This window comes from Cupressus sempervirens, chromosome 8 (assembly GCF_028749045.1).
Source record: "Cupressus sempervirens isolate cs-2001-9-10 chromosome 8, ASM2874904v1, whole genome shotgun sequence".
Classification (NCBI taxonomy): Eukaryota; Viridiplantae; Streptophyta; class Pinopsida; order Cupressales; family Cupressaceae; genus Cupressus; species Cupressus sempervirens.
In genome coordinates this window covers 71,601,533-71,673,621 of record NC_143125.1, presented here as the reverse complement: position 1 = coordinate 71,673,621, position 72,089 = coordinate 71,601,533, and the positions used below count along the sequence as shown (strand labels likewise).

Here is a 72,089-nt window from a genome sequence, read left to right as displayed (position 1 = left end):
AATTACATATTTATAGTTCACATTTTAATCATCAATGGTGGGTGGTCCATATATTATCAAAAGAATAGTCAGTTTTAGGGATTCATCTACCTTTATTCAAACAAGGTCACCTCAACATTTATTAAATGGCACTACTAAATGAATAGGGGTTTTAAGACAAGTTTCAAGACAATTATTGTATAAATCATTTTAATTCAAGACAAGTAAAAAGTTGGATATTATCTTAGAATTTGTCTTAGGAGTAGTGTCTCAATACATCGTCTTAAAAAATTTCTTGTGAAGACAATTTGAAACATAATTTTTTTCTCTCCATAAGACAAATTTTCTTGTCTCTTTGGAGACAATATTTCTTCAATCCTTGGTATTGTCTCTAGAGAGATGATATATCTTTAAAACCCAACTATTGTCTCTCAAGAGAGAATATAAAAAAACATAATAAAAAAAATTATTTATTTATTTTCAATATTTTAAAGTGCGATTTTCAGCATTCAATGTTTTCAATCGGCAATAAAATAATATTCCCAATAATTATTTCCAGTATTTTATTTCTTAAAAATTACTAACTAATGAGCATGAAAAACTAACATTCCCAAAACTATTATATTAATTTTGACTATCCTAAATGTTGTATCTTATAAAATCATGTTGGAATTCCTTCACAAGCCATAAAATATACAATGGAAATGACATAAGCAGGAGATGGTATGGAAAAACTAACTTGGGAGAAAATGTTACATTTATTTTAATTGTCTTCAATGTTCAATATCATACAAAATGGCTAGAAGTTCATCCATACTATACATTTCCACTGCAACATATGAGGTCCTTGATAGGAATAAATATATTTATGAAAAAAGTAGAAAGAAATGTTTCATTTTGAACATTTTGAAGGTGTATTATTTCTAGCATGCCATATCTAGAATGAGAACATGTAAATGTTATTGTCTAGGAAGTTCTTCCAACTAAGAAAGAAACATCTTATATTATTTATGGAACTCATGTAGCCTGAAGGGATGGCTGAAACTCAATTTTGATGGTGCAGCCAGACGTAACCTGAGTACGACAAATATTGGTTGTATCATTAATGATGACATAGGTCATTGGATAGCCAAAAAGGCCATGTCAATTTAGCCTATGTCAAATAATCTGGCAGAATTAGAAGCTTTGGATCAAGGTCTGCAGTTGTATCATAAGTTAGGATTATCCAAAGTTATCATAGAAGGTGATTCCTAGTTTATTTTAAATGGAATCAAAAAACGAGCAACCCCCAATTGGGTCCTTAATTTAAGTTAGAAGAAGTGTTGGTACTTCTTGATCAATTTGTAGATAGTAGGATTTGCCATATTTTTTGAGAAGGTAATCAAAAGGCTGATTATTTAGAAATTTTGGGGATTGATGGTGTCAATTCCTTAGTTTTTAAAGATGGTCCGTCTATACCTAGTTTTTAGTTTTATTGATCTAATTTGATTTCCTTGTATAATTTTCCTATTTCTATACATACACACACACACACACACACTTCAGTTTGTATCTGGTCTATTAATATATCTATGATGGCTCCTTGTCTATGGTTATAACTCTTTTTATAGTCTTTTATGGTATTTTTGGTTCTCATTCACTAAATTTTCATCATTTTGGGGGGTGTCCATTTATTTGCACCTATTTGTACTCCTATTTTTGGCTTTCCCCCTTGTTTTCATCATTATTATGCATTTTAGTCCTACTCTTGTTTAGGTTAATGCAGGTGACATCATTTGTTGTTGTCATGATAGTGTGCTTCTAGGATCTTCTTATGCCTTTATCTTCTTCTAGGGTGTCCCCATCCATCATTTTCAGCAGATCATTTCCTACTCTGAAGATGGATTCCAAAATCAACATTTATCATACCTCTGAAAATTGCACCATGGCTTTTTGTGGCAATGTCAAATTAGAAAGATGGAATAGAATTATTAATCCAATGGATGACATGACCAAGATCGTTGTAAGAAGAGCATTGGTGAAGAGATTTTTATTTATAAGTTTTCTTGGAGGAAAAATAGTGACAGTATTGGCTCTTTCATTGGTTGTATGGCAAGAGAAAAGGTTGAACCATGGGCCATTGTTAGATTATGCTACAACATCTTTCATCTAGTTTGGAGGAAGGGGCTTGAGCAAGTAGTTTATAGCATAGATGATAAACTCTGCATCCCATTTTCAGAGAAATACATGGATCTTTTGCTAGGGTCACCCAAATTAGAGACAGTCTACCACCCCCCTTCATTAGTTATCTACAAAAATTTTGTCCTTTATTGAGAATGGCCCAAGATGGAGGCAAGTATTCAATTCCTTCTTTGGTGGAGAAGTATTTTTGTGGATGAGAGCAGAGATTGGTTAAAAAACTACCTCAACTTGTTTAATGCATATATTCAACCTAGAGTGGTACTCAACAATCTTGATGCCCTAAATTTTTGCATGTCAAACTTAGAAAAAGCTAGCAGGGCTAAATTTGACTTTGAATTCCCTCTGAAATTCTTTTTTGAGAAGCCTAATGATATTCCCAAGGTCATCATGGTGTACTGGAAGTAAGTGATAATTTTGATGCTCCTACGGGAAGTTTTGCTCAGGTTTTTGGCAGATAGTTAGATTCTAATATTTAGGGTTTGGTATATAATCCTCTATTCTATTCTAAGGATTATTGTAATTATCAACATGTTTATGATACTTTTATGTAGGTCTATAGTAGTTATGAACTCTGGATCAGCAATATGTGAATCCTTATATATTTAGATGCATAGAGATATGGTCTTATCCTAATTTTGTCTATATCATAGTTTGGTTATACAACTCATATCAAGTAGTTTGTTTTGTTTTATTGTCCATTTGAATGATCTAGTTTGGATGCCCTTGTAGCCTATTCTATTTTTAGATTCATACATTTATCATGCTTTGATTTTATGGGTTGGTATCTAGAAAGTGGATTAGTGTTTTGGAAGTAAGATGTTATCTCTAGTGTTCTCAAGGGAAGTTTTACTTTGTTTTGTAGATGGTTAAATGAAATCATGTATTAGGATTTTTCATATTGATTTTTGTTCTACGCTATGGTTATTGTAAATATCAATATGGTCATGATATGTTTTGTATGGTAGTAGCAATTACGATCTCTAGATCCTTGCTTTGAGAGTCTTTATAAATTCAGATGTATGGAGATATGGATTCATCTAATATCCTGTATATATCTTATTTTGATTATACAACTAATTACATGAATTTTGGTTTTTTCCATTGTTCCTTTGAGTGTTTTGGATTTGGATGCCTTTGGGGTTTATGATTTTTTGGTTATATTTAGAACAATATAATCATCTTCTAATTTTATGGGTTGGTATGCTCTAATTTTGACAATTTTTTTAGCATTAATGGATTTTTAGGGCTGCCCCTTTCCATCACAGTGGATGTGTTCATTTTTCATTTTATCTGGTTTTTAAGTCAAGTATTGAACTCGATGCTAGTAAGATGGATTGGTTGGTATAACCTTTTAAATTCTCAAATGGATGAGATAATTAAAAAGCGCTATTTACACCTTAGGCTGGTTCTCTGTCCCCATGTTTTGTATTAGGGTAGTTTTGATACTTCAATAACAAAGTACCAACATTTTGATTTCAGGTAATTATTTCAGATTGATGAATGTTGTTTAATAGTATTGGCTAGCTAAATATGTTTGAGATCATCCTTGCTACCACCTGCTTTAATTGGTAGTATTTCTTATTTCCATTAATGTCATGGTATAAGTGCTTCAAGCTCTGGATATAGGTATTGGAGAGGTCTATGAGTTTTTTATTATTAGCTTTGCTTTTGATGGTCTCTCATAGATCTGATTCTTTTTGAAAAGTTAGATTTGTATATTTCATAGATTTCCTTTGTTTTTGCTAACCTACAGGTTGGTTAGTAGTGTTATGGGGTCATATTTCTTGACGCCATTTTCATCGGTTGTGAGACTGGGGTGGTAGTAGAGTGCCCCCATGCCTCCTAGTATCCTTTCGCAATAGGTTAGATTGTTAGATTTAGACTGATGAATTTATTTTGATTGTTTCCTTTTTATCTGTTGGTTCACAATAGTTGAGCTTTAGCTAATGTTAATTCTTTATTGAGTTTGGTATCTTTTCTATTTTCCATTTGAGGTCCTTTAGGTGTTTGTCTTTTCTGTTTGATCTTTTTGTTTAGCATTGGTTTATATGTTTTATTTATCTAGATAAGTTTAGGATAGCTTATTAGACTTCTCTTGATTTAGTTTAAAGGTACATTAATTAATATGAGTTTAGTAATTAAATTTAGATATAGATAGTTTGTAGTTTAAATAATTTTGCTAGTCTTATGATTAACTAGTTTGTTTGGTAAGAAAGTTAGATAGGGATGTTCGCACGTGACAACTATGCAAGAACATAAAGAAAGTGATGAAATCTCTTCAGGAGACCTTGCTATGTATCAAGGAGCTTTATGCTCAAATTCTTGTTTAAATTTGATATAATATCTGAGATAATAATTTGACTAGGGTATACCCCTTTTATGATGTAATAATAAAGGACCATGGTCCCAAGCTAGACTAGAAGTTTTCTTTCCTCGTTCTTTCCTACCAGTGCCCATTTGAATAGTGGATCGCTATTGTACTCATTATTTATTTTATTAATAATCAATTATCATGGCCATTGGCCATTTACCAATAAAAAAATAAAATAAATAAAACTCATGTAGCCTAAAAGATAGAAAGTATCCAACGAACAACAAGCATCTTGCAATTCTCACTTGTCCTGTTTCCTAAAAAATAGAAAACAATTATAAGAATCTGAAATAACTAATCAAGTGACATTTTCCATATATACATAACTCATAAATACAAACAAAAAAATTATAGAGATCACACTAAATAATGAAGATCAGTTAAAAAGGAACTATACATGCATCATGCACACTCTCACTCATGGGTATATTTTGTTCTCATGAATATTCTATCATTTAAATCACACTTACATGAAATTGATAGAAATTATATATTTTACCAAAGAAAAAGTAGCATCTTTGCACAAAATGAAATGGGTATTTGTATTGTTGTAGATGTTTCCCTACCAATTTAACTTGTGAGCACAATTTGTTAATAACTATAGTATATTGAGGTTCCTAAAAAATTGCAACCTAAACTAAATATTTTGTGTTACAAATATTGAAAAATGTTCATCTAGATAATTTGATGAGAGTGACTAATAATAAATAAGCTGAAAGTATACATCATCATGATCTTCATTTAGGATGTGACAAAACTCAGTGAGTCCTCCATAGTATGTAGAAGGGCTTAACAAGTTGTTCTTTGGACTGCACTTTCCATGAATGTTATACATGTTACTATTTTTCCTTCTTCAATAATGGCATTGTTCTCTCATTTAAGAATATATTATAGCCAAAGATTTCTTATAAAATAAAAAATTTCAAAGAAATGATGTTAATTACTAAACATGACCTTAGACAACACCAACAATGTCTTTGATTCATTTAATCATCAAAAGCTCTAATAAAAATCAATGAAGAAATAAGAAGAAATAGATTTGATATTAGAAAACATGAAATATCCAGATTTCAAAGAATTTTTTTAGGGCCACATAGGGTAATTTGAGAGGGAAGACAAGTTGTATGGTGATGTTAGGAGTCAATTCTTGGGAGCTCCATGATGAAAATTTAGGAGAGGAATAGATAATAAAAATGAGAGTTATTATGTAGAGAGAAGAGTGATTTAAAAGGACAACTAGAGTATAACTTCCAATACTTCCAACTATGTGAGAGACCAAAAAATCTATCCTAAGAATTGTGGTGAAGTATATTGTAGAAGAAGTGGGTATTAAGAAGTTGGGTCTTTACCTGCCATGTTTTGATTTGGATTCTATTGGAAGCATTATCCATGTTGCTATCATAGATACTCATTAAAAATGCATGCATTCCTCCCATCTTTTCGAATCCCTTCAATACTGATGTCCATTATGCAAAGTAAGAATTACCATAACAATAAACTATGTTACTTACATTTATTACATCTAAAAAATAATACTAAAATAAAATGCTAGCTTAGATTTTGTATTACCTATTTTAGATTACCTTTTGATAATTCAATCATAAATCATTGAACATGTTCATAAACATTAAAATAATTAAAACTAAACAATCAAAAATATTATTCTAAATTATGGAAAAGATAATACCTGACACCATGACTAGGGCTAGAGTGGATATTATGCACATGAATACTTGTGCAAAGTATTTGAATTGATACACAACCATAACCTGTAAGCAACCACAAAAAGAAACTCTATAACTAGATACCAAATCATAACCTATTTGAATGTATACATAGTTTTAATCTATAAAGATTCTCATGTAGCTAAAATATTACTATTTTCATGTGTTAGATTTGCATACAAATAAACCATTTACTTTTAATTATTAAAAAAAATTCTCTCTTTATACTTCTACTGGTCATCAAACTTGTATGGCTTGCACTTGCATTTATGGGATTCTCACACAAGTGAAACTTATACAACTTTCCACCATTAAACTGATATTGTTGCATTAAAAAATGCATAATATTTTGAGAGATTGATGGCATGATGTTTGCAGTACATTTTTCAATAATTAAAATATAAAATTTACAAAGTAACAATAAAGTGGAAAATTATGGAATCACCATTTCCACTACTCATTCTAGCAAGATGATAAATCCAAGATACAAATTGCTTTGTGTGCCAGATTTAGTATTTTGTTACAATATTATAATAGAAGAGGACATACTAAAATATTGTATAGCTCAAAATTGAAATCTTGTTCAAAATGCACATGTATAAAATAACAAAACCGAGATGATTCATTGAACAAGTATGATGATATATGAAGTAGGTTTATAAGACAAATGAAAACTAAATAAGAATGCAAAGAAAATATGTTTAATGTTCATTTATTTCTATTAATTATCTTCCTATGTGTCCTCTTTCAACGTGGCACTAGTGTAATCATGGACATCCCACATTGAACACCCTCCTTGTTCTGGTTTCTCAACTACTAAAATCCAAGTATGGTTTCTTGTCGAGGTTCATGAATGACAATTGAATAATTGTGTACACCAAATAATTCATTATTTTCCTCCATCTCCTCTTCATTTTCACTACCTGATATGTTTGATTGTTGGGCATCCTATCCACAACATATCATAACTTATTAAAAAAACATAATACCTCTAATAAGATGTTGGAATATTCAAATAGGAATAATGCTTCTAAGAGGGGGGGGGCGGGGGGTGAATCAGAATTATTGTACTTTGTCCTTTAAAACCTTTTTTTTTTTAACTGAAAGTAGATTGCATGCATATAAACATATCAAACAATTATGAAAAACACATAATCATCACCACATAACACTTGAGATTTTGGTAACCCAAAAACCCTCCAGGAATAAGAAGGTAAAATTGGGGTGGGGATGATACCCACAAAATTTACTGTAGCAATAAGGTTTAACCACTTCTGATGGTCTGCCTTGTTAAAGGCTTTACACTGTATCAATAGTGACCTGGTTAAAGGATTTCAAACACTTTACAAGAAGTGTTACCCTGCTAAAGGATTTCATCACCTATTTATAGGATTCACAAAATAGCTGCTAAGCTAACCTATTACCATAGGATTTTCTTTCTAATACAATTGCTGGAGAGTATTAGGTACAATAAACCTGATAGATTACAATCCTTCGATTGCTGAATATAGGAACTTGATCTGCTTTTTCTAATCTTGATCCTCTGTGATCTGATAATCTTTACTCTAAGAATTAATTTTTCCTTGAACACCCTCATCCATCCATCATAGGGTTCAATGTAATTTTGTCTTCCTTATAAAGACATTCGAAGACTTAGGGTTCGGTATGGATCTACGATCCATATTGAATCTCTATTTCCCGCTCATTCCTTGCGTATTAACAATTAGCTACATGCCTTCTCCATTTTTCTTATTGGTTGCATGTTGATTGCATGGGAAAAACAAAAGATTCGATCTTATCTTTTAATCCTTCGAGATTCATCATATGTTGGCCATAAAAATGGTTTACATCTGAATTTGTAATGTTACAAACTCATATGTGCATTCTGTGTTTCTCAGCACTTACTGATCTCTGATGCTCGACACTTGTATTAAACTGGCTTACTTGGCACTTGTTGTATTTCTATAGTGTTCGGTATTGTCTATGACTCGGCACTCAAATGTCACTCAAAACTTAATCTTCACTCAGCACCTAAAGGTTGCTTGGCACCTGAAGATCACTCGACACCTATTGAATTTCCTGACTCGGCTCATGTTGTGGCTCGACATATGTAGTGTACTCAGCTCCAATGTAGAAAGTGATTAAGTGTGTTGGCACTCAAGTGTCAAAAACCATTTTGAGACTAACATAAGATTATTGTGTAAACCATAAAAGATTATAATAAACTTACCTCAGATTCATGACCACTGACTAATTTCTCTCCTCTATCTAGCATATGTTTTCTAAGGCCTTGGGAACTATGCAATAAGACATATTTTAGATCCTTGTCTGATGCTTCCTTTAGAAATTGGTGCACCTATACAAATATATTGAACCAAATTCATAAGATTTAATGACTTATGAGGTAAAGTTAACTCACATGTTTGTCTTGGTTTTTTTGAAGAAATATAAAAAACTATACATAAAAATGTTCACTTGCCAAGCCACCACGAACACTATTGTACCCACCAAATCCTAATCTATGGGACCCAATAGTTGACACCCTATCTTGACTTGCCTTTGTTGTATCTTGAAGGCTTCTTTTAGACCCCCCTTGTGTAGATGGACTATAATTTGGATTGTTAAGGATTTTCCTCTTAAATTTTCCATCTTTCACAATTTCATCCCATGTCACTTGGTCTATGATCCAAGCTAGACATGGGTATTTTGAATCTTTTGTCAACTTTGACCTTAAGTTGTCTCTTTTAGAATGAATGTATTTTCGTGCAATATCTAAAATGCATTCCTTATGAAAGCTAGGATCTCCAAATGTTAGTATGAAATCTTTAAGGAGTTGATCTTTCTTAGAATTGGATTGTTTCCTCCAATCCATTTGAATAGTATTGCCAAAAATCTCTTCTGAACAACAAGAAATAAAGTGATAGAATTCTAGTCACATTTCATCCTTCAAGACTTCTCCATCTGACGTGAGCAAGATTTTAACTTCTTGCATTCATTTTGCAATCATTAAGGATATTTTTGTGGTCTTAGGGGTTGAGCTAGATGCCCCTATAGGTACATTTGTCACTTTGTCATTTATTTCCTGTGTTTATGATGAGATTGTGAAAATATTTAAAATTTTATTTGACTATAAGTGTTAAAGAGATTTGCATAATGAATAAGCACAAGATCAGCATAGTGCTAAAGAGAGACAAAAATGAGAAAATATTACAATTACATATGAATGACTGATATTATTTGTTGTCTTCTATAAGATAGTGATATCAAATATGTTCAATATCATTTCCTACAGACTATAATACCAAGTGCATGCTTTAGGTTGTAACCTTATCCATTCTCTCATCATGAGAAATTTTTTCTATTTCTAGGCATAAAATTTACCAAAACAGTCTAGGCAACAATTTTATATGTCAAGTGCATGACTTTGCGAGACACATATAAAGTGTTTGAGAATAAATAGAATGGAATTTCTTCTCATGAAACAACATAATGAAAAGTATAAAAAAATATGGTTATCCAAAGAAATTATTGAACTACAAGCATAAAAAGAGGCTTACAGTATTGATAAACAAGGAAGGTGAAATAGACTTTTACATTGTGCTAAATATGCATAATTGTATGAGGATAATGTGCAAAAAAAAAGTCTATGATGATAGATTCCTTTTCTTGGGATATCTAGATAAGTGATGTTAAGATAAAAAATATGCAACATTATAAGTTTACCTAGATCAAAAGGATCCTATAGTAAAGGTTGATGGAGAATGATAAAAAACCACATGTTGTTGATGAAGAATGATTGTAAATAGTCACAGTATAGAAAGACAATGACACTTAAAAGTTTAGCAAGCTTTGTCTAGAAAAGTGTTATTGCAAAAGCCTATGAAAGTTGGGTAGTATATTAGAGGATGGCCTACAAGTGGATTAAGGATAAGGAGGGAAAGAAGCCCAAGGAAATGACTTATGAAGAAAGGTAACAGACTTAAGTAGTGACTTTTATATAAAGACAACAAAAGAATAGTTTTTGATACTCAATTCCTCTTGTGACTATGCTATGAAACTATAACACTAATTGGTGAGCTAATAATTTTGTATTTCTAAGGTCAATATTCAAAATTAAAACATATCTATTGTATAAAAATTAAAATATTAGAGATGAAAACATATCTACTATATAAAACAATATAAAGATGATATTTTAAAGTAGCTTTAGCTGTTCATCATAGTTACTCCCTAAACTCCCCAGCAATGGTCTCTTGCATATCTCAATTTGTTTTAGTATCTCTTTTCTAATTTCAAAAACTTCAAGAGTATTTGGTAGGAGCCTTAGTATTCTTGATTGAAATTCTATAATATTCCTTAGAGCAACTTGTTTAGGTGTTGGTGGGTGAAGTCTAATTGAACCCACATTTGATGGATTGGATGTACTCTTAATAGTGGCATGAATGTCCATTGCAATAGGAACTCTAGGAGCATCCTTGTTTGATGTAAAGGATGTTCCAAGAGCTAGTGCACTTGATGTCACTCTTGTGATAGGTGTTTCTAGTGTATGTAGAGGATATGACACATCTTCTTGAAGCATCCTGTAAGGAAAAAATATAAGTGGTGTACTTGAGGAAATACAAAAATCAAACCCATAAGAATATATGATTGAAATCTTACATTTTGCATAATATTGGAAGCATTCGATAATATAGTTGGTTCTTCCATGCCTAGAAGATGTGTGCTTTATAGAGTTGTTTTAGAGATGGTCTGCATCCCACAAACATAAATTAACACAATATAATACAATAGATAAGATAATTGAACCTATAAAACATAATTTTCAAACATACCTCATGAACCATCTCAACAATATTTTTTCCTTGCCCATTCCGTAAGATTTCAATTAGAGCATTTACTATCAATTGACTCCCCGTGGTAGAATCCTAAGCACCCATAGGAACATTCTAAAAGAACAACATAATGACATAAAATTGTAAAATATTGATTAGAGCACATATTATATTAATTTTGAGTAACATAACTCAAATTCATTAACATGTGAAGAAGAACATTCTATTTTTCATTATAGAAGAAGCATAGCAAAAGCATAAAAAATTCTCAACTTCCAAATTTATTGGCTTTATGGTGTTGTCTTTCTCTTTGCTATGTGTCAATTGCATAAAATAGTGTCAAGCTTCAAAACATAAAAGTATCTTTCAAGTTATTTTCTAAATAAGTTGTCTTTCAAGTTATTTTATGAATAAGTGAAAAAAATGGAACAACTTATCCAATTGAAAAGATATTGAAGTTATATTCATTTACAGTAAAAATATTGACTAAAAAAAATTCAAAACATTTAAATTTGTTAATTTCTATTTCATGTTGTTTATATTAAAAAAATACATTAATTAAGCAATAAATACTTAATTATATTGTACTAAATCCTAACATGACCATCTTGACATGAACATGATGATCAAATAATGTCATTCTTGCATAAAATATCCTAATTTGATGGCATACATGCACCATCATTCATGGGCCCTAGATCTACAAATAAATTAATGCCATTGTTTCCATCATATTCTTCCCCTTCCACTACAGGAAAATTAGAATCAATAAACTCATCATCCTCATGGACTTGATGGCCATGTGGTTGCTCATGTCCTTCAGATAATTCTATAGGCTCTTCATGGTCTTCTTCTTAGTCATACACATCATTGAAAATAAAGTTTTCATCCTCTACATCTTGCTCATCTATGTCTTCAAGGGGGACTTCTGCATCTTCGAATAAATCATGGTCCTCTGCATCTTCAACAAATGTTACTCTTTGTCCTCTTGGATCATAATCAATCACAAATGACCAACCAGGTTGTTCTAAATTTGGAATGAGAAATATTTGGTTGCATTGATTTGGAAAGACATAAGGTTCAGAAGTGGCTTCAAACCTAGATATATTGATCATTTGGAATCCATTATCATGCAACACTATAGTTTTTTCTTCCCCCACTTGTATAAGCTTATACCAATCAACACAAAAATGAACTTTTTGAAAGATATAAAATCAAGCTCAACAATACCTTCCAATACTCCATAATAGCGAAGTGTGCTTGTGATTGGTCATCTATCATTTGCATGTGAACGAAATTCCACCTCAAATGATGCTGAAATTCCACAGTCATAAGGTTGTCTCTTGTCATCAACCTTTTTTATTCAAAAATTATGACCAAAACTCCACATTCCTTTGTAATATGTTACCTAAATTCATATAGATAGTAACTTATTAGATTGAAAAATAGAAAAAGTAAAAGAATATAATTACTAAATACATCAAATATGTTAAATATAAATATATCACCTCCCCATTTATAGATCCTTTAACAAAATCCATCTGTTGTTGTGTCACTCTATTCTTCCTCTTTGTTGCTTCATGTTCAATAGTTGTCTTTAGACAATTCCATGAGCATTTATCTGGCCATTTTATTTTATGGCTTGCTGGAAGTCCTCGAGTAGTATTTTGACCATGTCTATTATATAAATCAGTCCATGCCCTTTCATCCTCTAATTTATTTTGTTCAGTGTACTTCTCCATCCAATCCAACATAAAGTCAAAATTGTATTCAACATACAAATGTAATGACTCCCACACCTTAGCATATGTGATAGAAAATATAATTGTTTAGTGTATTAATAATGATTTAAAGCTATGTCTTATAAAATAGAGGATAAAATGATTACTTTTAGCATTTTTATGTACCTTGTATCCTCTTTTAAGTCCCTTGACCTTCTAATTTTTCTGCTTCAAATGATTGAGGTTGTTGATTATCCCATAATCACGGTGCCTCAAGATGCCATTGTGGTAAGTACTCACTCAAATTAATCATTGTTTGAAAAACCATGTACCCTTCTACCATGGACCCTTATGGTTGAGACTTTTGTCTCACAATTTTTTTTAAAACCTTCATATATCTCTCCATGGGCCACATTGTTTGAATACGAATAGGACCACATAGGTCAATTTCTTCTACTGGGTGTACAAGGTAGTGCTCTTGAGAATTGAAGAAGCTTGAATGGAAGTACATTTGAATATCACACATCAAAAGTGAGACAATCCTCTTCCAATAATTCAATTCATCTTGATGTATCTCTTTAGATGAAATCCACCTACAAAGTTTAAAGTGTGTTAATAGGAAGACTTATTGTCTGTTTAAACTTAAAGGTATATATGTATATAAATAAATTACCGATACAACACTTCAAAGAATAAGATTCATGGGAGAGTATCCACAAGATGGATTCAAAATACCTTAAATATTTGGATATTTTTTAAATAGTTGATCTAACATCATGATCAAATGTGCTTGGTATTGTTGTAGGTAACACATAATAGATGAACATTGAAAAAAATAAAGTTAAATTATGCATGGACCTATTATATCACTAAGATAAATAAATTTCTAGTTATGTTTCCAGCAAATCAAAAATTCTACAAAATTACCTTTATCCAGTTGTGCCAATCATGCGTTTTTAGCCCTGAGAACTCTGATCCATCTCTTGTGAATAAGTTCTTTAATATAGCACCAAAAATTGAAGGAAACCTTGTTCTTTTCATTGTGTCAATGATGTTTTCTTTCTTTGTTGATGTAAAAATCCATGAAGCATGATCAAATGAGTTGTTTTTGTGCAACCACATGTTTGGCATAATATTAGCAACTTGGAGATCCTTTTGTAATTTTATTTGTGCTACAAGGCTTGTTCTATTAAAATGTTTCCACAAACACTAAGCCACATTTTTCCCAATGTGCATAGTATCAAATACGTGGGCTATTGACAAGTTCTCATAATATGGTAATTTGTAGTAAATAGATTCTTTTCATTCCTAGTCGAAAGCATGTCCCTTTTTTTTCATATAGTTCTTTCCACCTAGCAGGTCTCATCCTTCTTGGCTTCCTCATTTCCACTTCTTTTCCATTAAACTTATCTTTCTCATACACCCGATAGCAATGATTTTGTGAAAGAAATTATCTATACTCATCATAAATAGTTTTATTGAGATATTTTGATTGCCTATACCAAGTCTTTGGTCCACACAATGGACAACCATGTTTTCGCTTTATCTGTAGCCCTAAAATAAATATGGAAGACACATTTATTTAATGCTAAAATAAATAAACTAATTACAAATATAATTTAGAATATATTTTACCACAACAAATAGAGAGCCTTGGGGCATCATGAATTGTCCATATAAGGATCACATGAAATATAAAGTTTTTAGCATTGATAGGTCTTGATACATCATACATATTTATACCATCCCATAATTCATGAAGCTCATCAATGAGGGGCTCTATGTATACATCCATATCCTTTACTTGATCCTTCCCTACATAAACAAAAAATTTATAATCGAAATTTAATTGAATTGAAATAGTTTCAAGAATCCACTTAATTCATATGTTCTATTACTTGGCATAATAAGAGTTAACATTACATGCTCCTTTTTCATTGCCATCCAAGGAGGAAGATTATTATTAACAATTAGAAGTGGCCAAACTGAATATGTTGTTCTAAGATCTCGAAAAGGATTGACACCATCCATTGCTAGAGAAATTCTTGCATTCCTTGGCTCATTTATAAAATGTGGCCACTTTTCCTCAATCTCTTCCTAATGTTTTCTATCTACAGTCATACGCATGACACCACCTTGGCTTCTTGCTTGTGCATGATAATTCATACATTTTGCCAATTCCTTGCATTAGAACATCCTCTCAAACCTTGGCATTAGTGGAATGTGTCATAGTACTTTATAAGGAACCTTTTTTGACACTTGATCTTGATGATACCTATCTGTATGACAAATTGGGCATTTTTGTAGATCTGTATTCTTTCCATAATACAATATATGGTCATTAGGACATGCATCATATGTATTGTACTCCATTCTAATATCTTTCATCACTGAAGATAGTTCTCTATGTGAATGAGGCAACTTATTATCCTTTGGAAGAATCCTATTTGCCAAAAGTCTACATAATGCAAGAAATGATTTTAATTAGATAACTATACACAATATTTCAAAATCTAGGAACATCTAGTGTAGTAACTTACAGGAATATCAAATCCTACCTTAATATATCAGTAAAGAATGTGTTTGTCAATCCATGTGTAACCTTCAAGTTCAACAACAACATAAGTGTTGCTAATATAAAATTATCTACATTTGAGAAAAGATGTGTCCTAGCCAATTGAGCTATGGGTAAATCATTAACTTCTTTAGAAGATGTGTAAAAGTCTTGGATAAATTCACTAATACCAGCCTCATTTATCTATGACATGTTTTCATCCATTAAAGTGTTTTTTTCTTCATCTTGAGAGTGACTCTCATCAGTGACATCTACAGGTTCTTCAGGAATTGGAAGCAACTTTTATCAAAAAATTAATTGAAATGATCAATAATTACGTGCTAAATAATATGCATATTATTATCTATAAGAATAATAATTTATTAATTCTACTGTGCCTCTTCTACAAAAACTCCATACTTCAATTTGTGGATACAAATAATTCATTGTGTCTTTAGTTTCCTATTTTGGCACCTTTTACAATTACAATATATCAATTCATTGAAGTATTCATTTGTCCCTAGAGTAGGTCTTGTTGCTAGTTCATGTAAATATTCAAATGAAGATGATGTGATATTTCCTACATACATCATGTATCATCAATAGTAAGAGTGCAACTTTTAACTTGATTATCACTTTTTTTAAAGATATCATAACTCTTATGTGTGTGATATGTTAGATTTATTAGCACACAAACTGACAAATAATTTTGAACTTTGAATTATTGGGTTTTTAAGTGCACTTTCTTGTCCTTGAATCACCCTTTCTTATACATTTGCAATACATATGCATATCACCATTATTGGAGGTTGAAGAAATTTTGTTCTTAAATAATCTTCATATTCATTTCTTATAAGAATATCAACATGTTTATTATAGTGTACCTCATATATATATATATATATATATATATATTTCATAGGTCAATCTATGGATACCAACAAACTTCATTGCTTCTTTAGTTTCCTCTTTTGGCACCATTTGCAAGTACACATTATTTCATTAAATTATTCATTTGTACCCAAAGAAGTTCCTTCTCCAATTTATTTAAACATTTAGGTGATGATGATGCTTTATTTACTTGAAGGAAACATGTGCTATTAATAATACAAATTTTAACTTGAGAATTACATCTAATTGAAGAGAATGAGACTAATAGAGCTTTAGAAATTTCAAACATTAAAAACATGGATTAAGGTGAATAACCTAATATAAATTCGTCTATGTCCTAAAATAACTTGATATAATATGTTAGAACCATTTGCATCATTATTTAATTGATCTTCTTCATTAACTACCTCTAGCTTTGCAGTATCATAAGATTTTTTTTTAAAGTTTGTTAGTGTAAATAAGTATTTACTATTTACACTTAAGTTTACTTAGGTTAATGTGTTATTTAATTATTTACTTATTAGTCAAATAAGAGTATGTGTACTCTTGTGATTTTTCATGTTGACAACATAGGAGTTTGCACCTCTTTTATGCACATGGTGTTTATAGCATAGGAGTTAACACTCTAATTAAGCACATGGTGTCAACTAGACCTCCACTTGAGATACACCTTGTCATTCTTATCCTCTCATCTACAATGAAGGATAAGACATGTGCTTAATTGTCATGCTTATCTTATCTCTTGGCTCTTTCTAGAACCATTCTAGATCCATCTTGAGAGGCCTTTATATACAGGCACTCCTAGTGTGTTTATACATAGAGCGATGTATGAGGACATGCTTTGATGTATTGATCATACTCTTTTTGGTCTACAATTGTGCTTGTGTTCGAGTTCTATGATCTTGGGTAAATTTTACCCTAAGGAAAATTCTTACATGGTATCAGAGCTCTTGGTGAATTTCTCTTTACATAGCCATTCAAGACCATCTTGTTGCTTCGGCACCTTGATCCAGATCTGAGGTATCACAATCATTGGGAGCATCTATAGATAAAGAGGACCTCATGATTGTGTCTAACGCATTGATTTGGTGAATTTTTACTATAATTTTGCCTACCCTAGGCTGTAGTCAAAATTGGGGCAAATTTTTTTTTGCAAATTGACACCTGAAGGCCTGATTTACGAAATTGGTATGATCATTTCAGATATGTATATTTAATTTTTAGATTGGCATATTTTTCATCTGCATCTCTACTTTTCTTCATATCTACATTATTTTTCAGAATTTTTTTGGCCATGAGGCCATAGGAGAGATTTTTTGGAGGTGAAGATTTGTACTTGCTAGTGCAAATTAGATATTGGCATCACATTCAGAAGGTCAAAGAACTCCTAAATTGGCTTTTTTCTCACCAAAATTGGACATTTGAAGTGAAATCTAGAGTCATTTGATTTTTGGAGGCACGACAATGATTTAGGGAAAATAATTATAGTAGCGATATCTCCCTCATACAAACTCATTTTTTCGAGCAATTTTTTTTTGTTTTGGGGTAGAATTTCATGATCTACACATTAGTGCAAGTGGTTTGAGATCTCTATTCTTGAATTTTTTTACAACTTGCAAATCCTAATTTTTGCCACTTCAAATGCTTAGTACGGGCTCATCTAGACACATATTCAAGTTTTATTTGTTTTGAAAGTGCGTTTTTTTAATCTACTTTCCAGAGCTATAATCAGAATATAGGTTCTGTGGATAGAAATATTGCTTTCACAAATAAGCCCTAAATTGGCAAGTGGCTATAAAATGCCTAATATACATTTGGGGGGGGGGGGGGGGGGGGCGCGGTTGTTCTTTGATTCATTATTCTTGCATTTTGGGTGTCCATTGATTGATCTCATGGAGTCTTATCACACATATCAGTTTGGTGTTAGACCACAATTGACAACAAGGAATTGTCACAAATGGAGTGCTTTGATACTTGATCATCTAAGAGACCATCAAAAAGTGTTTCCTTATCTCTATTCATTGCCACCACTTTTTAATTTGACACATCTTTTGTATCTTTGCCGCTTATTGTATAACAATATGAAGAAGGGAGCTTTTGCTCCTCTTAGAATGGAAAAATTTTCTCATAATTTTTGGATGGCTCTTTGGGAAGCATATGGAGATCAATGTGTTCATCCATTTCTAGAGGAAATTCTTCATCCAATCACTCCAGTTATGGTACCTCCAACTCCAAATGAAATCACTCCTCCAGATGCTCTTGTTGCTACTACTGTTCCAGTTCTAGCCATAGATGCTTCAGATTTAGTGCAGCAGCAACCTTCACGTCTTCCTACTTTACCTTCATACGACTTCCTTCCTTCCAAACATTGTAGAGCTATTTGTGGAGTCTCACATTGAAGATGTGGGAGACATCATTGATGATATTCGTCTTCTTTTTTAGGCAAATACTTTATCCATTGCCACAGTGATAGGTCTAGCACAGCAGGGTACACTTTGTCTTCTAGCTCTAGCATCAGTTGATGACTTCTTGACAGATATTTCAAGTCTATTTGTAGAGTCACACATAGCAGATTTGGGAGACTTCTTTGATCATATACCGCTTCTCTTTGTGGAATATGAACCTTCTACAGTTGTTGTGAGGGCTCACTTTGACCCTCATGTCCATTCTCTACATGATCAATCTTCATAGGTTGATGTGAGTATGGATCTTTATGTACAATAGTTGCAGGAGGTCTCTTTATCATTTGAGGAGATAGATTGTTCTTTGAGACAGGTTCTACATGCATCCTTCCTCGATGTGCACATGTTCTTTTCAGCAGTCTTGAAGGGAGCCACCATCAACATCGACACAGGAACAGTTGAACAGGCTTCAAAGACACCCTTCATCATAGAGAATCTTTCTACACTCAGGGGAAGCATCTCACCAATACCTTTGCCATTGTTTCTTTTAAAGGGGAGGAATATTATTCAGCGGTCATGGATCAGTGTCTACATTGAAGCATTTCTCACTAATCGACATACTACATTTAAGGGTTCGGGGGAGGGCGGGGGGGTAGACTTCCTTGTCTCCTTCTTCTCTTATATGGGGGGGACTTTTTCCTCTTAAAGGGTTTTGTCCTTCTCCCATTTCTTATTGTATATACTTGATGTATGTTGTAATGGAGGGGGGGGGGTTGTGGTCTTGATTACTCCATCCATCCATCCATACATCTTTCATCTCTCTTTTTGGGGGAGGGTTTTTCCCACGCAGTTTTCCCTCTTTCTCCACTTTATGAGAGATTACATTTCATTTTGTACATGGGTACCTAACATGGCCTGGTAGCTGAGACCCATCATGCATTTCATCCTAGCTTTCATGAACTTAAGTGCATTCCCCTAAATTGCACTTAAGGAAAGTGTTGGTGCAAAAAGTATTTACTATTTACACTTAAATTTACTTAAGTTAATGCACGGTTCTGAGAGTTTTAAATTAATTAATAAATCAAAGACATAGTCACTTCAAGTGCATTCCCTCGGCTATTTAGCGATGGCACATACTACATCATGCGATCAGAAAGGGAAGGAAGCGCCTGAAGAAATTAAGATAAGAAGGCGGCATGGGCTCTCTGAACCCGGGATGCCGCAGAAAGTAGAGCCCAAGAACAACAGCCATGTCCTTGAAAGGCACAACGTACAAAACCACCGAAACCATGAAACAAACGCCTATAAAAATCCCGATGGCGCGAGGATCTCTCCCGCTGAGCAATGACCGAATCCTCTCACCCTGCGTCGCAAAGTCCCCCAAAACCGTCTGAATCCGAGCGGCCAAGCTCCGCAGGCGATCATATCCTCGTCGAGCTCATCTTGGTTGACTGTATCTGCCTGAGAAATCCAAATGTCCATGTGCGGAGGCATTCTGGGCCAGAATCTGTAGTACCATGAGCCGATCAAGAAGCACGTAGAAGAAAATGGTGGGAACAATGAGTTCTGGGTACCAGACATGGATAAGAAAGAGCATATGAACCAGGACTGTCATAACAGGGTTCTTCCATTGGCAAATGTCATCGACCAATTTGGTTACATTCACAAGCCCGGAGAGAACATTCATGATTCTGAACCAGTTTGCGTTACTCCTCCTCATGCTCCAGGAATTGGAATCGGTGTCCATTATGTACTAAACAACTTCCTGCCGAAGAGGGGGTTCGGAGTGGGACAATCTGAGTGCAACGATCTTCATTGCCGTGTTCCTCAGCATGTCCTGCTGTATTAGCCCCAGCGGGTGAAGGTAATGCATTCTTGGCAGTAGGGGCTGTGTGTAGAGTTGCATTACGTCGAGGAGCGATGGGCATGAGAATCGAACTGCGAGCTCAATTTCCCCCATTTTCTTCAGCCCAGATGGCAGCAGAACAAGAAGCAGGTATGAATTTGTGTACACTCTGTTTCTCTCCAAGTTCGAGACCCGGATTTGAACCTTGCCGATCCTGTGATCGGGCTTTTTTGCCTTGTCTGCATTGACCGCGTTGAAGATTTGCCATTTGTACTACTCGTTCCACCGTGGATTGAAGTTGTCTGTGATTGTTCTTGTTCGGACCCATTTCTGACTGTACTTTGCGACGCAATATGCGTCGGTCGTCTGCTACGAAGAGGAGGTCTTCGTTCCAGGAGGGGTTTGAGGTTCTCTTGCTCACGCTTCTTGTTCGAAGAACCTGGAAGCCTAATTGCACTCGGACTCTCTGGTCTGAAAGAGTAAATGGCTCGCATTTATCAGTCTATAGCAATCAAATCCGATTGAAAGTAGAAGAAACATATTATTACAGTAGACAAACCTGTTTTAAAGATGTATATGATTATATATCTAAGATAAATGTACAGTTTGTTTACTCAGTGTCAGCTACCAACATTCTAGATTAAGACACATAACAATTATTTTTTGGAATGGACAGAGCTCATTTTAAGGGTAAAATGGAAATATGTTTTCCTATTCCTTATTCCAATTGGCACCAGAAACATTAGCCAAATTAGAATCCACATTTGATCCGTTGCTTTGAGTGAGGATGACTAATCACAAATAGTGTGAAAATTAACACTGTTGCAGACACTGATTATTAATCTTCTATCATAAACAATTATTAAATTGCTGAAAATAAATTCCCAGCTTATATCGAAAAATAGCACAACTGCAACTTCACCAATAAAATACAGAAAGAAATTCATAACACGGAGAACACAATATTTTTGGACAAATTGTTTTTGGAATTCCCCCTAAGGGAAAACCAATTATGCATATGAAAAATATATTAACTTCAACAAATCAAGAGATACAAGATTCTGTGAAGAACCTCCTTATAGCAATATCGTGCGAATGCTCGAAATAACAGAATACAAAGTGATAGCAGAACTCAGAATGAATCTACTGATCGCAGGCCACTTCGAGGGGGTAACCTCCTTTGAGCAAGCTCAATACAATAAATTCGTCCGTGTCCATCAAGGGCCTCAACCTATTCTTATATACTGGGTACGATCTAGAAAAGTAATACTACCTATGCATGTGGGATAATAAAATATACTCACGGGACGACTTACAAAGCATATGCGTCCAACAACACTACTCTAACAAAATAAACAGAAGGAACACACAGGTTCCTAACATCCCCTCTCCCTTAGAAAAAAGCTTTGTCCTCAAAGCTTAAGGTGTGGAAATTGTTGTTGAATCTGAAGAAGGGGTTCCCAGGTAGCATCCTCTGGTTGCATGCCATGCCACTGAATCAAGACCTCAGAGATGGAGCGAGAGCGAAGCTGGCGAGTGCGCTGGTTAATGATTGCCACCGGCTCCAGGATAATGGATCCTTCTGTATCCATTTCAGGGAGAGTAGTTTGTGCTCTGACAGTGGTACCCAGAACTTTCTTTAGACAAGAAACATGAAAGACTGGATGAATGCGGGAAGAAGGAGGAAGTTCTAGTTTATAAGCAACTGAACCAATCTTCTGCAGAACCTTATAAGGCCCATAAAATTTTGGGGCCAGCTTATGACGCCCTTTCAGCTTTAGGGAGGATTGTTTGTATGGCTGTAGACGAAGAAAAACCATATCCCCAACTTGAAATGAGCGCTCAGAACGGTGTTGATCTGCTTGCTGTTTCATCCGATTACGGGCCATGTGAAGATTATCCTGTAAGGTACGAAGAATCTGATCCCTGCTGCGGAGAACTATGTCAACTGCCTGGACTGGTGAGCTGTTGGGAGTGTAGGGAAGGAGCACTGGAGGTGCCTGACCATAGACTGCTTCATATGGAGTCATTTTAGAGGCAGTGTGGTAAGAGGTATTGTACCACCATTCAGCTAAAGGGAGCCACTTGGCCCACTGATGTTGATGTTCGGAAGTGAAGCAACGAAGATAAGTTTCCAAGCATTTATTGACAATTTCAGTTTGACCATCAGTTTGTGGGTGATAGCCCGAACTCATCTTCAGTTTGGTGCCAGTTTTCTGAAACAGTTCAGTCCAAAAATGACTGGTAAAAGTTGCATCACGATCAGAGACAATGGAAGAAGGGAGTCCATGAAGACGAAATATCTGGTCCATGAAGATTTGTGCAACAGAGGAGGCAGTATAGGGGTGGCTGAGGGCACAAAAATGACTATATTTCGAGAGACGATCAACCACAACCAAGATCACTGTCTTGCCACCGGATTTAGGAAGCCCTTCAATGAAATCCATAGAAATATCAGTCCAAATCCGTGTAGGGATGGGCAATGGTTCGAGCAAGCCAGGAAGGAGGGTCGTTTCACCCTTGTGGCGTTGGCAAGTATCACATTCAGCCACCATCTGTTGAATCGTCTGTTTCATCCCTTTCCAAAAGAAGTTTCTCCTTGCTCGCTCATAAGTTTTGAGGAAGCCTGAGTGCCCTGCTGAAGGAGAAGCATGGAGTTCATAAAAAATAGCCTGATGTAGAGCTGGGTTCTGAGGAAGCACTAGCCGACCCTTGTATCGAAGAGAAGCACCATCCCAAGAGTAATGTGGTATAGCAGAAGGATTATTGGCTAGCTGGTGAATGATTTGAGATAAAGAAGAGTCACTGTCATAGCCCTGCTGAACAGACGCTAACCAATTGGGAATGGGCATAGAAATAGCGGAAAGGGAAGCTTGATTATCAAATGTGCGAGAAAGAGCATCTGCCACAACATTCTCCTTACCCTTCTTGTAGGTGATCTCATAATCATACCCCATGAGTTTGCTGACCCATTTCTGTTGTGTAGGAGAGGATACCCGTTGTTCCAGGAAGTATTTCAGACTTTGGTGATCGGTTCTGATGCAAAAATGACTCCCTAAGAGGTATGGCCGCCACTTCTGTACAGCATGCAAAATAGCCATCATTTCTTTTTCATAAGTAGAGAGGGGTAGATTCTTACCAGAGAGGGCTTTGCTAGTGAACGCAATAGGATGGTCATCTTGCAGGAGAACAGCACCCAATCCATTGCCGCAAGCATCACTCTCAATAGTGAAGGGTTTGGAAAAATCTGGCATCGCGAGAACAGGTGTACTGCACATAGCCTGTTTCAGTTGTTCAAATGCAGTCTCAGCAACAGGGGTCCAGGAGAAGGCATCCTTTTTTAACAGAGCTGTCAATGGTGCTGCAATTTTCTCGTAATCTTTGACAAACTTGCGGTAGTAGCCAGTCAACCCCAAAAAACCCTGAAGGCTCTTGAGAGTTTTAGGATGCGGCCAAGTTTTCATGGCATCTATTTTTGTAGGATCCACCCGCACTCCATGTTGTGCAACAATATGCCCGAGATACTCCACTTCCTCCTGGCCAAACACACATTTAGATAGTTTTGCACAGAGTTGATGATCAGAGAGAAGTTGCAAGACAAGCTCCAGATGATGGAGATGCTCAGCCCAAGTTTTGCTATATATGAGGATATCATCAAAGAAGACCAGAATGAATTTCCGGAGGTATGGTCGAAATATGTTATTCATCACTGCCTGAAATGTTGAAGGAGCATTCGTGAGGCCAAAGGGCATGACTAAAAATTCATAGTGACCATCATGTGTGTGGAAGGCAGTTTTAGGTATATCCTCCTCATTAACCCGAATTTGATGATACCCAGAACGAAGATCTAACTTGGAGAAAAAATGAGCCCCATGAAGTTCATCAAGAAGTTCATCAACAACTGGAATGGGAAACTTGTCCTTTATAGTGAGATGATTAAGTGCTCGGAAATCAATGCAGAGTCGCCATGACCCATCTTTTTTGCGAACAAGCAGAACTGGAGAAGAAAAGGAACTGGTACTAGGGCGAATAATACCTTGCTTCAGTAAGTCACGGACAAGTATCTCGATTTCGGTCTTCTGATGAAATGGGTAGCGGTAGGGCCTGATGTTGGGCGGAACACTGCCAGGAAGGAGCTGAATACGGTGGTCCTCTGGACGAGAAGGAGGTAATCCCACAGGTTCAGCAAATATACCAGAATACTTGTCCAAAATGTGTTGGAGATCGACAGGAGTGCTAGAGACTGCTGATGGCTGCATCTGAATGGAATGGAGCTGAGCGATGACACCATGTGAATTCTTCTTAAGAAGTTTTTCCATACGGTGTGAACTGATGATGCTGAGAGACCCTGGTTGTAAGCCTTTCAAAGTGTGTTGGTGCCCCTCGGCTGAAAACTGCATCCAAAGTTCAGCAAAATCCCAGAGAATGGGGCCAAGAGTGCGTAACCATTGGGCACCCAAAACCACATCACAGCCACCTAAGGGTAAGGCAAACATGTCAGAGCGCATGTTATAATCTCCAATAGAGAGACGCACATTGCGACATTTCCCTTTACAAGGTAAAGTGCCCCCATTGGCAATCATGACTTCAAAGCTAGAGCAGGGATGGATAAAGCAATCAGCCTGTTTGGCTATTCGTGGATCAATGAAGTTATGAGTGCTACCAGAATCAATGAGTATAGTAAGAGGGATCTTCTTGAAGAAACCCTGGACCCGCATGGTTTGTGGAGTAGTGACTCCTGCCAAGGCATGGACAGATATCTCTGGTGGAGCTGCTGGTGAAGGAGGTTCAGGCTGGTGAGGCTCAACCTCATCATCCACTGTTTCCTGAGCATCTACATATTCTTCCCGTTCCGGTGGAGAATCCACATCCAAGAGATAGAGCTTTTGCTGAACACATCTATGGCCCCGAGACCATTTCTCATCACAATTATAACAAAGCCCTTTGTCTCGCCTGACTCGCATCTCTGTTTCAGACAAGTGCTTGATCGGAGTAGTTCTGGGAGCTGGTATGACTGGAGGGTTGTGAGAACCTGTATTTCTGAATGGAACAAAAGTAGATCTGGAGCGTTGTAGAGCACTAATCTTGTCTTCCGCTAACTTAGCCAACCCAAGGGCTTCCATCATTGTAGTAGGTCGAAACATTTTGACTTCTGAGCGAAGTGCATCCTTCAGACCACTGACAAAACAACTACGGAAGAATTCATCAGACAAGCCCTCTGTGTAATTAGCTAATTTTTCAAACTCTGTCTGGTATTCTCTTACAGTGCCTGTTTGACGCAGTTTAGTGAGTGCTCCTGTGAAATCATCAAAGGAACTAGAGCCAAAGCGCTCCAAAATGAGGGTGCACAATTCTCTCCACGTTGGGCCTACATTAGCCTTGATGTACCAACAGAACCATTGAAGAGCTTCATGTTCCAAATGAAAAGATGCAAGGGAGACTTTGTGGTTATCCAAAGTATTATGCAAGCTGAAATACTGCTCTGCCCTATAGATCCATCCAGTCGGATCAGAACCATCGAAGCGTGGAAAATCAAGCTTTGGTCCACGGAAATTGCCAGAAGAGGACCCAGTATCTCCTGAATGGTTTCGGCTCATGGCTGACTGCTGAAAGTTAAGACCCAGAATTTTGTCATCCAGATCTTGAAGTTTGGTTTTGAGGGATGCAATTTCCTCTTCCATGATTTTTGCTCCTGTACGCGTAACAACCATAAAACAAGGTTTTTTTTTTTTTTTTTTTTTTTTTTGGAATGGGTAGAAGATGAGAAACAAAAACTTTTTTAGTTACGGAAAACTTGGATTTGGGTAAAACTCATATAGGAAATGGGTGTTCGACGGGTGGTAGGAGACTATCTGGGGACAAGGGAAAAAGAAAAATGAGGGTTTCAAGGGTAGGGAGGCGAAATGAGGCGAACAGTCCAAGAGGGATAAGGGAGCAAAATGAGGAATTGAATCTTGTGGCTCAGTATGGTGGCGATTGGATGAGAGGTGAAAAAGATAGGGCAAACCCTAAAATTAGATAAATGAGGGATTTAGGGCTTTGATATGTAAAATTTGGGGTTGGGTCGCCAAGGAAGGAAGTATGCGAAATGATATTGCAGACGTTCTGCGGAAGTATGAGCAGAAACAGAAAGCAAACAAGGAAGCTACGACTAAAAAACAGAAAAAATTTTCGGCTTAGAAAAATTCACTCACAGACAGAACAACTGAAAAGAGTTATTGCAATAACAAGAGATATTAGAAGTGAGAGGAACCTGAAGGCCACGACAGAAAAAAAATTTGATGTAATTTCCACCCAGCGAGCCCAAGAGAGTGCTCTGATACCAGATGTGAAGAACCTCCTTATAGCAATATCGTGCGAATGCTCGAAATAACAGAATACAAAGTGATAGCAGAACTCAGAATGAATCTACTGATCGCAGGCCACTTCGAGGGGGTAACCTCCTTTGAGCAAGCTCAATACAATAAATTCGTCTGTGTCCATCAAGGGCCTCAACCTATTCTTATATACTGGGTACGATCTAGAAAAGTAATACTACCTATGCATGTGGGATAATAAAATATACTCACGGGACGACTTACAAAGCATATGCGTCCAACAACACTACTCTAACAAAATAAACAGAAGGAACACACAGGTTCCTAACAGATTCCTTGTCTCTCAGTGGCAGAATTCAGAAAACCCCCTGATTTCTCCTATTGATATTATCCACTGCTATCCCCAATGTTATCACTATGCCTTTACTAACACTGCAAGACTATTTGCTATCACTGTAAACTCATTTGCTAACACTGCAAATCCTTCTACAACTCTTGTTGTTCTCTATTCTATTCTGTTCTCCAAATGTGTAATATTCTGAGGTAATTTTCAATTTTAGGAAGTTCATACTATAGCTGGAATTTTGTCAAACAATTATACCACATCCTTTAATACATTCTACTTAGTAATTTGAAAGTTTGTGCTAACTTGCATTGAGATTCTATTCATAAAAAGAAACAACATGACACATTAAGCACAAACTCTTCTAAAGTAGTTCAGAACATACCAATTTTTCCTTCATTTTGCACTCAGAATATGAATTTAGAATGTGACCAGATATTACTGCATTAATTCTCAATAATTGACCCTTTCAATGAGACTTACATAACAATTAACAGAAAACAAATTCTTACTACCAACAAACAACGTGTTTCCAGAATGAGTACACACATGCTTAGAACATTCACTAAGTGACCCCTTAACAAATCAAGATTTGTTGTTACGAAAACTAGCCAGATTTAACTTCAGCATTATCGTAACAATTTGTGCAGTGGTACCTTCATGTTAGACAATTATTACAATCCCATGAATGTAGATAACAGAGAATAAGGTGTGAAGAAATAACAGACCCATGTCTAGAGTTCTGACTATAGTGATATTACTTGGCACCTACTAATACACTCAACGTCCAACTAACCCAACCTTCCTTTCATTTACAACCACCTTGTTGCGTGAGAGCTGAACACTTGCTTACAGGGGAGGGATTCTTTGGTTAGAATGAGCAGTAGTGTTGGCTTACTGGTATCTTGCATGCTCCTATGGATGAGTTCAAAACTATAATGTGCATGTTCTCTTTTTTTAATAAAGTCCCCAACTAGAGATTCCACTTCTAATAACGTCCTCAAATTATCAACAAACTCGCCTTCCTATAGAAAAAATCATTGTATAGTCAAGAATACTTAGCCATACCTGTATATTGTTTACTACTGCCAGACCCACTATTGAATAAACTCTCATATGCCATTTCCTGTGTGCAATCTTCAAAAAAATGTGGCTTTCTTCCCTTCTCATCATTTTGCATATCTTCTAGCAAACCAATGAAGAGTTGGGGTGACATCCAACCTCTTCTCATAGATAACTAGAGGGTTTTCATCCTCACAATTTAGAAACCAGTCACATTAAAGCAACTAGAACTTAGAGTATTTTAGTTCATAAATTCTTGTGTGTTTGTTAATCCCAACACAAGCTCTCTTTTATAGCCTCGAAGTGAGGGAAAACACAAGGAGCAAAGAATGTGGGATTAAACTTCATTTTTGTCTTGTAGTCACTTGAAGCCATTTTATAAAGTAAATAGCTTTAGAACATTAAAATGACTTAATTCCACATGCTTTAATAAAATTCTGAAGTAAATTAAATTAAATCCCCATTGTGACTGGTAGACATCATATTAGATAATGTCATTAATCTACCTGAATGTGGAGATAGATTAAATTGGCACTTAAATTGCTAGTGCTAAGAAGGGGATGTGATAGTCCTCCTTTCTCGGAATTACCTGCTCTCAAAAAATCTCAATGTTGGATGCTGCAATATAGAATCAACTTCCCAAGTGGCATCTTCGTATGGTAAGTCTTTCCATTAGACTAAATATTCCTTGACGGTTTTGTTATGTAGCCTCCTCTCTCGGGTTTCAATCACTTCGTCCAGCACCAAAATAAGTTTACCCACTTCATCAAGTGGGGGCAAGCTCTCTGAAGGTACAATCTACTGGCCCATAGCCTTCTTGAGGCAAACATAAAACACATTATGGATTCGGCTATCACTTGGAAATTCCAACTGATAAGCGACCTCTTCTACCCTCTTGGTGATTTAATAAGGTCCATAGAATCTAGGCTTAAATTTCTTTGACCAACTTTTCTTCAAGGAACTCTGTCTATATGGCTATAGACAAAGAAAAACTCTATCACCCACCTCAAAACTCTACTCAATGCGATGTCAATCAACGTATAGCTTCTACTGATTATGTGCCTACTAAATATTATCCCTGAGAGCTCGAAGGATATGCTGTTGGTTCATAATCCAATCTTTGGCTAGAGGTGCCCAACTATCCTGTAATGCCAAATCAATAAAAGAAAGGGCCTCATAACCCTAAAGGGCACAAAAAGGGGTCATGGACATATGGTAGGTGGTGTTGTAACAATACTTCCTCAAATACAACCATTTAACCCATGCTCTTTGCTGCCCTACAGTGTAGTTCCTCAAGTACCCTTCCACCCACTTATTCACTATTTTAGTTTGCCCATTTGTCAGTGGGTGATAGCTCATGTTGGGAGTCAACTCTGTACTTATCAATCTAAAAATATCTTACCAAAAGGTACTAAGAAACCTACTATCTTTGTCACTCACAATAGTCCTGCTTAATCCATGAGCTGAAAAACCTCTTGAAAAAATAACTTAGCTACCTAAGAAGTTGACCAGTCTATGGCTATCACGAAGAAGAGCACATACTTGGTCAATCTGTCCACCACTGCAAAGATGCAGTCCTTGCCCTAGACTCTCAGCAACTTAGTAATAAAATCCATGGAGATACTCTCCCACCTTTGAGTTGGAATAGGGAGGGGCTGAAGTAATCCTGCAGGAAAACCTTGTTCAAACTTGTTCTGCTGATAAGTCTGATACTCTCTAACATGCTGCAATACATCATCCTTAATCCCCTTCCATGAAAATCTCTCCCTGATCTACCTGTAGGTTTTTAAAAACCCTGGATGCCCTGCTGATGGTGCATTATGTATAGTGTGCATAATGTCATCCTTCAGTTTAGATTCAGGTACTAAGTAGATTCTATTTTTGTAATATATAACATCATTTATTACCTTGTACCACTCATCTTGAAGTATACCATCTAAAATCTAACAAGCATGAGCATTTTTGGAATACTCCACTAATAACTAAGAGCTCCAATCTACTGAAATCTCTAAAATGGCGTAAAATGCTAGCATTGGGGGTCATCGGTAAAGAGCATCAACAACTATATTATTTTTTCCTTTGACATATTCAATGTCAAAATCATAAGCTTTTATCTTGTTGACCCATTTTTGCTACCTTTCATTCAACTCCTTCTATTCTAGGAAGTAACGCAAACTATTATGATCCATTTTAACTATAAATTTACTTCCCACCAAGTACTACCTAAATTTGGCTAAGGTGTGCATTATAGCCAGCATCTCCTTATCACATGTGGAATATAACAACTCGCTACCCCTAAGTTTCCTACTCTCAAAAGCAATGGGATGATGATCCTGCATCAATATTGCCCCTACTCCACTTCCTAAAGCATCACACTCTAAAACAAAGGGCCTAGAATAATTAAGAAGTGCTAGCACTGGACATGAACTCGTCACCAATTTTAGTTTATCAAATGTTGCCTTAGCATCCTCTATCCAATTAAATGTTTCTTTCATTGTCAAATCAGTAAGGGGTGCTGCTACCTATGAAAAACCCTTGGCGAACCACCAATAATATGAACAATGACCAAGAAAACCACATAACTCAAATACATCCCTCAGTGGTGGCCAATCCAGAATTGCTTATATCTTCTCCTGATGCACCTTAACCCCCTCGGCACCAATCACATGTCCCAAATAGAGAATCTTGGTTAGCCCAAATTCACATTTAGACTCTTTTGCAAATAAGAACTGCTTCTCCATGAGACTAAGGACCTCATACAAATGCTACAAATGTTCTTCTCAAGTCCTACTAAAGATTAAAATGTCATCAAAGAGAACTAATGCATTCTTCCTTAGCTATTTCTTGAAAATATGGTTCATGCATGACTGGAAAGTGGTGGGTGTGTTAGTGAGCCCAAATTGCATCACCAAAAACTCATAGTGTCTTTAGTGGCATCTGAAAGCTATCTTATGCACATCCTCCTCACAGACTCGAATTTGGTGGTATCCTAATTGAAGGTCTATCTTCAAGAAATAAATTACCTCTTGAAGCTCATCCAATAACTCATAAATGTGGGGAATTAGATACATGTTCTTAATGGTCCTCTTGTTTAGTGCAGAGTAGTCTATACACATCTAAAGGATGTCATCCTTCTTCTTAACCAACACTATTGAAGAGGCAAAGGGGCTATAGCTGGGTCTGATATGCTCCATATCTAAAAGCTCCTTTATTGTATTCTCTATTTCTTCCTTATAGTGCCTGGGGTGATGATAAGGGGTAGTAATAATAGGTTTGGCTCCCTTCTCAAGCTCAATAATATGCTCAAACCCTTTATCTGGTGGGATTCCTGGAGGTATATCCTCAAACACTCTCTTGTGCTTATCTATAACTATTTGAATGTCACACTAATATTGCTTCCCTAGATCCTATGTCTCCTTTGAGGAGATGAAGCACTATGTAGCCCACTCTATATCATCATCTCTCAAAATGGCCTCCATCCTATAAGCTCTAATTAATCTAGGTCCACTATTTGGTATGGCTTTGAGGACTACTAACCAACCACCTTGTAAGAACTTCAACTGCATAGTCTCATGATGAAAAGAGTACCTACAGAGGGTCCTTAACCATTGTCCACCCAAAATGGCATCCAACCCATCCAAGTCAACAACATAGAAATCAGTCTCCAAAAGATAATCATCAAACTATATTTGAAGACTAGCTAGCTTCCCTGTACACCCCAAAACTTCACTATCTACTACCTTCACCTCAAACTCGGGAATGTCAATAGTTAGCAAACCTCTCCTAGATACCATCTATGTGCTAATGAAATTATGTGAAGCTCCTATATCCAAAATGCATACAATGTGCTACCCCTTAACCACACCTCTCACTCTAAAAGGATGGCATGCCAGATCACTAGAAAGAGTGGCTATAACTAGAGGCTATTCCATGATGGTTTTCTTCTTATCTTTTAGGTGTTGTTCTTCAACTTCTTTCTCCTTGATGTCCTCAACCTCTACATCTTCCTGATACTCCCCTTTATCCTCAGAGAGAACCTCAACATAACATATTTTTCCTTTCTTAATGCATCTCTAATCTGGGGTCCAAGGCTCCCTATAAGTAAAACACAATTTCTTCCTTCTGAGTTTATTCTATGTTTCAAAATCCAACCTGGTAAGAGTGTTTTTCTGTTGGTTTTTATTTCCTTGGTTTGATGTAGACCCCTTGTAGGGTTTCTTCAGAGGCTATAATATCAAAGAGGATGAATCCAAATCATGAGCTATCTTGATTATGTCATCTAGAATGTTTGGTTTAAGGACCTTAACCAAACCCCTAAATCTATCCTATAACCCTTCTATGAATAGCCTCAATTTCTATTTTTCTAACATATTTGGCACCATAACTGATATACACTAAAACTTGTCAATGAACTTATCTAATGATCCACTTTGAAATAACTGAGCCAAGTCCCTGTAATAGACTTCAACATCCTTCCTATCAAAGTGGGTAATCAGCTTAGAGCTGAAAGTCTCATATGAAGTTGTGAGACCATGATTCTATGTGACTAATTCACGATGCCACCAATCATATGCAATGCCCTCTAGGTGCGTAGTCACAAATTTGATGGCTTCTGCTTCACCCATGGGCTTAAGTGTCAAATAAGTATCCAGCTTTTGAATCCAAGCTCTAGCAGAAGTCTGACCACTACCATAAAAGGTGGGGAGAGTAAGTTTATTCATAACATGTTTTAAATCCCTGTTAGGTGCTCTTAGTCTCTAGTCTTACTACTGCCTATCAGCCTCTCTTTTCTGATTTAAATATTGTAAAAAAGGTTAGATTTTGTTTAACTTGATCCAGAAACAAATCCCACTCATCAAATGTTGCCATAACATTATCTAGTAACAAATTTAGGGCTGTAGGTGGTACAACTTCTTTTTCTTCAGCATTAAAAAATGACAATGACATCAAAGGTCTATCCATGTTATGTGTGGGAGCTCTAACTACTCAGGAAGACCTGACTATACTACCACCTCCACTGTGATGGTTGGGAGCCCTTTTGTCGACTAAAAGCAACTGTTGCATACCACCTGCTAACTACTAAATAGCATTTGCAATGTTGTTTTTCCCATCTCTAATAGCCTATAAAGTTTCCAATACTTCCCTATCTTGTTCATCTCCATTATGTGTCATTTGAATATTATTTTCTAGTTCAACATGTCCCAAATGATCAACCTATTGAGTAATATTAGCTTGTCCACCTGTTTCTAAAGTTATTTCCTCATCAACAAAAAAACTCTCTTCAATATCAATATGTACTGAGGAGTCTGCTTGTTCCAGCTATAGGTGACTGAATTTATGATGTCTTCTACTCATTCTTGGCTATCATTTTAGAATGATAATGTTTTGCAAAAATTTAATTGTTTCCCACAAAATGGTAGGTCTTGTGGCTCTGATACCACTGTAATATTCTAAGGTAATTTTCAATTTTAGGAAGTTCATACTATAGCTAGAATTTTGTCAAATTGTTGTACCACATCCTTTAATACATTCTACTCAGTAATTTGAAAGTTTATGCTAACATGCATTGAGAATCTATTCAAAAAAAGAAACAACATGACACATTGAGCACAAACTCTTCTAAAGTAGTTCATAACATACTAATTTTTCCTTCCTTCCACACTTAGAATATGAATTTAGAATGTGACCAGATATTATTGCATTAACTCTTTGAAATCAACCCTTTCAATGGGACTTACATAAACAATTAACAAAAAAAAATTCTTCCTACCAGCAAATAACATGTTTCCAAAATGAGTACACACGTGCTTAGAACATTCACTAGGTGACCCCTTAAAAAATCAAGATCTGCTATTACGAAAACTAGTTGGATTTAACTTCAGCATTATCATAACAATTTGTGCAGTGGTACCTTTATTTTAGATGGTTATCACAATCCCATGAACATAGATAACAGAGAATAAGGTGTGAAGAAATAACAAACCCATGTCTAGAGTTTCGACTATAGTGACATTACTTGGCATCTACTCTTGCACTCAATGTCCAACTGACCTGACCTTCCTTTCGTTTACAACCACCTTGCCACGTGAGAGTTGAACACCTGCTTACGGGGGAGGGATTCTTTGGTTGGAATGAACAATAGTGTCAACTTACTGGTATCCTGCATGCTCTTGTGGATGAGTTCCAAACTATAATGTGCCTATTCTCTTTTCTGAATAACATGTGTGACTGGAGATTCCACTTCCAAGATCATCCTCAGATTATCAAAAAACTCGCCGTCCTATAGCAAAATCACTGTATAGTCAAGAATACTTAGTCGTAGCTATATATTATTTACTACTGCCAAACCCATTGTTGAATAAACTCTCATATGTCATTTCTTGTGTGCAATCTTTAGATAAAATGTGGCTTTCTTCCCTTCTCATAATTTTTCATATCTTCTAGCATATCAATGAAGAGTTGGGGTGACATCCAACCTCTTCTCATAAATAACTAGAGGGTTTTTGTCTTCACAATTTAGAAACTAGTCACATTAAAGCAACCAAAACTTAGAGTATTTTAGTTCATAAATTCTTCTGTGTTTGTTAATCCCAATACAAGCTCTCTTTTATAGCCTCGCGGTGAGAGAAAACACAAGGAGCAAGGAATGTGGGATTAAACTTCATTTTCATCTTGTAGTCACTTAAAGTCATTTTATAAAGTAAAGAACTTTATAACATTAAAATGACTTAATTCCACACACTTTAATAAAATTCTGAAGTAAATTAAATTAAATTCCCATTGTGACTTGTAGGCATCCTATTAGATAATGTCATTAATCTATTTGGATGTGGAGATAGATTAAACTGGCACCCAAATTGCTAGTGCTAAGAAGGGGACATGACAAAATGCCTCCCTTGACCCCCTTTTATACTACTTAACCAAGAGGTTTCTAGTTGATTTTTGATCAAGACAACTCAACCAAGAGGTTTCTAATTGTTTCCTAACCAAGAAGTTTGTAGTTGCTTCTCAATTAAAATAACCTAACCAATAGGTTACTAGTGGCATCTAGAAGGAGTCAATTAATTAACAAATATTTTTAGTAACTCTAGGAATTATTTGCCAATTAATTACATATGGACGAACAATTGTCCAAGCTACCTAGAACTAACACTCTTTCTTAGCAAGGAAGTTTTACTACATGACACCCAACTTATCTTTGAAAAAGTTGAATTTCCCCTTCCCAAATAACTTTGTCAGAATGTCTGCTACCTACTCCTCTGTAGGTATTTAATGTAGCTGAACAAGCCACCATTGTACACAATCTCCGATGAAGTGATATTTGATGTCTATATGTTTAGACCTATCATGAAATATTGGGTTCTCAGACAACTTGATGCAACTCTAATTATCACAATGTATCACAGTAGTCTCAACCTTCTAACTTGACAAGGCTACTAACAACTTCCAAAGCCATATAGCTTCACATGTTTCCATGCTAGCTACTATGTATTCTACTTCTACTGAACTCAAAGCCATAGATTTCTACTTCATATTGAATGAAGATACAACTCATGATCCCAAACTAAAACAACACCCTGAAGTGCTCCTTTTGTGTGTTGTACTTCCTACCCAATCTACATCAGTATAGTCCATCAACCTGATACCTTCACCTCGAACATATCTGATCAATCTGTGCACATGGGTCTCTTTGATGTGTGCTACAAAGCCATTTGGTTGCTCTATGTACACCTCCTTCTTTAACTCACCATTCAAGAATGCTATCTTGAAATCCATTTGATGCATCTGCCATCTCATCTATGCTACAAATGAGATCACAACTTGCATAGAAGTATACTTGGCCACTGGAGCAAATGTCTCCTCATAGTCTATTCCCTCCTTCTAAGAGAACCCATTGGGCATGAACCTTGCCTTGTATTTCTCTATGCTACCATCTGCACCGTGCTTTATCTTATAGATCCAGTGTGATCCAACTACTACTCTGTCTATTGGTCTAGGAACTACCTCCCACACATCATTCTACATTATAGAGGAATACTCCTCAACAATAGCATCCCACCATACCTGATGCTCTATAGCCTCCTAATAGATGGAAGGTTCACTATTTACCAACTCTATAACTAATTCCACATAGTCATTGAACTTGGTTGGTTGTCTCCATTGTCTAATACTCTTGCTAGGAGCTCCCACAAACTCTCAAGTATCCCTTTATGTCTCTTGAACCTCACAGTTCCTACTGCCAACTATAGAGGATGTTATATCAACTTCTAAGCCTTCTAGGTGCATTTCTTGTTGCACCCACTACTACATTTGATCTTATTTTTTGACCAAAAATTTTGACCATAAATTAAAAAGGTTTACGTTGGTCAGATTGGAGAAGGAAAAAATCCTCTTTTTAAAAATCTAAGCTCGTGTTGGTCAAAATTTAGACCAACATGGGCTTAACTTCAACATGAAAAAATATTTTTCATTTCATTGGTGTTTAAGAGCATGTGAAGGAGCTGGACTTGTGTAAGGGTTTTCTTTTGCATTGTGGTAGGAAAAGATATGAAGTGGAAATCCATCTTTTTAGATCCCGAATCCCATCCAACAGTTTAAGAAAGAGTTTCCCCTGCCTCTCATTCCTCCTTTCCTACTCGACAAACTATTTCAATCCCTGGTTTGTGCTCACTGTTGATGAGAAGATTGATTAGGGAAGGAGGGAGATAATGATATGATTGGCAGGTAATGAGATATCTTGTCCCTGGCTTGATGCTACTTGTGCATCTCCACCTGAATCTTGGAGGCGACGATATTTTGGGAGCCCAAGCATATGGATTGCTGCACTCAAGATTGGTTCATTATTATTCTTGTTAAATTTTCTTTATGATTTTTTATAGTGCTTAATAATATCATTTTTCAAATATATTAAATTCCTTCATATTCATACAATAGCCAGACCATGTATAGTATGTCAAATGACATTTTGAATATGCCCTTGCATTTTCTTTCAGTCCACATCTTTCATTTTATTTATCTACTATGTGCAAAGCTCTTCTGATTCAGGGAAATGTAGACTTTACAATATTTTTGTTTTTGAAGTAAACCCTCATTTTGGGTTTTATTCAAAATTCATGTATGAATCCAACCTACAATAAATATTGTGCCATGGAATGATATTTTTTAATGCAGTTAGCATATCACCTAACAGTTCTGTCTTGTAACCAAAAAAATGATAATCTAAATTGATTTGGGAGCTATAGAGCATAAATTGTGTTATGGAATGACATTTACAATCATAGCAAGAGAATTACCTAATGGTTCAATTTTGCACCCAAAAACATGGTACTCCAAACTATTTTGGTAGATCTCAGGCATAGATTTTATGTCATGGAATGGCATTTCCACTTATAGCTAGATTATCTAAGTTCCATCTTGCAACCAGAAACATGACACTCCAAAATGTTTTGGGAGCTGTCATTCGTATGTTTTGTGTTAGGGAATGACATTTCTAATTACAAAAATAGTATCACCTAAAGGCTAATAGCTCTACCTTACAACCAAAAACATGGTAGCCCAAACTGTTTTAGGAACTCGCATGCATGAATTGTGCTATGGAACTCTTAACCAGTATGAAGTGGACCACAATCTAGCTAATCAGGATTAGGCCATCAGTAGTTCACTTTTTAAAGAGCCATTGGCCTTACTGGCAAGCAACTTCATTGCACATTTGATTCTATAATTAGCTACTAGTTTAAGCCTTTATTTCATTGGATTTCATACAACAATTTGGTTGTACTTATAGTGTAAAATCCTCAAATTCACATAATCAAGAATGTCAAAAACATATTTCAATTTTATTTACAAATATGTTGTCCACTAAAAATGTAGCATTATTGAAATTTCCAAATGTAGTTGTCCATACAATCTAAAATGTCAACCATAGCAACCTTTTACTTTCATTTATATTTGGAGAAGTGATAAATATGAAAACCCTTTTCTCCAAATTTAAATTAGAATATACAGATTATAAATAAGGAATAATGTGATTATTTTCCTAGTTCAATCCTTTTCCACAAATACTTTCCTTTGCCCCAAATTACATTTCCCTTGCAGGCAAGACATTTGTGGTACTCGACCTAACAACTGTAGGAGCATTACAACTTCTCAAGAATTTGGGTTATGGAAAAATTGTCATATAATAATCTTACTCTCTCAAATTCATTTTTGATTAGAAGACACACTTTTGAATTCTTTAGAAATGGTTCAACATTTTGTAATCTACAAAACTTTGGTAGCTTTGATAGTGCATCTCCTTGTTTTGAAATAAATCCCTATAGCATAACTCTCATCATTACTTCAACAAGCCGAACTCATTGCACAACTACTAGTAACTAAGTGTTCTTACACACATCATGCATAGGCATTATTAATAGTGATCAAAGGGTCTTTACTTACAACAACAATTTCATCATTCATTTTTCTGTTTCATTATGCCTATAGAATTAGTATAAGCATTAGGCCTAGAGTCATTTCTTATCTACACACCACAACTTCCACAACCCTATCTTTTGGAGCTCTTGTCGCAACCAATTCAACATTTTTCCTTTTATTTCTTTCATTTCACTAATAATAATTAACATTCAATGTGAGAGATTCAAGATGACTTTTGTGATCATCTATATCATACATCCTTTGCTTTTAATTTTATCTTTTCTTCTAGGCGTTTCCAAACAATTTATAGAATTATTACTTCGAATTTGTAGCATTACATTCTTCTAACCCTGCAAACTATCACCACTCATCCTAACATTTTCCATCAAAATAGATTTAGAATATCACCACTTCCTACTTCTTCATCCTTACACTTGGACTCACTACATGCAAGCCTAGGGTGAAAAATAGTAGGGGTAGAAAAGAACTAGGCCAACATAGTTGAATCTGCCCCCCACACCCTTGACTATTGAACTCAATTTGTAGCTCACCGCTCCCTCTCCATTCACACAATGAAAACTATGGAATAAGAGTTCCATTGAAATCTACAAGAGAATCTCCAAAGAGAAACCTCTAATTTTCAAAACAAGCTATTTAAAGGTATGCTTATTTTGATTCTTTCTAATTTGTTTTTCCAAAATATTCTTACGAGGGTTGATTGATCCTCATAATTCAGATATTTGGAATAGTTATTCCTCAAACTCTAACATTAAACTCCATTGCAATGCATTATAATATATTATCCCAATGTGATCTTAGATCGATCAATATGTATCCTCATTTTATTCTTTTCTTTTTGTACATAGATGCATGTATCTGAAAGATGTAATACAAGGTTAGGGAATTGGATCATTTGAATAAAATCAAAAGAGATATCTAAGAAAAAAATTATAAGACAAGTATGGGTTCCAAAATCCATCATTGAAGATATTATCTCTACATCATCAAAAAGAAATGAAAAAATGCCTATGGCTATATGGATTCCAAAGTCTCTCTTGAGAGAGTCTAATGTTGAACAACAATTGAAGTTGACATTCAAGCTTTCAAAGAAGTCCACTTCATCTTCTTCCAAAAGCATTCTTCCATTCCCTGTGCCTAAATTGCAACCTCATCTATTCACTCACCATATTTCTTTAGGTATTCCTTCATTCACTTTTTCTCCATCCTCTCGCCATCCTTCAAGGTGTGTGTTGACATTGATCTTTCCTTCATTTCCATCTTCCAATCTCACTTGCTTTGCATAAAGCCATATCCTCCATTTTTGTCTTCCATACTCTTTTCCCTATCAACATCTTTTAGCATGTCATTTCAAATCCTTTGTATATCATGGTTTAAACTTTCAAGGAGCATTATCTCAAAAGCTTGACGTCTTCCAAAAAAAAATTTTAAAAATTTTTTTTAAAAAAAAAAATGAAAAAAAATCGAAAATGTGCCTTGGTGAAAACCTGGTAATCAGGCACCTTGATAGCAAAAGTAAAGAGAAATAAATTCATCCTATGGTGAAAACCACTCCCTTGTGGCACCTTGGATAAGTACCATGATGAAAACCTGACAATCAGGCATCGTGTGTAGTTCTTCTACATCTTTCATCCATTTCGTCTTCTCTCTTTGATCTTGACAATGTTGACCTATACACAAATGTTTGGTTATCTTGTGAGCTATCATATGATGATCTTTTTTTCATTCATTTCATGTTTAGCCTTCATATCTATTTTTCTCCATCCATTCTAGTCTTTCGCTATCCTTTTCCCATTTACCCCTTTGGTCTTGATCTAATAATTTTTTATTTTTTATTTTAAAGTAAAATATGATGCTATGAAGCCTCTTGACATGTCTACTTCTTTGGATTGCATCTTTCCCACTTTTACATTATGCTTTCATGAATTATCCTATGTTGGCCTTTCATTTCTTGTCCAAATGTGCTTCACATGACAATTTTCTCTAGCTTGGGTACTCTTGAGGAGTCAGCCTTTGAAGATCACTTTCACTTGCTTCATACACTCTTTGCTTATCCATCATATCCATTAGCTTATTACTCCATCATGTCCTCCACCTTGTTAGACATTGGGACTGCACAATGTGATCTTGCTTGAGAGTTTGGTCATTGTTTTTTTTTGGGGGCATTGTATATTATTTGTACATATTTATTGATCCTGAAAAAATACAAAAAAATGATATATTTGAAAAAAAAAATTATATTTCAAAAATCTAGAAAAATGATATACTGTGAAAATTATAAAAAATGGAAAATGTCCTGAAAAAATGATCATCTTAGTAATAAGTGCTTTGATATATCTCCGAAAAAAATTATTTATTCCAAAAATACATAAAAAATTCAAAATATTCAAAAACAAAAAAAAATAGAAAGAGTGCCTTGGTGAAAACCTGGAAACAGGTGCCTTGGTAGCAAAAAATACAAAAAAATTATAAAAAGTCCTTAAAAAAATAAAAAATAAAAATATCCAAGTGGTGAAAACCTGGAAACAGGCACTACTTGAGGCCTTTGCACCCTTATTTTTTTAGCGCATGTCCTTGACACTTAACCTTTCTCCATCATGCCTTCTCCTTGTTGCCTTGGTTTGGAATTGGTCTTTGTCTAGGGGGCATAACTATGTTACCTTTGGTCTCTTGGATGTGTTAGTCTTTAGGACACCTCACAAATGGTGTTTTTCAACACCCATTGACTTCAAGTGTTTTTCAACACTTATTGGTTTGGTCTTACCCAATTTTGTCATGTGATCTTCCCTTCCTGCAAACATTTGATCCTTATCCTCCAATCTCAGTATCAGTTAACACAGTTAAATTTTAAATGCAACACTTAATGCTTGACTTATGTCATGATTTTTTCTTTGTGTGCTGACTCTTATTGATTTTTGTTGAGTGTCCTTGTCTGATAAGTCTCTCCATGATGTATCGCTAGAGGACTTGGGGCATGGTACATGTTTTTATTTATTTTTTGCTTGCGGGTGTGGTCTTGAAACTCTAGAGTGTCTCTTGTTGTCCCCTTGAAATGCTTAGGAGATTTGAGGCATCATCCTTGATTTTTTTGCACAACCATTCTTATGGTCATCTTAGCATCTATGCCTTGATGCGAGCATGGTTTTTCTACATTAAATTGGGTGAGCTAATATCAAAGTCATCTTGATCTTTATGTCTTTGATGCTTATGTTAGAATCTTTCCACATTCCAATCCGATATTAATTACATTCATATCTTTATAGTTGCACTTGTGACTATTGACGATTGTGTGATTTTTCGATGTCTGTTAATAATCGCCCACTGATGGAAATAAGTTCTTTTACATTCTCTAATGAATGATGAACACAAAATCCTATGTTACAATTTCTCTTTTGCAAGTACAGCTTTGCATTTTCATGTAGCTTGCATTATTAGACTTCATGTTAGTTTGCATTTTTAGGCTGTATTATGAGTTTGAGAGGGTTTTCCCTTCATCCTCCTTGTGGACTTTTAATCAACTGTGGCCACATTTTGATCTTTATTTCCTTATCTTCTTTCGTGATCTCAATCGAAATTTCTATCTTAAACAGTTGATTGATTTTGGGGCATTTTCTTTTCTTCTTTCTATTTCTTTCTATATCTTTCAAACTTCTATCTTCCATTTTCTTTTTCCCCACTTCTTTTCTTCTAAATCACCTTTGGGGCATAATATTTCATGCTTGATCTACCTTGGTTCTATGATTCTTATATCTTTCATCTTACATCAAGAACCTTATCTTTTGTTCGATTTGATCAAATTTATCAATTTGTTGTTTCTCCTCTATCTCATTTTGATTTCGATCACGAGGGGGCAGTAATTATCAACTTCAATCCTTGATTCAGTTTTACCAATTTTATCCTTGACTTTTTCAAGTCAAAATTTATTTGTATTCTTTGTCCTGATGTGTTCCTGATTCGACGACACATCTGGGTTGTTTTGTGATCCCAAATTGACCTCACACTTCAATTTCTTTCTTTGACTACATGTGTTCCCAAATCGATCACACATTAGTCAAAGAGGGGCAAATGTATGCACCCTAAAATGGTCACCTAGACTATGGGCGCCCATTATTCAATTTATCAATTTATCAAATTTCTTGAATCAATGGTTTGCAATATTTTATTAAATCAATTTAAATCAATTTCCTTGATTAGATTTGATTATTTCATTTCTAATGTTGATCATTTTATCCTAAGTCTTAGTTAATTAAAAGAAAATCTCCCTTTTAATTAAATAAAATAAGTCCTTATTTAATTAAAATAAAACCTTTCTTTTAATTAAATAATTCATCCACATTTAATTAATTAAGAGAAAAACCCCTCTTTTAATTTAATTAAATATTTTCTATTTAATTGAAAGAACTTGCTCCTTTTTAATTAAATAAATTAAACCCACTTGAAAAAAAGAAATAAATTACATAAAGATTAAATAAATATTTTATTTATTTTCTCTACTCTTAAATGCACATATTTCTAAGTCGGATTTATCTTTCCACTTTCTTCTCAACCACTCTTCTTTTCTCATTGGTGGAATTTTGTCTCACATGAATCAAACTCTATTATCCCATATTGGTTGTGAGAAGCCTCTCACCTCCATATTTTTCTTTATAAGGGAGAGCCCTCTCCTCATTTTAGACAACCACAAATCAACCAAAAATCATCCATGATTCATTCGCAATTCATCCACAATTCATTCATAATTCATCCACAATTACGCTATTGTTATGCTACAAGTTTGGAGAGCAATTTTTGAAGGAGTTTGAGCATCAAAGCTTTTTGTGGAGAACTTCTATCTTCTTGTCTTATTCTCTCATGCATTCATGGCTTCCATTATAAGGCTTTTATCATTGCATTTACATATTAGTTTAGAGTCATATTTGATTTCATAGATTAGATCTTGCTTTGTTTTGCATTGTTATCATTTAGATTAGTTTTCATTTTCATTTTTATGCATATTTTTGGATCCTTGAATCTCTTGTTTCATGGTGTACTTGCATGGACACAAACTAGGTGAAGCTGAGGGCCTCCATTACAAACCCTTGCACTGCATGAATAGAGAGCTATGAGTCACCATTTGAGACCTCATTTTTGAATAATCTTGAATATAATGACCTTAAGTAATTTTTGGTTCCAATATCAAATATCTCATTAAGTGATTGAGGGCATGGATTCATTCTTTGTTTACATAGGGAGTTAAATGCACCACTTTGTGGACTCACTCTATGTTTACTTGGAAAGTTAAATATTCCATTGTTCAACCCATTTTTCATTTGTGAGTAGTATTGATTAGTAGTCTTAGATTACTTTTGATTGATCTAGATTGCTATCTTGGGTTATTGGACTCGCTAGTCCGTCGACCCCTCATTTCTACCCCGTGGTTGGAAGATCAGTGCCACATTAAGGGGGAGGGGTCTACAAGAAAGAACCATTAATTGCTCCACTAGGCAACCCTTTTGTGCTTTTTGGAACTCACTTGTTTTCTAAGGTGTGGAGACACTTTGAGTTGGTGTGAAGAGTTAAATGTTCCACTTTTGGACTCACTTTGAGTTGGTGTGAAAAGTTAAATGTTCCACTTTTGGACTCACTTTAATTTTGTGTGAAGAGTTAAATGTTCCACTTTTGGACTCTCTTCACATTCTCTTGAAGGGTTAAATGTTTCACTTTTGGACTCGCTTCACATTATCTTAAAGGGTTAAATGTTTCACTTTTGTACTCACTTCGCATTTACTTGAAGAGTTAAGTGTTCCACCTTTAGTGCTATAAATAATTTTGATAGTGAATTACTTACTTTTTATTTCTAAGAGGCCTGCTCAAGGATTTCATCACCCCTTGGGATGACCTCAACTCCTGTGTTTCAGCGGAGTATAAATATCGAGAGGTGAATCCAAAGACACCTCTCTTGGTAATTGAGTTTGATATCACTCTTGGATAAGCCTCAAAGAAATTTATACCTTTGAGAAGTGAAGGAGGAGATTTGGGTTATCGTCTCCCCCTGGCTGTGTGATTTTTGATTCTTCTCATCTACAGATTTGGACCTCATGTACCTTGTGTATATCAAGGACTTCTTTTAGAAAGCCACGTATATCTTTGTAGACAACTTGCTAAGGTGTTGGTGTGTTCTAAGTGGCTACTAAAACATTGTGAAGAACATACACAAGTAGAACCTTTAAGGAGTAGAAATACTAAGCCACTATACTTGTTCATGCGCAAGGTTGCTTTGCCCTTTTCTCATTGTTTGAAGACTGTTTGCTTGAAATCCCTGATTGCTATCTTGTGTGCTTGATTCATGATAGAGAATCTATTGATACATCTAATTGGATATTTAAAATAAACAAAATTTGAGTTCTTGAGCTAAGACATTACGATCAAATAACTTTATTATCCTATTATTTCCAATCTTTCTAGGTTGATCCCATTTGGATTAGGCTACTTTTCCCATTGTTAGAAGCCTTTTTGCACCATGGGTTATTTTGCTTTAACCTCTTGAATTAGTAGTCATTGATTTCACAAGAGACCTTTTTTGGAGTTGGTGAGTTAGAGTTTTTCCTTGTTGAGAAAGATATACCTTGGATTCTTTGATATTATGCTTGGAGAGTCTTAGTAATATTTTATCCATCCACTTTCATAAAAATTCAATTTTAATTATTTATAATTTGGGTAAATCATCCTCCTGGTCCATATGTGCTAGGGTTTTCATCCAAAGTTGTGGGAACCTCTGTGGCAGTGTTGGTTTACACCTATTGCAAAATTCTATCTTATCACATCTCTTTTGGACAAGTGGGAGCTTCTACTATCCTAGTTTGGTACCAATGTTTCTTAGGGTTATCCTATCAACTAGTACCTTTTCTTTCATGTTGGTTACAAGTTCTATTATATGTTTCTTAACATTCAAATGATCTCAAATGGTATCAAAAATTTATAAAATGACTCTTGGTCTTCTTTCTTCTTCATCTTTCATGTCTTCCTAATCTCCCATTTCCATTCTTCCTCTTCTTCATGTCTTCTTGATTCTTTTCCTCCTATTATCTACCTTCTTCTATTTATCCTTTCTCTTCTTCTATGCTTGATTCTTCTTCTTCTAGAACCATGGATCTTGAATATCTTTTTAGGGATCCTCATTTGAGCTCAGATGAAATCCACCTCCTTCTTGAATTTGAAAAGTGTTGTTGCTCCAATGGATACATGGATGCTAACGTTGCAACAAAAATGATTAAAAAAATGGATAAATCAAACACCTTTGCTAGGATCATGTGCAAGATCAAATCACAATATCCTTCTTCCAAATATTTCCCATCTTCCAAGTCTTATCATGATTCTTCTAAATATCATATAGATTTTCCATCTTCTAAGTCTTATCATGATTCTTCTAAATATCGTACAGATTCTTCATCCTCCAAGTCTTATCATGATTCTTCTAAATATCATTCAAATTCCTTTTCTTCCATGTCTTATCATGATTCTTCTAAATATCCTTCATATTCTTCATCTTCTAAGTCTTACGATAATTCTTCTAAATATCATTCACATACTTCATTTTCTAAATCTTATCATGATTCTTCTAAATATCCTTCACATTCTTCATATTTTAAGTCTTATCACGATTCTTCTAAATATCATTCAAATTCTTCATCTTCTAAGTCTTATTATGATTCTTCTAACTATCATTCACATTCTTCATATTCCGAGTCTTACCATGACTCTTCTAAATATCATCCATCTAGGTCTTCACCTACTTCTTCTTCATGATATCATTCTTATTGTACTTCTACCAAGAGTCTTATTCCTCTTATTGAGACATATGATAATAAACAACATGAAAAGTCTTGTGATATGCCTATCTAAAATTCCTATAGTGACAATGATTATGATGATGATGATTATTACATTCCTACAGTTCCTAAAAGTCCTCCTAGTCCTATGCTTGTGCTTAAAAGGGACGAGTCACAGATAAATATTAATGGGAATCCACATGAATCAAATCTTGAAAACAACATTGATAAATTTTGTGAAAAATACCTAAATGATAAATCTACATTTTTCGATGAAGAGAAAGCATTTTTTTGTGCTATAATACAAGATCAATGGGATAAGAGTTCCTCTTCTAAGAAACCTCATGCTAAAAATAAAGATTACACTCTTGAGCAAGATCATGTTAATGTTGAGCCTTTGTCTTCTGATGCTCCCCTTCCATCTTCTACTTCCTCCACTATCTATACATCCCTTAAAGATTATGAGTCTCTGAAATCTTCAATCAATCCTTCATCCAACAAAGATCCTTACAATTTTCATTCAGTTCCTTACAGTTATTCTCAAGGGCTACCTCTTAAAGAAACTCAAGCTAACCTTTACTTGGCTACAAATACTTTTGATAATGCTAAACCTAAAGAGCCTAAACCTTCATGCGCTATAGTTGCACCTTTCGAAGATGATACTTCCATTAAGGTTATTAAAAATAGTGTTGTTACTTACAGTGTTGAGCCTATTGAAAATCAAGAGAGAAACTCTACACTTATGTTATCCAAAGATCCTTGTCAAGATCAAAGTCTTCTATCTTCTTGTTCTATCACTCCATGTTCGCTTTCACTTTCTACTCTTCCTAAGTCTTCTCAAGCTTCAAGTACTCCTATCAAAGAAGTTGCTCCTATTCAAGATGTTCATGATCCTATTGGAAATCCTAATGCTCACTCTAAAGATGCTAATGTCCTTGATTGTAATATAGATGTTAATGAACTTAATGATTACCCTTTCACATCTTCCACATCCATCCTTGGACCTCCCCCATTGATACTAAATGCTTCATGTCTTCCTTCCATCTTGGTTCCTTATGTCCCTTCACTTTCCCCTCTCAACTCTCCTAATTCTTTATACATCTTGGGTCCTTACATCCCTCCTTCTCCTATCTTTCCTCAAGATCAACATAGATGCATATCCTTGAATCCTTTTCATCCACCCACTCACCTAAACCAGTCATATCATCCTTCTTCTTCCACAAGTCCCAAGTCTTTTGGAAGTAACTTGAATGTTCAATACAAGAAAAAGAAGCAATTCAAGAATCCATATAAAAAACACCACCATGTCTCCTCTAATCGACATGGGGGCATAAAATCAAAAGAGATATCTTAGAAAAAAATTATAAGACAAGTACGGGTTCCAAAATACATCATTGAAGATATTATCTCTACATCATCAAAAAGAAATGAAAAAATGCCTATGGCTATATGGATTCCAAAGTCTCTCTTGAGAGAGTCTAATGTTGAACAACAATTGAAGTTGACATTCAATCTTTCAAAGAAGTCCACTTCATCTTCTTCCAAAAGCATTCTTCCATTCCATGTGCCTAAATTGTAACCTCACACCATATTTCTTCAGGTATTCCTTCATTGACTTTTTCTCCATCCTCTCGCCATCCTTCAAGGTGTGTGTTGACATTGATCTTGCCTTCATTTCCATCTTTCAATCTCACTCGCTTTGCATAAAGCCATATCCTCCATTTTTGTCTTCCATCCTTTTTTCCCTATCAGCATCTTTGAGCATGTCATTTCAAATCCTTTGTATATCATGGTTTAAACTTTCAAGGAGCATTATCTCAAAAGCATGACTTCTTCCAAAAAAAAAAATTTTAAAAATAAAAATAAATAAAAAATTGAAAAAAATTTGAAAATATGCCTTGGTGAAAACTTGGTAATCAGGCACCTTGGTAGCAAAAGTAAAGAGAAATAAATTCATCCTATGGTGACAACCACTCCCTTGTGGCACCTTGGATAAATACCATGATGAAAACCTAACAATCAGGCATCATGCGTAGTTCTTCTACATCTTTCATCCATTTCGTCTTCTCTCTTTGATCTTGACAATGTTGACCTATACACAAATGTTTGGTTATCTTGTGAGCTATTATATGATGATCTTTTTTTCATTCATTTCATGTTTAGCCTTCATATCTATTTTTGTCCATCCATTCTAGTCTTTCACTATCCTTTTCCCATTTACCCCTTTGGTCTTGATCTAATACATTTTAAAAAAAAAAGAAAGTAAAATATGATGCTATGAAGCCTCTTGACATGTCTACTTCTTTGGATTGCATCTTTCCCACTTTTACATTATGCTTTCATGAATTATCCTATGTTGGCCTTTCATTTCTTGTCCAAATGTGCTTCACATGACAATTTTCTCTAGCTTGGGTACTCTTGAGGAGTCAGCCTTTGAAGATCACTTTCACTTGCTTCATACACTCCTTGCTTATCCATCATATCCATTAGCTTATTGCTCCATCATGTCCTCCACCTTGTTAGACATTGGGACTGCATGATGTGATCTTGCTTGAGAGTTTGGTCATTGTTTTTGGTTGGGGGCATTGTATATTATTTGTACATATTTATTGATCCTGAAAAATTACAAAAAAATGATATATTTGCAAAAAAAAATTATATTTCAAATATCCAAAAAAATGATATACTGTGAAAATTATAAAAATTGGAAAATATCCTGAAAAAATGATCATCTTAGTAATAAGTGCTTTGATGTATCTCCAAAAAAAATCATATATTCTAAAAATACATTAAAAATTCAAAAAAAATAAAATAGAAAGAGTGCCTTGGTGAAAACCTGGAAACAGGTGCATTGGTAGCAAAAAATATAAAAAAATTATAAAAAATCTTGAAAAAAATAAAAAATAAAAAAATACTTATTTTTTTAGCGCATGTCCTTAACACTTAACCTTTCTCCATCATGCCTTGTCCTTGTTGCCTTGGTTTGGAATTGGTCTTTGTCTAGGGGGCATAACTATGTTAGCTTTGGTCTCTTGGATGTGTTAGTCTTTAGGACACTTCACAAACGGTGTTTTTCAACACCCATTGACTTCGAGTGTTTTTCAACACTTATTGGTTTGGTCTTACCCAATTTTGTCATGTGATCTTCCCTTCCTGCAAACATTTGATCCTTATCCTCCAATCTCAGTATCAGTTAACACAGTTAAATTTTAAACGCAACACTTAATGCTTGACTTATGTCATGATTTTTTCTTTGTGTGCTGACTCTTATTGATTTTTGTTGAGTGTCCTTGTCTGATAAGTCTCTCCATGATGTATCGCTAGAGGACTTGGGGCATGGTACATGTTTTTATTTATTTTTTGCTTGCGGGTGTGGTCTTGAAACTCTAGAGTGTCTCTTGTTGTCCCCTTGAAATGCTTAGGAGATTTGAGGCATCATCCTTGATTGTTTTTGCACAACCATTCTTATGGTCATCTTGGCATCTATGCCTTGATGCGAGCATGGTTTTTCTACATTAAATTGGGTGAGCTAATATTAAAGTCATCTTGATCTTTATGTCTTTGATGCTTATGTTAGAATCTTTCCACATTCCAATCCGATATTAATTACATTCATATCTTTATAGTTGCGCTTGTGACTATTGACGATTGTGTGATTTTTTGATGTCTGTTAATAATCGCCCACTGATGGAAATAAGTTCTTTTACATTCTCTAATGAATGATGAACACCTTTGCATTTTCATGTAGCTTGCATTATTAGACTTCATGTTAGTTTGCATTTTTAGGCTGTATTATGAGTTTGAGAGGGTTTTCCCTTCATCCTCCTTGTGGACTTTTAATCAACTGTGGCCACATTTTGATCTTTATTTCCTTATCTTCTTTCGTGTCTCAATCAAAATTTCTATCTTAAACAATTGATTGATTTTGGGGCATTTTCTTTTCTTCTTTCTATTTCTTTCTATATCTTTCAAACTTCTATCTTCCATTTTCTTTTTCCCCACTTGCTTTCTTCTAAATCACCTTTGGGGCATAATATTTCATGCTTGATCTAGCTTGGTTCTATGATTCTTATATCTTTCATCTTACATCAAGAACCTTATCTTTTGTTCGATTTGATCAAATTTATCAATTTGTTGTTTCTCCTCTATCTCATTTTGATTTCGATCATGAGGGGGCAGCAATTATCAACTTCAATCCTTGATTCAGTTTTACCAATTTTATCCTTGACTTTTTCAAGTCAAAATTTATTTGTATTCTTTGTCCTGATGTGTTCCCGATTCGACCACACATCTGGGTTGTTTTGTGATCCCAAATTGACCTCACACTTCAATTTCTTTCTTTGACTACATGTGTTCCCAAATCGATCACACATTAGTCAAAGAGGGGCAAATGTATGCACCCTAAAATGGTCGCCTAGACTATGGGCGCCCATTATTCAATTTTTCAATTTATCGAATTTCTTGAATCAATGGTTTGCAATATTTTATTAAATCAATTTAAATTAATTTCTTTGATCAAATTTGATTATTTCATTTCTAATGTTGATCATTTTATCCTAAGTCTTATTTAATTAAAAGAAAATCTCCCTTTTAATTAAATAAAATAAGTCCTTATTTAATTAAAAGAAAACCTCTCTTTTAATTAAATAATTCATCCGCGTTTAATTAATTAAGAGAAAAACCCCTATTTTAATTTAATTAAATATTTCCTATTTAATTGAAAGAACTTGCTCCCTTTTAATTAAATAAATTAAACCCACTTGAAAAAAGAAATAAATTAAATTAAGATTAAATAAATATTTTATTTATTTTCTCTACACTTAAATGCACATATTTGTAAGTGGGACTTATCTTTCCACTTTCTTCTCAACCACTCCTCTCTTCTCATTGGTGGAATTTTGTCTCACATGGATCAAACTCTATTATCCCATATTGGTTGTGAGAAGCCTCTCACCTCCATATTTTTCTTTATAAGGGAGAGCCCTCTCCTCATTTTGGACAACCACAAATCATCCATGATTCATCCGCAATTCATCCACAATTCATTCATAATTCATCCACAATTATGCTATTGTTATGCTACGGGTTTGGAGAGCAATTTTTGAAGAAGGAGTTTAAGCATCAAAGCTTTTTGTGGAGAACTTCTATCTTCTTGTCTTATTCTCTCATGCGTTCATGGCTTCCATCATGAGGCTTTTATCATTGCATTTGCATATTAGTTTAGAGTCATATTTTATTTCATAGATTAGATCTTGATTTGTTTTGCATTGTTATCATTTAGATTAGTTTTCATTTTCATTTGCATGCATATTTTTAGATCCTTGAATCTCTTGTTTCATGGTGTACTTGCATGGGCACAAACTAGGTCAAGCTGAGGGCCTCCATTACAAACCCTTGCACTCCATGAATAGAGAGCTATGAGTCACCATTTGAGACCTCATTTTTGAGTAATCTTGAATATAATGACTCATAGAAGTGTGCTCAAATTTTAGGCATACATTTTTGGCACCCACCGTGGGGCAACCCACCTTTTCTTTCTGGTTTTTGTGTAGATCTGTTTGTAGACTCAAAGAAACCCTAGATTTGGAAGATTTGATCATATATTTTAAATGGCTAGGTATTTTGATCTGAATTTCTTTTTGGAGGGTGGCGATGTATTCGAAAAGCTTTGTTCAAATGTTCAGGTTTTGTTGAAACATTTTCGATTTTTTATCATTTTTCCTTGATTTTTCATATAAAATCATTTTCGGGAGTAAATCACCACTTTTTTTGGAAAAAATTATAGTTTTGGAAAGCTCTTGGAATTTTAAATAGAGTTGGTTCTTTGTGTTTCAATTTTAGAGGTCATATTAGGGGTCAATAATTTGATTTGCAAAAACTAGTCTGTTTTTACAAAATGACTCCTTAAGGCACAAATTAAAAGATCTTTTCAAAAAATTTACATTTTTGGAAAGCTCTCTGATTTCTAATAGGGTTTACTTTTATGTATTTGAGTTTTGGATCCGAATTCATATCATGTAGATCCAATCTTTATGACTACGTCAAAAAAATCAATTGAAAAAAAAAGGGCATTTAATGTATAGTTTGCATTTCAATTTTACAATGAATCAGTGCATTATGTGGGCTTTCATTTGGGTTACTTGCTGATTATTATCAGTCTTAAAATTTAGATTTTTAGAGCTAACCCTAGTTTTGCATGAGTTGGACATATATTGCATATCTTGTGTTTCCTTGTGTTATTTGTTGTTTTGTTCATTGCGAGCGAGCAATCAAGCGTAAACGAAAGGTACAACAAAGAAAAGAAAAGACGCGTTGCAAGGATTATCAGGTATTTTGTTTGAACTCTAAAATATTTAGATTTGGGATTAAAATTAAACCTCTCGTGTGTTTGGCTTGAGTGTTTTACATGCTTTCATAGAACACATTTCAATTGATGCTCTTAATGGGAAATGAATGAACATAGATTTGCTTTCATACAAGTTTGTGTAAGTGAATGCTTGTGTTTAAACCTTAAGTAATTTTTGGTTCCAATATCAAATATCTCATTAAGTGATTGAGGGCATTGATTCATTCCTTGTTTACATAGGGAGTTAAATGAACCACTTTGTGGACTCACTCTATGTGTACTTGGAAAGTTAAATATTCCATTTTTCAACCCCTTTTTCATTTGTGAGTAGTATTGATTAGTAGTCTTAGATTACTTGAGATTTATCTAGATTTCTATCTTGGGTTATTGGACTTGCTAATCCATCGACCCATCATTTCTGCCCTGTGGTTGCAAGATCAACGACACATTAAGGGGGAGGGGTCTACAGGAAAGAAGCGTTAATTGCTCCACTAGGCAACCCTTTTGTGCTTTTTGGAACTCACTTGTTTTCTAAGGTGTGGACTCACTTTGAGTTGGTGTGAAGAGTTAAATGTTCCACTTTTGGACTCACTTTGAGTTGGTGTGAAGAGTTAAATGTACCACTTTTGGACTCACTTTGAGTTTGTGTGAAGGGTTAAATGTTCCACTTTTGGACTTGCTTCACATTCTCTTGAAGGGTTAAATGTTTCACTTTTGGACTCGCTTCACATTATCTTAAAGGGTTAAATGTTCCACTTTTGGACTCATTTCACATTTACTTGAAGAGTTAAGTGTTCCACCTTTATTGCTCTAAATAATTTTGATAGTGAATTACTTACTTTTTATTTCTAGGAGGCCCGGTCGGGGATTTCATCACCCCTTGGGACGACCTCAACTCCTGTGTTCTGGCAGAGTATAAATATTGGGAGGTGAATCCAAAGACACCTCTCTTGGGAATTGAGTTTGATATCACTCTTTGCTAAGCCTCAAAGAACTTTATACCTTTGAGAAGTGAAGGAGGAGATTTGGGTTATCGTCTCCCCCTGGCTATGTGATTTTAGATTCTTCTCATCTACAGATTTGGACCTCACGTACCTTGCGTATATCGAGGACTCCTTTTAGAAAGCCACGTATATCCTTTTAGGAAACTTGATAAGGTGTTGTCTTGTTCTAAGTGGCTACTAAAACATTTTCAAGAACATACACAAGTAGAACCTTTAAGGAGTAGAAATACTAAGTCACTATACTTGTTCATGCGCAAGGTTGCTTTGCCCTTTGCTCATTGTTTGAAGACTATTTGCTTGAAATCCCTGATTTCTATCTTGTGTGCTTGGTTCATGATAGAGAATCTATTGATACATCTAGTTGGATATTTAACATGAACAAAATCTGAGTTCTTGAGCTAAGACTTTACGATCAAATAACTTTGTTATCCTATTATTTCCAATCTTTCTAGGTTGATCCTGTTAAGATAAGGCTACTTTTCCCATTGTTAGAAGCCTTTTTACACCATGGGTTATTGTGCTTTGACCTCTTGAATTAGTAGTCATTGATTTCACAAGAGACCTTGTTTGGAGTTGGTGAGTTAGAGTCCGTCCTTGTTGAGAAAGATATACCTTGGATTCTTTGATATTATGCTTGGAGAGTCTTAGTAATCTCTTGTCCATCCACTTTCATAAAAATTCAATTTTAATTATTTATAATTTGGGTAAATCATCGTCCTAGTTCATATGTGCTAGGGTATTCACCCAAAGTTGTGGGCACCTCTGTGGCAGTGTTGGTTTACACCTATTGTAAAATTCTATCTTATCACATCTCTTTTGGACAAGTGAGAGCTTTTACTATCCTAGTTTGGTACCAATGTTTCTTAGGGTTATCCTATCAACTAGTACCTTTTCTTTCATGTTCGTTACAAGTGCTATTATATGTTTCTTAACATTCAAATGATCTCAAATGGTATCAAATTTTATAAAATGACTCTTGGTCTTCTTTCTTCTTCATCTTTCATGTCTTCCTAATCTCCCATTTCCATTCTTCCTCTTCTTCATGTCTTCTTGATTCGTTTCCTCCTATTATCTACCTTCTCCTATTTATCCTTTCTCTTCTTCTATGCTTGATTCTTCTTCTTCTAGAACCATGGATCTTGGATATCTTTTTAGGGATCCTCATTTGAGCTCAGATGAAATCCACCTCCTTCTTTAATTTGAAAAGTGTTGTTGCTCCAATGGATACATGGATGTTAACGTTGCAACAAAAATGATTAAAAAAATGGATAAATCAGACACCTTTGCTAGGATCATGTGCAAGATCAAATCACAGTATCCTTCTTCCAAATATTTCCCATCTTCCAAGTCTTATCATGATTCTTCTAAATATCATTCAAATTTTCCATCTTCCAAGTCTTATCATGATTCTTCTAAATGTCATACAGATTCTTCATCCTCCAAGTCTTATCATGATTCTTCTAAATATCATTCAAATTCCTTATCTTCCAAGTCTTATCATGATTCTTCTAAATATCCTTCATATTCTTCATCTTCTAAGTCTTACGATAATTCTTCTAAATATCATTCACATACTTCATTTTCTAAATCTTATTATGATATATAGCTTGGATTTTTTTCTTAGATTTTAGAGACAAAAGTGGGGCATTTTATACCGAATTCATTTGGAAAGTTAAATGATGCACTAAGTGATTACACAATTTCAGCCCATCCTTAATCATTTCCATAACAATGCCTTACCTCGACTTGCCAAGTGTTTGGCCACTCTAGATGTACCAAAAAAGGCTTAACTATTTGGGAGTTCAAGCCTCCATTATTATCTTAAACCATATGTTATAAAGAAAACTAACTATAACTTTGTATGGTGCATCAATTGACACATATTCTATGCTACTAAAACTCAATTTTTTTTGGAATTCTTAGAGGCCTTTCATGTGCCTTCTCTTTTTGTTGGGGTCTATTAGGGATAACATAAAAAAAATAGCCAAAATTATGCACTAGTTGACATAGTCTTTCATCATCTAATCTATAATTTGTTCACCCTCGAGTGAAAGTCCAATAATAAATCTTGATTTTTGTGTAACCTTATGATTCTGGACTACGGGAATATTTCCATTCACAGTTCTATACTCCAATGCCAAGGAAAAGATAGAGAATCTTAACATTCACATTCAAGGTTTGCATTATTTTCCACATTTGTGCACTCTTCTATGCATAAACAACAATCAAAATCTAAATATTTTGTGATGTAGACTAAGGGAAATACAACGAGTAGCTAGGAAATATTTTAGGTTAGTTGTGCATGTGAAAAGTGCTCTTCGCATTAGAGTTCCAGACTTTCAAAATATTTCCAAAAAAAAACCAAATATCTAACTTGTGGCCGCAAACTAGAATTTCATACCATTGAGTAATTTTTTGCATCTGATGCAATTTTACATGCACAAGAAAAAATTGGAATAGAGTTTTCCATCACTTTATGGGCTACTTCACCAACACCAATTGTTATTGCTAGCAGACCTGAAAGAATTTATAAAATTCTTTCATCTCCCAAATTAGAAAATCTTGTGGAATAGCAATAGAGCTACTATGTAAAACATTTCTAACTATAATTTACCTAGAGCGTGTGCAACAAGACCCACTTGAGAAGAAGACTTTTTTTTTATTAATTTCATAAACATATCGAGCAAAGTTTCATTTCTGCAAGAAAGCTGATGGTTTAGACAAGTATCCAATTTACATAACAATTGTCCATAATTTTAAATGTGTAGTATTTTTAAGTCCATTGTAAATGCTTACAATGTTTTTGAAATCACTTATTTGTAATGTTGTAGTACTATAATTTTGAGTATTTTCTCAATTTAACATTTTTGGTCTATTTTGTCCAATTCTGATTGTTTTAGACCCTTGTATGTCATAGAAAATAATAATTTTAGCAATGTTCATAAGTATATCAATGGGTATAAAACATAGAAGTAGGAATATTATCCAAATAAAGAGAAACATAAGGATTAAACATATGCCATATTTGACAAAGATGATATTCTTACTTGCTTTCTACAAATTCATATTGAAAATCATTCATGAAAGCATTGATAAAACCTTTTAGACCATTTTATGGAAGATGATATTAAAAGGAGAGAAAGTTGTTTGTATTAGATATCCATATCACAAAACTACCATATTTTTCTGAGTGTATTGTTGTCACTTAGGTTTTCACCCTTGTCCAAGGCCTATGCACAAGGAGAACCTAGTGAAACATGGAAACAACCTCCAAGCTATGGGACTTGAACTACAAGGTTGAGTCTCTAGAGAAGGTCGGCTTCCTCTTACTGTCAGGGTGCACCTATCTATTCTCAGAAGAAAAGGGAGAAAGAGAACAATAAAGAAAATCTACCTAGTCTAATCTAAGGCGGTGATGCACCAAAATAGAGTGTTCAGACTCATTTCTGCCCATATATGCGCTACAGAACTAGAGTAACATCCAAAAGTCATACACATCCAAACTTATATTGATCAATAATCACATACAGATCAGGAAACCAACTGAATGACACCAGGGAAAGGAGATCTCACTTGTATGTTATTCAATAGGCCAAAGATAGATACGACATGTGGACTACTGATCTCAATAATGCATCAATGAGAGGCAAAACAATGCATATGCACATTAATGGCTGAAAGAGATGATACAGGATGTTATCTAACTCAGAGACAAAGGGGTTTTTACACTGCAAATCCATGAGCAGTAGTAGAGAAAATCAGGAAGAGTCGACCCTGGGAACAAATCGCAAAATTGCCTTTATAGATCAGGCATAACTTGAAGATTTCTGCGTTACATTTACTTCCTACCTACTGGCATCGAACCCCAAAATATCCGATCAAAGATCACACTCGAGCATGACTTTGAAGTACCAAATCAGATATTCGACTGAAAGAACTCCTCAAGTAGATAGAGCGGCGCCAATGAATGATACTGACATAGTAGATGGATCGACTGGGATGGTGGAGTGTTTCCCTATGCTTGGCATTCATTCCTGGTAGGTCGAAAATGATCGCAAAGATCAAATTGCAAGATAACCTCGATCATCTTCATTTTTTGATTCATGAATCAGCCTAGTCAAAAGGTCAACCAGGCTCCTTACACGTCAACTAGGCCACACGAGCCAACTATATTTCTTTATTTTGCCACCTGAGGAAGTCCTCCTGTGGTTGACCTTCCGTCATTGAACTACTACGCCACCCTTCAGACGGTTATCACTAATTGCGATGGTTATATTATCTGCCAGCCGACCGTCAATCTTGACCGGGCCAATAGGACACGTTTCATCCAGGCGCGTTGTCGCTAACACTATCTCCCGAGCAGTTCTTCATAGTGCAATGGCGCCCACCGCAGATCTGTCTCCATTTGATGACCAGAATCGCCTCGTACTGCCCTGAGCTATTTCTATTCCGGGCCCATCACATTTGGTGCCACCTTGGCAATTGATCTTCATCCGAATGACATATGGCAACAACTCAGCGATCCATTCTGGTGAGACTTGACCCCACCGACACGTGGCGGATGGTCGCTATGTCGCCATGTTAAAACCCATGCATCTCTTCCATAGCGAGATGGCGCCATCTGTTGATCTAAATCGATCTGACGGTGTGCAAGGAAGATCATTCCCCTCAGTGTATCGATGAATAAGAATTGGCCACGTATCATCCTCGCTGACATCCCCAAACCCACGAGGACGCGTTTCCTTCAGGTGCAATGTCGTTAACATAAGACTCGCGCAGCTCTTCTATAGCGCGATGGTGCCTGCCGTCGATCGGCCCTGATCTGACAGTGGAGATCTTACCTTTCCATGTACTGGTGACACTGACTGAACTCTAACTTGGAGGACGTGGTCGCTCTTTATTGGCCCAATGAAACACCTCCCTGGTCTGACAAAGCACCAACTCAGAGGGTCTATATTGCCTTGACCCCACTGATGAATACATGGCTACATCTGATTCGCCACCATGGCGCTGGGCTCCTGACTGCTCATGCGAAGTACTTGCTGGGACCCAACATGCCTGGTTTCTTCTCGCCACGGTGGATTTTCCGATTGGGCGCTATGTCGCCATCAGAAAATGCATTGGTTTTTCGTTGGTGCCATAGCGCCTCGCCATGTTTTGAAACTTCCGAGCCGTGAAACTGTCTGCCCGTCACCACGAAACCTCTATCCTTCTGTACTTTGTGACCTGCGATCAAACTCTAAATGACACCTGGCGATCCCTAGTGAGACCTGGCCCATGTCGATCCACATGGCGGATGGTCGCCATGTTGCTATGATAAAATCTACACATCTTCGCCATAGCGAGATGGCACCATCTGTTGATGCAATCCAATCCAATAGTGGAGAGGACCATCGCACTTTGTACTTCTGCCTACCATGTCGACACACCTAGCATCGCCCTGCGACACGGTCCCACCTGACACGTGGCATCAGGGCGCAATGTCGCTATCATAACCCTCGCGTATCTCCACCATAGCGCGATGGCGCTTACCATCGATCCAAGCCGATCCGACGGTGGAGATCATAGACCCTGACAGTGTGAGCCGTGCTGACAGAAATTTTGGCCTGGTTACACATGGTCCCTTTTGATTTGCCATCTAGAACACCTAATCACGTCGATCATTGAAACTTGTTGCCGTGACTATTTCTGCCGGGCGCTATGTCGCTATGGAGATTTTCTGGCTAATATGCAATAGCGACATAGCAGACAAGGCACTGTGGAACTTTTTCGACCCGCCAAACGCTAGACCCACCTCTGCAACATGTCTTCAGGGTGTCATCGCGCTATCATAAATATCATGCATTTTCTTTATAGTGCGATGGTGCCAACCGTCGATCTGCTTAGATCTGACGGCCAAAAACTTGTGGGTCACAACATTAAAATATTAATTCAAGGCTAACCATTGAATGAGTCACGCTTTCAAAATTTAAATCCTTGGTGGCAAAACCAGAGGTAACACTTTTGGCGACTCACAGGGGGCATGAGCCTACTCGATGCATGACCAGTGCCTGAGAATGATCCATTGGGCCATGGAGTCAGAAAAGAGGGCTTGGAAGGTACGAAACCGAGAGCTGCAAGAAACCCTAACCCTAAATGAGGAAATCAAAACATTAAAAACCCTTGAACTCTGGCTCTGTCCCTACGACTTGGAAACAAAAAACAAGACCTCCTTAGCGACCTGAGACTTGTCAAAATTTTGAGAACTGGTGACTCACGAAGTGAGCCATGTGCACGCGCACTTATTGAAAAATAGGAACAACAGGAAGCAACTAAACTAATTATGTACATGGATTCACAATCCTTCAGAAACAGGGCTTCAAATGGATCCCATTGATTGAAATGGGCAGAACTTCACCATTTGGCCTGCTTAGCTGGAACGCATTGGCCTGTTTGCAATTGGAGATCAGATAAGGGCCACTCCACAATGCATCAAATTTGGAATGTCTTCCTGGTTTTACTCTTTCTGAATCCCACTTGAAAACCAAATCCCCTTCTCTGAAGATTATGGCCCTTGCCTTCTTGTCAAAGCTCCTCTTCATTTGCTGGTGATGTATCTCTAGAGTTTGCATAGCTTTGCTTCTCTTTTCTTCCAGTTCAATTAGTTCTGCCATTCTTACTGACATGGCATCATCTTCAATTAGTTCCAGCTGATGAGCCAACTCCAAGGATGGGAATTCCAATGAGATTGGGAGTCTGGCCTCCCTACCATATACCAGCACAAAAGGTGAATTCCCAATAGATCTCTTGGGCATTATCCTATCAGCCCATAGAGTAGTTCTTAGCTTCTTATGCCAGGCCCTCTGGTTGTCTTCTATTTTTCTCTTTATGATTCTGATCAAATTCTTGTTGGAAGATTTAGCCAAACAATTACCTTGAGGATAGTAGTTCGATGATGTGCTCAGATAGATGTTATGATCCATTGCCCATGCACAAATCTGGGTTTCAACAAAAGATTTGGCATTATCTGAGATGATAGTAGAAGGAGCACCAAATCTAGATACAATTCCATCAAGGAATTCAACAATTGATGGCTCTGTAGCATCCTTCAAGGCAACTGCCTCTGTCCACCTAGTGAAATAATCAGTAGCAGCCAAAATCCATTTATGACCTGCACTAGATGGAGGATTAATGGGGCCTATAAAATCCAACCCCCACTGGGTGAAGGGCTGATCCACCTGAATAGGATGAAGAGGAAGAGTTGCAAGTCTCTATTTGCCTGAGAAGAAAGCACACTTCTCACATTTTCTCACATACCTATGACAATCATGAAACCAGGATGGCCAGTAATAACCAGCCCTCATGATCTTCATGGCAGTTGTTCTCGTAGAGAAGTGGCCACCATCAGGGCCATCATGGAGTTCTTTAATCATCCTTTCAGCCTGATCCTCTTCAACACATCTCAACAAGGTCCCATTAAAATCCCTCCTGAATAGGATATCATCAATCACAACATAGGGAATGGACTGTAGTCTATATTGTCTTCTCTTGGCTATCTCCAATCCCTGGGGGTATCCATTCCCTGATAAAAAGTTCTTCATGTCATCCATCCAGCTCTTTGGGGCATTAACATTTATTTCCTCCTGCTGCTCTGCAATCACCATAGCAACTTCTTCATCTGAATCCTGACTTGATAACATTTCTTTGCATAATCCTCTCCCTCTTAACAATTTGGTAATCTGAATGTCAACATCATATTCCATTACCCTAGTGATCCATCCAGCTCTCTTCTCACCGATATCTTTGTTTAACAAGAAGTCTTTTACACTTGCATGGGGCACCAACAAATGGATCCTATTATGGGATAAGAGGTGTCTGAATTTCTTCAAGGCTCTAATGACTGCAAGGGCTTGCTTCTCAACAAAGCTATACTTATCTTCATATTCCTTGAGCCCTTCACTAAAGAAGGCTATGGGCTTCTCCTCATTCTTGTCATTTGTTTGAGTCAAGACAGCAGAAATACTTGACTCACCACCTAAAGTGTAGAGGATGAAATCTTTTCAAAATTTGGGTTCATGAGGGTAGGGGCCGATGCTATGGCTGCCTTGATCTTTTCAAAACTCTCCTTCCCCTCCTTGGTCCATGAGAAGACCATATCTTTCTTGAGCATGGTTGTAAGGGGTTTCACCATGGTAGCAAGATTAGGAATAAAACTTCTTACAAAATTTATCCTACCAAGGAAACTTTGCAGCCCCTTCTTGTGTTTAGGGAGACGAAGGGCAAGTATTGCTTTTGTTCTTTCTGGATCAATGGTCAATCCATCCTTAGATACAATGTGTCCCAATAGTTTTCCTTGGTTTGTAGCAAAGACACACTTGGCTGGGTTGAGAGAAACCCCAAACTCTCTACATCTTAGAAATACCTATCTCAAATGATCAAGATGATCTTCTACATTCTTGGAATACACAGTTATATCATCAAGGTATACTAAGACAAACTTGTCAATTAATCTTTTGAAAGCTACCTCCATTGCCTTTTGGAATGTGGCACCTACATTTGTTAATCCAAATGGCATTTTGCAATAAGCATAGGTGCCCCATTTAGTACTAAATGTTGTCTTGTATCTATCAGACTCTTTAACCAGCACTTGGTTATAACCAGAAAACCCATCAAGAAAAGAGAATCTCCTTGACCCACTGACCTTGGACAGAATTTGATCCATAGAAGGGAGAGGATGGTGATCCTTAAGGGAAGATTGATTAAGATCCCTAAAGTCCACACACAATCTGATTTCTCCATTCTTCTTCCTCACAGGGACAAGGTTAGCTATCCATGATGAATGTTTAATAGGAAAAATTATGTTAGCTTCAATCAACTTGGATAGCTCTTTCGTCATCAAAGGTTCAATCTTGGGATTCACTGGCCTCTGTTTTTGTCTTACTGGTTTGACCCTATCAACCAAATCTATGGTATGCTGAAACAAACTAGGGTCGAAACCTTTTAAGTCATCATACGTCCAAGCAAATACATCACTAAAATCTTGACATAGATGAATGAAATTTTCTTGCTCGGCTTCAGAACATACCTTTCCCATGTTAAGAGATTTTCCATCAGCAATAGTAACTGGGGCATGGTCATCCTTTTCTGCAGCTAGATTCATTCCTTTATCCCTTGACTGATCATCTGGATTAAAGACACTCTCCAAGGTAATGAGACCCTTGGGCAGCTTGTTGGAACTGAGATGAATGATCTGATCACCATATTGATCTTGTAGTCTTGACCAATTTCTCTCTAAAAATTTTGCTTCATTCTGCAAGAAGCTCACAATTTGCTCATCAAACTCAAACACTTGCCAATGAGTATTATTATCAGGAACAGCAGGCCTTACCACCACCCTTATTTGTTGTTTCTTTTCTTTCTCAAGATTCCTTGGCACATCATAAGATGCTCCCACTGCTGCAAGTCTATCAGCGTATTTATTTTCTCTCCTAGGAATGCTCCAAATATTAAATGCTTGGAAACCCTCAAGCAAATCCTAGACTCTGTGTTTATAAGACTTGAGCAAGCCATTTTTGGGGATATTCTGATTTCTCACTTGGTTCACTACCAACTCACTGTCCCCATATACTTTCAAGGCTTGAATTCCCCTCTTTTGGGAAAGTAGGAGACCTTTGATCAAAGATTCATACTCGGCCACATTATTGGTACAACTGAATTGGAGTCTAAAAGAGAAATAATATCTTATTTGTGCAAGAGAGATCAACATAACACCAGCCCCTGATCCATTTCTATTCCTTGAGCCATCAAAGTACATACTCCATACTCCATTTATGTCATCATTAGTCCTAACAAGGTCAGGAACTTGAACCTCTTTCTCTATTATGCAATATGTACTAAGGCCTGTCTCAAGAGTTTTCGACATAGGCTCAAACTAACATGTATTTGCCCACTCATCTAAGAAGAAATCAAGAATCTCTGCTATGGAAGTGATAGGCTCGTTTACTATGTTATTTTCGTCCATCTCTAGAATAGGGCAATTCATATTGATGAAGTTGGGAGTGTAGGGTTCAGTGTGATGAAGGGCTTGAGGTTCTGCTCTTATTGAAGCATTGGCCCCATATCTAGTCTTAAATGACATATAAGACCAATCAGCGGATATGAATCTACCAATTTGAGCAGTGAAGTCTCTTGAAAGACAGATGGCAAAATAGGGCTTGACCTCAGCAATAGATATGTCTTGAATCACAGTACAACCAGGGCATGCATGTAGGGCCATTTCCACACTTCTAAGGATGTCTACGGTTTTGACAATACTCCCATCTAGTTGTAACACATCCCTAACAATGGGCTCATATTTCATCCCTAAAGCATCAGCAACACACCTAGGCATTACTGAGCTACTAGCCCCCGAATCTATCATGCAATTATGTACTAATTTGCCCCCTATAATCAAAGAAACATAAAATGGAGGAGGTCTAACCTTTTTACTTGTCTCCACATCTCCTACTAGTTGTACTAAACTAGTGGCACTCTCTACAGTAGATGATTGATCCTTGGGTTCAATCCTTTCCGATTCTTGCTGCAGCATGTTCCTCTACATTGGTATGGTAGCAACAACATCCCACATGGAAATGTTTACATTGGTCTTCTTCATTTGCTCTACCACACTCAATGGTGCGTTAGGAATTTTGGTAGAAACTTTGGGAGCTGCACTCATGAGAGGTTGAGATGGAGCAACATAGGGATCACTTGCATTCTTCTCTCTTGGACCTTGCCTTTGCTATTGTGAAGTGTTTGTTTGCTCATTTGCTGTCTGTGTGTTAGGTGTAACACTTGAAGTTGAGGCCTGCTTAGGAGAAGGAGGAGCAGCATGTTCCATAGCTCTCTTCTTACTTCTTGTGTTATGAGCAACAAAATCCTGGTTTACATTACAATGCTCCTCCATCTGGTGATTCATGAAAGAGCAATCACCTTGCCTTTGGATATATGAGGCCTCCTTGGTATGATCTTCCTTGTATGGTTGCTTTACCGTAGGCTCCTGGACAGTTAAGGCCAAATAAGATTCTGCCTTCTGACACATGCAATAGGTATAAGAATAGTTGCAAGAAGGACAAAAATCTTGATCTTGGGCCAAGTTATTTTGAGGGACTATAGCTCTGTTCTGATTTGAGCTTGAAGCAGAAGCATGACTATTCTGGCTATTCTGATCAAAAGAGCTATTCCACTGATTAGGAAGCCTACCACCACTTGGAGCCTGATATTGTAATTGGGGAGGCTTGCCACTTTGGGCTTGCTGCCTTTCTAAGGCCACCACCTTGTTACTCATCTTTTGTATTAGAGAAAACCTATCCTCTAATCTCTTCCCTTCGTCCTTCAACTCCCTCCCCTGCTCTTGTAATTTTTTATCCAGGGTCTTCTCTCTTTTATCTGTGTTCAGCACTAGACCTTGGAGCATTTCCTTGAGTTCATCTATTCCGTTTGAGGATGTGGAAGCTTGGGGAATTAGAGTAAGGGCTTGTGATGTAGGAATTGTAGGAAGGGGAGCTATTACTGGTTGGTGGTTGGGGACATCCAAAAAGAAGGGCATAGGAGGTCTTGGAGCCAACTTTCCTCCTTGTATTAGGATGTTCTCAGCTTTTATGGCTGTCTCATAAGCATTCGGTAATGTATCTCCCCCCATAGTTTGGATTGTAGTGGCAATGTCACTGTTGAAAGCTCTAAGGTAATGGAAGAAAGCATTACCAGGGGTAGGTTTTACTATAGTAGGTATTCTATCCCATGTCTTTTGGAATCTATAGTTAAAATCAATCATACATTCATGGGGGGCTCTTCTTATTGTAGTCAGTTGCCCTAATAGTGACAAATGGTCACTCTTATCCTCAAAATGTTTGCATAATCATGCTCCTAGTCCATCCCAATCAGTTATGGAACCATGAGCTAAGCCTCTATACCACTGTAATGCTTTTCCTTTTAAAGATGAGGCTAGAAGTCTGACAGCAACATCATCCTCTATAATACCATGAATATTACAGACATTTGCTACCTCTTGGATATGCTCTAAAGGGGAAATAGAAGTTTTACCAGTAAAATCAGGTATGCTTTTTAGTGCAGCTACGGGTATATCATGTCTTTGGGCTAACAATAGAGGGCTTCCATCATTAAAGGTGGCAAAAGCATGAATCCTTGGGTGTGCCATATAGACAAGCGTTCTATTGATGAGGCTAGATGGCAATCTAGGCTGAGTTCGAACAGTAGGAGGAGTAGAGATAGATCTTACAAGTATATTAACTATTATTCCACCTCTAACTAGTGATAATCAAGCTCTAGTCCTCCTTCTTCTAGGATTCAAAAGTGAGAGTTCTTGATATTGAAAATTACCTCTAGAAGACGCCCCTATTTTAGCCCTAGGCATGAATTTCTGCAACTTAGCCTAAAACCAAATTTATTGATGTTCAGAGTCACCAAGTACATGAAAGATCAACATCTTGAAGGCTTGAATACTGAAGCCAGCACTACTTCTTCAGTGTTGATCCTTGGAATTCTCTCTTCTTAACACCAGTAGACCTTAAATCTTCTGATATGAGTCCCACCGGGTGTGCCAAAAACTATTGTCACTTAGGTTTGCACCCTTGTCCAAGGCCTATGTGTGAGGACAACCTAGTGAAACATGGAAACAACCTCCAAGCTGTGGGACTTGAACTACGAGGTTGAGTCTCCGGAGAAGGCCAGCTTCCTCTTACTGTTAGGGCGCACCTATCTATTCTCAGAAGAAAAGGGAGAAAGAGAACAATAAAACAAATCTACCTAGTCTAATCTAAGGCGGTGACGCACCAAAATAGAGTGTTTAGACTCATTTCTGCCCATATATGCGCTACAGAACTAGAGTAACATCCAAAAGTCATACACATCCAAACTTATATTGATCAATAATCACATACAGATCAGGAAACCAACTGAATGACACTAGGGAAAGGAGATCTCACTTGTATGTTATTCAATAGGCCAAAGATAGATACGGCATGTGGACTACTGATCTCAATAATGCATCAATGAGAGGCAAAACAATGCATATGCACATTAATGGTTGAAAGAGATGATACAGGATGTTATCTAACTTAGAGACAAAGGGGTTTTTACACTGCAAATCCGTGAGCAGTAGTAGAGAAAATCAGGAAGAGTCAACCCTGGGAACAAATCACAAAATTTCCTTTATAGATCAGACATAACTTGAAGATTTCTGCGTTACATTTACTTCCTACCTACTAGCATCGAACCCCAAAATATCCGATAAAAGATCACACTCAAGCATGATTCTGAAGTACCAAATCAGATATTTGACTAAAAGAACTCCTTGAGTAGATAGAGCGGCGCTAATGAATGATACTGACACAGTAGATGGATCGACTAGGACAGTGGAGTGTTTCCCTATGCATGGCATTCATTCCTAGTAGGTCAAAAATGATCGCGAAGATCAAATTGCAAGATAACATCGATCATCTTCATTTTTTGATTCATGAATCAGCCTAGTCAAAAGGTCAACAGGCTCCTTACACGTCAACTAGGCCACGCGGGCCAACTATATTTCTTTAATTTGCCACCTGAGGAAGTCCTCCTGTGGTTGACCTTCCGTCATCAAACTATTGCGCCACCCTTCAGACGGTTATCACTAACTGCGATGGTTATATTATCTGCCAGCCGACCGTCAATCTTGATCGGGCCAATAGGACACGTGTCATCTAGGCGCATTGTTGTTAACACTATCTCCTGAGTAGTTCTTCATAGCGCAATGGCGCCCACCACAGATCTGTTTCCATTTGACGACCAGAATCGCCTTGTGCTGCCCTACACTGTTCCTATTCTGGGCCCATCACATTTGGCGCCACCTTGGCAACCAATCTTCATCTGAATGATAGATGGCAACAGCTCAGCGATCCATTCTGGCGAGACTTGACCCCACCGACACGTGGCGGATGGTCGCTATGTCGCCATGTTAAAACTCGTGCATCTCTGCCATAGCGAGATGGCGCCATCCATTGATCTAAATCGATCTGACGGTGTGCAAGGAAGATCATTCCCCTCAGCATATCAATGAATAAGAACTAGCCATGTATCGTCCTCGCTGACATCCTCGGACCCACGAGGACGCATGTCCTTTAGGCGCAATGTCGTTAACATAAGACTCGCGCAGCTCTTCTATAGCGCGATGGCGCCTGCCGTCGATCGGCCCTGATCTGACAGTGGAGATCTTACCTTTCCATGTACTGGTGACGCTGACTGAACTCTGACTTAGAGGATGTGGTCACTCTTTATTGGCCCAATGAAACACCTCCCTAGTCTGATAAAGCACCAACTCAGAGGGTCCGTATTTCCTTGACCCCACTGATGAATACGTGGCTACATCTGATTCGCCACCGTGGCGCTGGGCTCCTGACTGCTCATGCGAAGTACTTGCTGGGACCCAACGTGCCTGGTCGCTTCTCACCACGATGGATTTTTTGATTGGACGCTATGTCGCTATCGAAAAATGCATTAGTTTTGCGTTGGTGCCATAGCGCCTCGCCGTGTTTTGAAACTTCTGGGCTGTGAAACTGTCTGCCCGCCACCACGAAACCTCTGTCCTGTCGTACTTTGCAACCTACGACCAGACTCTGAATGACACCTGGCGATCCCTGGTGAGACCTGGCCCATGTCGATCCATGTGGCGGATGGTCGCCATGTCGCTATGATAAAATCTGCACATCTTCGCCATAGCGAGATGGCGCCATCCGTTGATGCAATCCAATCCAACGGTGGAGAGGACCATCGCACTTTGTACTTCCGCCTGCCATTTCGACACACCTGCCATCGCCCTGCGACATGGCCCCACCTGACACGTGGCATTAGGGCACAATGTCACTGTCATAACCCTCGTGTATCTCTGCCATAGCGCGATGGCGCTTACCATTGATCCAAGCCAATCCGACGGTGGAGATCATAGACCCCGACTGTGTGAGCCGTGCTGACAGAAATTTTGGCCTGGTTACACGTGGTCCCTTTTGATTTGCCATCCAAAACACTTGATCATGTCGGTCATTGAAACTTGTTGCCGTGACTATTTTCGCCAAGTGCTATGTCGCTATGGAGATTTTTCGGCTAATATGCGATAGCGACATAGCGGACAAGGCACCATGGAACTTTTTCGACCCGCCGAACGCTGGACCCACCTCTGCAACGTGTCTTCAGGGTGTCATCGCGCTATCATAAATATCGTGCATTTTCTTTATAGCGCGATGGTGCCAACCATCGGTCTGCTTAGATCTGACGGCCAGAAACTTGCAGGTTGCAACATTAAAATATTAATTCAAGGCTAACCATTACACGAGCCGCGCTTTCAAAATTTAAATCCTTGGTGGCAAAACCAGAGTTAACATGTATACAGTCCCTTTTGGATAGTTCTACCTCATTTTGAGGCAACTATACTCAAATGTTAATTTTTTTCTTGGATCGATTTTATGATAGTTTTAAACATCAATGTTTTGGATCATCCTATGTGATCTATCAACGTTACTCTCCTATATCCTGATGATGGATCATGTAGTATGATTCGAAACGTTGATGCTAAAAATTGTCACACAATTTATCCCCGAAACAAATTAACATTTAACATGGATTGTGAAGATCTGGTAGATTTACCTATATTTAAGTCATGTCAGTTATTCATGATACATTCTTGGACATTTATTATTGTGGAATCTACTTCTACATAAACAAGATAGGAAAACATGGCTTCATGCCAAGTAGATCTTCATGCTAAATCTTATAGTTTAAATCTCATTGTGATGATAAAATAGAAAATGTCAGTGTACTTCAACCATGAACTTTACATTGGTTAGCATCGAGAATAAATAGAAAGCAAGCAAAAATTAGTAATATATGCATACTTTTGATTTGTATATTTAGCAAACAAGAAAAGAACATAGATTAAATATGAGGGGTTCCAAGCAAGCTAGTTAATACCAGTCTCTTTCTAATTTATTCCTCTAATAAAAAACATTAGGAATACTCAAAAAATTGTTCCTTCTTGGTATTCAATTAAACATCTTCACATTAGTTCAAAAACCCTAGGTTTGAAATTGAATACATGCATGCTGAAGAAGTTCTAAAAAAAATCAAATAGAACTCAACATATATTAAGAAATTAAAATAATCATCAATTTGGTATATTTGAAACAGGATTGAAGCATTTCACAAACCTTTGTAACTGATCCTCTAAAACCTCGCACTTAGTAATGGCATCTTTGCATTGCATGTGCTCCTCCTGAAGCTCTAGCTCCAAAGCATCCACTTTTTTAGACAACCCTTTCATCTCAATTTCTGTTGCCTCGAATTGAGATTTAATATCTGATTTATGTGAAATCATGGTTGCTAGTTCATTCTCTAATAACTTCTTTGATTCCTTAGTAGATTCAAGTTGCATTTGCAAGTTTTCCAGCATTTGTTCCAATTTACTAAGTTATCTTTCTATGTGTTCAAGTTTCTCTTTAGTTGCAGCTAGGACTACCTTTTAGATTAGCATTGTCACTCTTCAAATGTGTTAGTTGTTCCTCCAACTCTGTAACTTGATGCTGGGTGTGATCAAGCTTCTCTTTTGTTACAATGAAGACTCCTTCCAAATTAGCATCCTCACTCTTGAGATGTATGAGCTCCTCTTTTAACTCAATAATCTAATATCGTGTGTGTCCAAGATCCTCTTTGGTTGTAGCCACGATTGTTTCTAGATTTGCATTCTCACTCTTGAAGCACATAAGCTCCTCTTCTAACTCTCCAATTTTGCTTACCTGGGCCTTCAACTCAGATTCCAAAGATGTTTTTTCTACTTGAATTTTGTTAAGATTCCTAATTATGTATAAATTACCACCAGCTAGTTGAAAGCGTAGGCTATTAGCCTTTTCTTCTCCTGAAAGATCCTAAGCACTTTATTGTCTTGTGAAATTATCTGTACTAATAAAATTACGAAGAAAACTAGACTACATCAGGTTGGGCAATTGGTTGCCAAGATCTATGGCTTCATTTTGGAAGATTTCATTGAAACCAAGAGCAAACATTTTCCCAAATTGAGATAACAAAGTTATCAGTTCAAAAATTAACTCTGTAATGTTTTCTTTGCACTACAAAAAAGGTAATCCACTAACTGAGAAAACTCTTGAATTCTAAAAACTAGTTTATCAGTATCTGATGATTTAAATTTTTAATTCTTTTAAGGGTCTTGGGCTATAGATTGTAAGAAATTAATGACACTAACAATAGCAGTTGCAAACTCTACATCAATATAGCTAATTCTAATCCCAGTATCAGAATGAGAAGTGAAGTTAGCTTTCACAGAAGACCAGATATGTGTCTAAGAATCGCTAGTACTTTCAACATCTATTGCCATGACATATTTGACCTCATCTAGTATTTTGTGTAGGTCTACACCCTCAACATCAACAACAAGGATCATATCATGCTTTTCTTTGAGACTAACTAGGGTAGATTCATTCCAAGTGTTTCTAGCTTGCAGAACAATTAGATTTTTTTGTAAATGATTAATTTTTTTTAACAACTCAGAGCATTCCTGATTGACAGTTTGAAGCTCTGATTCTTTTTGTGCAAGAGCTTCTTCTAAGAAAGCTCTATCTTCTTGATTAGATGAAATATCAAAACTTCCTGAAACATTCTTGTTAGTTATTTCATCTAAATTTCATAATTCTTCCTGATCCAATCCAGTTGAATCCATGGAAGCCAATCTCTCCATCTCAAGAAAATCATCCATCAAATCTACCTTGGACCCATCACTGAGCTTCTTAGCTTTGCCAATGACCTTTTCTATTTTGATATGATCCAGCTCTGCAATCAGTGCTAAAGCCCATGACTCTGCACTAGAGTCACCATCATTCCTATCCTCAGAAATGGAAGACAATCTTGGTGGATTGCTTGTGCTTTCATTTCTTGATCCTTCCAAATGCAACTCAAGTGTAGGTTTTCCTTGCCTTCACCTCAAAGATTCCAACTTTTGTTTAATAGTGGAGAGTTTGGCAGCTATTCTAGCACACATGACTCTATAAGCCTTAAGCTCACTGTTTTACTTTGAGAGAGCATCTTTTAGCATCTTGTTCTCTTCTTCTATTGTTGACACTTTTCATGTATGGTATTCAGTTGCTTTCAGAGAATGTTCTTCGTGTCTATCATTTAATGTCTCTATTGAAGAACATGGTGAACCAGCACCCTTACTAAGTGACTTCCTCAATTTGATATCCCTAGACTCCCTTCTAGCAGTATC

General features: G+C 36.3%; 1 pseudogene; it reads right to left on the bottom strand.

Annotated features, from left to right (window-relative positions):
* Positions 1 to 19,791: 19,791 nt before the first annotated feature.
* Positions 19,792 to 59,347, bottom strand: LOC149541670 (protein QUIRKY-like; annotated as a pseudogene).
* Positions 59,348 to 72,089: the final 12,742 nt, after the last annotated feature.